Here is a 69,961-nt window from a genome sequence, read left to right as displayed (position 1 = left end):
CTTAATCGGCTTTATCTAGTCATCTCATCTTCCACTCATACACGGCCGAAAAAAAAGTAATAAGTACTCAGGTGTGTCTATATATACTAATGCTTAACAACTGTTTTGAAGAGTCTGAAGAGATCAATTGTATCTGTTCACTTAAAAGAGTAAACTTATAATAGATTATTCCAGCAAGACAGAGTGTGAGATTGCACTCATCAGATGAGGGAGTGCTCTGAGCAGGAGGAAGTTCAGGTGATCACAGGGCCGGCACAATCAACACACATAAAGTCCACATGACTCGGAAATCATAGTGCATTTTTCATTCCGTTCTGTGATGTATTTCTGGGCAAAACGTTGAACTATGTGCTTATGAAGAATTATGAAGGTGAATAATGATGAGGGGGGTGTTGAACATGCTGCTATATTTACTGTAAGTAAGTAGAAATAATTTTGGCAAAATACTACTTGAGTAAAAGTACACGTATTCTTTTTATGGTTCCACTCAAGTAAAAGAACAAAAGTACATGTGTGTACTTAAGTGTTAGAAGTAAGAGCACTTTGAATTTCTTTCAAGGAGGGCTGTGTGACTACAGGCACAACTTGCAGGTCTCCATAATAGAAATTGTGTATCTACTGTTACTCAAACAGAGAAGTATTGTGATTTGTCCTCCTCTGGTGGTGAGAGGGGGGAGTCAAACTTTTTTTTTTTATTTAATTTTATCATTTAAAATGCTGTCCCATGTTTTCATGTCACCTCCGAAACACAAAGATTTATCAATTATTTTAGCCACACCCCTGCATTTTAGAGCAGGACGTGAGGCTGCATCCCTATCCCTCATGGCCACATGGTGAGAAGTTAGACCCCACTGTTTTGAAGTAAATGTGTCCCAAAATCTGAAAATCAGTGTGTAACATTACAAATTGTCAATACCAAAACACATGTTTTTTGCAATTGAGGAAATGTTTTGTGTTTTGAGTTAGGCTTAAAACTAGCTAAAATTGTTGCTATCGAAACATTTAGTTTTGGAGGTGTTATTATTCTTTTGTTAGTGACAAATAAAAATATTCAATTATTTCTTTTAATAAAATCATTTATTTTAATAAAATAAACATAATTAAGGTGTATGGTCATTCAAAGGAAAAGGATTTTAGTCTAAAGACCAAGTCAGTTAAAGGTCTAAACTGTGTTTTCAACTCTGACTTTGATCCATTGTAGTAAAATAATCCATAAATATGATTTATGTCTTGAATCCATCACACTTAATTTATTTTATTCTTTTAAAGACGTACAGTGGGGAACTGGGAGGGTCTGGGATTCTCTGATTAACCTCTTGGACCCCCTGAATGTCTCAAATTAAAGTTTTGGGGGGCCCCAGAAATAAACGTATTGCATTACACTGATCGTTAGAGACAAATAGATGCTCAAATACAAATTCAGGGAAAGGTCTAGCCTGCTCCACCCACATTCAGTGAGCTTCAGTCTTTGATAGTCTTAGAGATGCAGCAGTGGTGTGCCTCAGGGTGGCGCTGTAGCAAATTAGTTCTCTCAGTTGGTCCTTTATAGCCTAGCAACCGTAACTATGGCCATGATAACTGTGAAAAACTTAACAGCATATTTGTAAATCTGAAAACATATCCAATTTCCCAATAACGTTGTAGCTGTTACTCATTTCTCAAACCAAAGACAAAAGAGGAGATAAGATCGTAATTAATGTGTGGAAGGCCGTATCACTGAACTAGAAAAGAGCATTTCCAAAAGACGAACTGTTAAGTCAAACATTTTACTGCCATTGAAGCTAGCATCAGCGCCGCTATGGCGAGTGAGTTAGCAGCCAACAGTGACCCCCCCGAACACCGGGGGTATTTCACACACTGCATACAAGTAATGCAGGAAATGTAGTTCTTATTAAGTCAGTAACAGTAATATGGTACATACAGGAAGAAGTAATCACAGTGCTGTAACATGTTACTTTGTTCTGTGTTAAAGGCAGTAAAGGTGAATGAAAGTCACTACGCTTCAGTGGGGGTCATGAGGGCCTACAAAATACTGATAATCACTCCTAGTTATCTAGGCCTGTATTACGGCATTTACATGTATTCTGACGTGTATTAGTGATCAGTACGAAAAAACATTTGGTCAGTTGTTTTTAGCTCCGCTGTATTATTGCGTCCAGCAATATAAACTCTAACGCTTGTTCTGTTTACCTGCCATTTCAGCTTACACTCACCACCCCCTCACCGCTGCCACCGGTTCAGCCTCTGTCTGCTTCCAAGGGTCTGGCTTCCCTGCCGCTTTTCCACCTACCTCTGGCTCTGTTTACCTGCGGGGGTGGCCAAAATCACCCCCCGTCTGCTCAGCCTGCCAAACCTCTTCCTGACAGGAGGACCAGAACTTCCGCCAGATACAGCAGAGTTCACATTTCAGTTTTCTGCACCGTTTCAGGTAATAAATCAGCTGCGCTTTATAATCTTTTCCTGGGTTGAAATGCACTTACTGTAGCCCTTGTATTCCCTCATTCATATGCCTGAATGCCATCAAATTGATTTCAACGAGGCTTATTATAATTATAATGATAGTATTTTCAGCAACAGATGAGATTCTATCTCGATTATCTTAATTGTGACATAGTACATCTTCATTAAGTCATGACTATGAAGTAGTATCATGGAATTTTGTGATACTAAATTACAGTTATTACAGAGAAAAAAATGTCATTATTATGATATTTTAAGGTAAAATTGGACGTTTCTGCAACTGCAGGCACTTTTGCCTGTCTAAAATTTTAGAAAACTGACCTGTACAAAAATGAATTTCAAGAGTCTGTACACATATAATGAGCTATGCAAAATGCATATCATGAAAATAATCTGAACTGAATTAGTAGTAACAGTGAAATTGATCTGAACTGAATTTGTTTTTACAACACTCTATGACGTTGCCTGTGACATTAGCTTTAACATAACATCTAATATTCTTTAACTTAACATGAATATATAATTTTTTTAAAAGTCTCATCCAGAAAAAACATGCACAATTTTTTTAAATGCAAAACGTTTTCTACTCTCCATCTCCTCCCACACTGAAGGGAGCCATCTTCCGGTGACAGTCAGAAACTCTATGACCCCCTCTTTCATCTGGTATGTGATTGGTTCCTAGGAGCCTCACGGTTGTAAAAATATACTGCTTTGAAATCGGACGAATCTTTTTGAATCACCTTGTATATATATGTATACATACATGTATATATATATATATATATATATATATATATATATTTATTGATTTATGTACAATTTATACAATAATACAGCAACACTCAACATTTTATACACATATATATTTATGCATTTTGTTATTCAGTTACTTGTTTTTACACATCAGAAGACAACTCACATATATTGGACATTAAAAAATGGTATTTTGAAAAACAAAACATGCTTCATAAATTACATCAAGTTGTTACATTTGCCAACCTTTTATATGTAACAATGTGTTCTGAAATTAAAGCATTTTCCATGCTTCATGCCAAAAATGTAACCAAATATCCACTGGGACCTAAAAATGCCCCTTTCCTCCTATTACGCTGCAATAATAGCTCCCCCCCCATGTCAAAAAACAGACATGAACCGGACAAACATGCATAGAAAACGAAGTTATTGATGAAGAACAGTATTTATTTATGGTTATCTGCAGTTTCATATATAGTGCAGTTTCATTTGAAAAGATGCAGTTTTGCAGTTCAGTGAACATAAACCAGAGACCATCCCAAAATCTCCAAGCTTGCTGAAAGTTTCTGCTTTTTGTCTACCGATCCTCCTCCTCTCCTCCGTGACCTGAAAGCTGATTTCATGACCCCGTCTTACCTTCTGTCTGAATACTGGAGAACAGGAGAGAAGCGCTTCCACCTGTCGAAGCGGCTTCAAATGGAGAATACATCAGTGTACGCTACCTAGGAAGACTTTAAAAAATCTTAAATTGACATCACTGCATGCACGCCCAGAGAGGGCGGACAAACATGGAGCAATCCGATTATACTTTAAATCCTGTGTTTTCTTTGAGTTTGTATAATTATCTGTGTTGTGTAGGGACATTTTGTTATTAAGGTAAAATAAAATAAAAACAAACATGGAATACAAAGCCACACACACAAAACATGAACAGGCGGGCTCTGTACAGCAGCTTGAGCGTGTGCTTCCATTATGATTGGCTCATTTCATCAACAGCTGACATTAAATTTTGCTGATAGTGAAAGGAATCACAGCCATATTTCCTCTCCATTTCAGAGAATGTGTAGAGAGGAGAACTGCCACTCAGTAATGTTTTCTGGGTTTGTCAAACGCTAGAGGGCGCTCCTGAGCAAGTCCAAAATGAATGGGTTAATATAGAGCATTTGAGCAAAATCATAGGGCCTCATTCACCAACTGTTCTTAAGAAGAATTTTTCTCTTAAAACCCACTTACGCAGTTTTTACGAAGAATCTGACATTTACTAGTGTTTTCTTATCTGGGACTGGTTTTCAGGTGAAACAGAATCTACAGACACAATCTACAAACGTGCAAATAATTCTGTGGTTTAAGAGCACATCATGAACGTAGACTTTTTCTTAGGACACTTCTCAAGAACAAAATAAAAAAAAAACTTATGAAGATATTGGCCATTTGTTTGTATATTCTTAAACATTTTCATGTAGAAGAATGTGTGTATTTCCTGAACAAAGAGCAGCATAAAATACTTTAACACTGCTGTTACATTTTTGTGCACTTTTGAACCCCAGTTATAGGACTTTATAACGGTGCCTCATGTACGTTCCTGACAGGATGTATTTCAATAAAAACAAACAAAGAAAACTTAACAGTATTTCCTTTTTTCTACAGCAAATAGGTTTTGGGCAGTAGGACGCTAACATCACTGCTACTGGGTGCTGATTGGTTGGCGAATGGAGCAGCTCATTGGCTGTTTGCGCTCACTGAGGTCATGAATGTACATGAGGCGCCGTTTTAAACTCCTGTAACTCGAGTTCAAAAACTCTTAAAAATATAACAGCAGTGTTAAAATGTTTCATGCTGTTCTGTGTTCAGGAAATTAATGTATTCTTTTACATTAAAATGTTTAAGCATTTATAAACTATGATTTTGCTCAAATGCCCCATCTTAACCCATTCATTTGGGGCTCGCTGGGGAGCGCCCTCTAGCGTTTGAGAAAGAGAGACATTACAGAGTGGTAATCCTCCTCTCCAAGTTCTCTGGCTCTGTGTTGCTGTATCAGGTGTGTGTTTTGCAGCAAACGCTATGATAGGCTCTGTTCATCAGCAGTCAGCATCAACTTTAAAGACATTGAAAGGAGTCGGCGGTCCCATTTCTCCGGTTTGTGCTCGTTCTCTCCATTCCTCCTGCTCCTTTCCTCTACTCGATACTCTGCGTTTTTCCTGGGTGGGAGAAAAGCAGTAGGAAGGGATGGGGAGGACAGGGGCAGCAGAAACGTTTCTGGACGCAGCCTTGGGCTGCCTGATTACCGCAGCTGACAACAGCAGCCATGTGGAGGGGAGGAGTCTAGACGCCTCAATGCGCTTCCAGGTCAGAGTAGCGGCCGACAGAGGTATGAGAGTGAATCGCTGAGGTCGAGCCAAAAGTCAGCACCTTGATTTGGGATTTTTTGTTTCCGAGGGTTGTCGCCTGTTTCTTTAATTCCTATATGTTTGTGAGAGGACGGCTTTACAAGTTTCGGCAGACTTACTGCCAAATTCAAAGGTCATTCTCCTCTTGGTAGCTTACATTAGCTAGGTGGCTAGTTGGCTAATACCATTTTACTGACTTCCAGTAAGTGCTATAAGTGTAACTAACAGGGTTTGGTGATGTGGGGCTGAATAATGTGAGGAAGACGTTCTTGGTGGCTCATTTTAATTGTAATGCTGGATTTTTGGTCCTGGTGAGACACATGGTTAGGTTAACGGCTCCTTTCATAGACTGGACTGTCATGTAGTAGCAAACTGATACATACAGCGCTGTCAGGAGGATCATTGTACATCTCGCCCCCTTATCAGACTGTTCTTCACAAATGGATTAGTGTCTAAATCTCCTGTAATTGTAGGTTCAGTTGTCTGTTTTCCTGTGATTAGCCTACTAGCCTCACTAGCCTCACCCGCCAGACTGCGCAGGTGTTTGTAGCAATGGTTGAATTTAAATTGAACAGGCAGCAGATTTGTGTTTTAACCGCCGTGGCATTGTTGTTTTTCATTGTCTCAGCTGCATGTTTCTCCTCCCGGCCAGTCATTATCACAAGGTTTAAGAATTTGTGGTAACAAAGTTCTTGATGTTCTTGATAACTGCTTGTGCTGGTGTCTGAAATAACCACACTGTCATATGTCTTATCCACAGGATGGGCAACTTTACATCCATTGGGGGGCTGTCAAGCACAGAGTCTGCCCAGTTTGTACAGGTAGGAATCACATTTCACATGTCTTTATACTTTACCTATAACTTTACATTTACCTATGTTATTTTGGGGTCAACATCACTGTTTCTACATTTTGCCTTATCGCTTTAGGATGTTGTGGCCCATAACTGTGTTGTGATATTCTCCAAGACAACGTGCCCGTATTGCAAGATGGCCAAGAATGTCTTTAATGAGATAGGAGCCGCTTACAAAGTGATCGAATTGGATGAACACAATCATGGCAGACAGCTTCAAGAGGCCTTGGCACAAATGACTGGCGCCAGAACGGTAAGGAGTGTAATTTGGTATACATCATGGAAAAAAATGATGAAAAATCTTGATTATGTCTTTAAAAACTGCTTTTATACTCTTAAAATAAAAAAAAAATGTACATCATTTATAAATATGCGGTCAGTGTAACATACCGCTGCTGTCGGAACAAAACCTCGTATCTCCATTTTTGTCGTTTTTCAGTTTTTGACATAATTTGAGTGTCTGTTGCCCTTCACATGTGTAAGTTTCATGATGAATGGACCAAAAGAAATGAAGTCTGGTCCCATTGACTTAACTTAAAAGTAAAGTATGTTTCCTCCTGTAAAGTTCTCCTGTAAAGTTACCATTTTCGAGGTTTTGATCCAGCAATATAAGCAACATGCTTACGTTACAGTGATCCAAATGCACATTACCATTCACAGTTTGCAATCACTGCTTTGAATAATATAAAACTCAGATACATGCATAAGTAAATACATATATATATATATATATATATATATATATATATATATATAGTGAAGAAGTGTTAATGTATCCAGAATGATGAACAGAGCTGTAGATGATTCTATAATGTGAATTACATTAAGAATGAAGTTACAATAAAATTAACATTAAGAATACCTCAAATTTGTGTCACATCTCTTATCAAGGGATTAATATAAATAGATATGTAGATACAGCATATTAATCATTTAGTAAGCTCTTGCTAGATGCCCTGCAAAAAATGATATACTAAATAAAATATCTTAACATATCCGCTGGTGTCTAGCTTAAAGTATTTTAGTCTTCACTGTATATATTATTAATAAATAAAATAACAGTTAATATTACAGGTGATTCAAAACTTTTGATCAGCACTGTATATTAGGGATGCAAATTTTCACGAATTCTTTTTACTGATGACTAGTCAGCGATTAATTGTCAACCAGCAAAATCATTAACGTGACCCATCAAAATATTAATATTACACACATGTGCACATCAGCTAAATTCATTATTAATGCACTGAGATATTAAACAGTGTTCCTTGTATGGATGGTGATACATAACCTACCCAGCTTAAACATAAATGTCGTGAACAGGGCTAGCTTTGGCTTAACCACATACTTCTCTAGAATTTTCCTCACATCAACATGCTTTAGACTTTCTCTCAGAGAACATGTTGTGTTATAGCTTGCAGAAGTTTGCGTTCAATATTGTACATCATTGTAGACGTGCTATCATATTTTCCTTAGTAGGTTTATCTAGCAGAACCAGTTGCCTATAGCGCCCTAATGTGTATAATTCTCAACTTGAAAGATAAACTTGCCTATTCAAATAGGAACTGTTGTTTTTTGGAAATGAAATAAAAACATAGGTTTAAATTGTTTTAACCGATAGCATTGGTTTAAAATTTATTTCTTAGTTAATTTGTCAGTTAATTGTTTAATTATTGACATCACTACTGTGTAAAATAAGTTATACCAAAAATCTGGTAAATGGTAATATTACAGATAAGCCAAAGGGTGAAACAGTTTTTGCAGATATGGTTGGTGCAGGGTAACACATTCTGTAAATATGAGCACATTCACTGTGTGTGTTTTGAACTCTTAACTTACTTGATTGATTTCAGGTACCAAGAGTTTTTATCAACGGTCAGTGCATCGGAGGAGGCTCTGATACACGGCAGCTTCACCAACAGGGGAAACTGTTACCTCTGATTGAGAAGTGTAGCCCGTGCTGCCTGAACAGCGGTCCAGAGGGATCAGGGAGTGGACAAAATCCCTCCAGGCTGTCTTAACCAATATGTACATTGACCCATTTTTGCACTATTGCCATCTTTTCAGAGCCACTAGATTTTTAGGAGTATAGATGATGAACAGCTGGGAAGAGCAGTGCCAACAGACACTTTCAGTCACCAAATCCTGTTGTTTTTGGGTTTTTGACAAGTTGATTTGACTTGGAACTGGAGTTGTATTTGCTGTAAATCATTTATTTCCCTGGAAATCTACTCCTGTAGTGTAAATACTGTTCAAAGTCTTTGTAGGTATAGGTGGTTTTTTATTTATTTTGGATTGTATTTTAGTTTTTAAATGATGTAAGTTATCCTACCTCAGTATTAAATTGTATTGTATTTTTAACAAGTGAATGGAACTATTTACTGTCCTTGCCCAAAAAGCAGCATGTTTGTGTTCAAATGGGTGGTGGAAATTTTTACACTATTTTAAAGTGAATTCAAATGATTGGGAAATGATTCCCTCTTCCCTGTATTTTCCATATAATGGTATGAAAAAACATTTGGCACCTCTGGTCAAATAACATTTTTGTTTATGTTTTCTGTGATAATAAGTAAACTTCCTCCTCTGCACATTTTAATGCACAATTACAGTTTATTTACTGAATTTTACATAGTGACAAAACATAAAATGTGACCTGTGCAAAAGTTATAGAATTTTTTCCAATATGGAAACAAACAACACTAAATTTCCAGAGAAATGCCATTTTTAAGTTTGCTCACTGTAGAGGGTGCGTTAACTTATTTTCACTTAGAAAATCAACAAAGCATAGTTTGCCTGGGGGTGTACAAACTTTTGCATATGACTGTATATTCCTCAGAATGTTGCATGCATGTCAATACACTGTGTAGCATGTGCTCAGTGACTATGGGCCGAGACAAAGATCTGAAAATTCAGGCGAGAATGACTCTTGATTAACATGACACATACATCTACATTATGTGTTATGAAATTCAAAAACAATAACTTGCTAATAAAAGGAATGCTTTGTATCACTATATCCAGTACGATGATGTTGGAGAGGACCCCTGCTCCCCCCCCTTCCCAAAATAAAGTCAAGGTCGCAAGTGGTTCTTCAATGGTCCTTTAGTAAACATAATGGATATATATAGAACTGTGACAACTCAAAGAGCATATGATTTCTGTGATGGAAAACTTGTATATAGTTAAAATGCCCAAAAAGAGTCTAACATCATATACAGTTACACAGTTTGTATCTTATGATATTTCTGTCGTCAAAGGAGGAGTGCATGAACACCCCAACACCCCAGATAAAATAATGTGCGTGCTGATTTGTGTATTAATTCTGTTTAGGTGATTCTGGCCCTGGCGCCCATTTATTAGAACAGTGCATTTTTTTTTGTCTGCGTATATTGCCAGTGCACATATGTTTGCCCACAATGTGGCCCCTTTTAAACTTATGTTTTAAGAGAGCTTTTTTCCCCTGAGGAAAATCACAGACACTTGGTGCACAGTGATTTGATGTGCATTGCAGATAAACTTATACCAACTTGGACATTCTTTACAATGGTGGTTATAGGAACCAGCACATGTGGCCAAAAGCTTATTCAAAAATTATTGTGAAAGAACGTCTCAACAATCAGGCAATGTATGTAACTATTTTGCGGAATAACTTTTTGTGAGGTAGCTTTAAAGGGAACTTAGACTACTGTTAGAAAGTCAAATAACATTTCTTTATTGCTGTGGGGGGATTCTGGATGGTTGTATGACAGACACAATGCATGCTGTGTATTGTAGTGAGAGATGAACAAAAACTTTGAAACAAAATTATGATTTGTAGACCAAAAACTGTCACAAAACTACTGTAAAGCGATGTCTCAGACATCAAGCAGCGCATTAATAACCATTTCATGCAATAATTTTCTATGAGGGAGCTTTTAGATGCATTGAGCACTTCAGACGTCTTGGGCTGTATTACAGAAACTTCTTAAGTCTGAAATCTTATCTGCTCAGTCACCATGACAACTTTAGTTAGGATTGAATTTAGGGCAGAAGCTATTACAGAACAGCAATTCTTAAGTTCATAATCTTATCCTAACTTCAGATAATGGAAACATCCTAATTAGGCAAAAATTCTTATTAACTTTAAAACAACCCCAGAGCTGTCTTATCTTCTGTTTAACCGTCTGTTTCTATTGTTTTGTGCTGTCAGGCAGCACAGTTCACTGTAACCAGCATAATGACGCTACATCTACACTGAAAACTTTGACCTGTGTTTTTTTCTAACAGCGTTTTAAAAACCCCAGGCGCTGCACACACAATCTCCACCGTCCTCTTATTACCTTTGTGTGTTAATGTTGGTGATACAATATTGCAGTGATGTTGGTGAATAATGAGGAGACGGAGCTGAATGTGTGTCTGTTTATTAGGAAGAATAACGTTAGCGCGCTCGGCTAAAGCGTTTGGGAAACTGAAACTGAAACTGGGGAGCAGTGACGCTCTGAAAAACACAATATTCTTCATTCTCAGTTTATTTTTAATATATTTAGTTTTATTAGACCTTTTTTTATACCTCAGTAACGGTAGCTAACATTAGCTGTCTGGCTAAGTAACTGGATTATGTGTTTATGTTTCAGCCGTGCGCAGGGTCGGTAAGAGCACGGTATTCTGTACACTTCAGTATTCCGTACACTTGCAACTTTTCCTGTTTGTGTAAAAAAAACCCACTTTCTTGACATTTTTCCATCAAGTCGGTTGGCAAGATCATCTAAGCTGGGTTTGGACATCAAATCTATGCAAAAAACTGACCCCCAGCGCGACCCGAAAATGGCGGGTGGGGAAACCCAGGGATGCGAATGTGAATGGGGTGGGGAAAAATTTCACGGCCGGTTAAAATGCATTTTATCACATTTAAACATCATATTTAACACTTAAACGAATATTAAACAATGGATTATCACCATGAAACACAGTATATTTAGTACTGAGTTGTTAATCTAAGTTTACACCTCAACTAAGTTAGCGATACATTAGCAGACTCCTTTCAGCTGAGCAGCTTCATACCACTGACTCACTTTACTAGACTTTGTTTCCATTGTAGCCTCATTCATTGCACATAATGTTTATATTAATTCAATTTTATAATCAATATAATCAGTTAATGTCTATTTTTATGCAATTACATTCAAATAAAATGCAGGGAAAACTGTACGGAAAACTGCTCCTTCTGTGGAAGCTGGTGTACGGAATACTGACGGTACAAACCGATGACACAGATGATGTTTTTTCCTTATTTCTTTAAAAGTATTGGCCCAAATGTGACCAATCAAAATGCATCTTGGTTGCTAGGCAGATTTTGCAGAGTCCAACCAATCATTAAATCGAGTATGACTTCGGGTATTTCCGCAATAACTACTAAAACGCGAAAAGTGCCGAAGTACTGTACGGAATACAGCACTCTTTAACAGACACACAGTTGATTGTTGACTTTGATCGAGTAAGTTAAGTTTTCCTAACTTAAGATAAAATGCTGTAAGATAAGATAAGATTCCTAAATTAAGATAAGATTTGCTTCTGTAACAGGAATTTGTGAAAAATCTGATCTTGACCTGTCAGATCTTAAGTCAAGACAAAAAGATCTGTAATACGACCCCTGGTTCCTATCACCACCACTGTGAATAATTCTGACTCTAACATTTTCTAGAAGTATTTCACATCAAAACACTTTGAGTGATTTTGTTGACATGGTAACATTTAATAACGCAGAAGTTTTGAAAATTCCGCTTGAACGTAAGGAGCGTTTGGCTTGTGTAATGCGCCCGCAGACGGGTGGGGGGCAGTCTTGAGCCGAACTCCTTCAGAAACACCGCGTCGAAGAGAAAGCTGTGTGCGAATGTTCAAGTGTCGTGTTGTTTCTTTAGCACAGCGCAGCAGCTCAGTCAGCTCACTTACATGCTGAATTACCGTTACGTTCGCTGAGTTAACTCGCAGACATGGCTGGAAGCGCTGGAGAATGGTGCCTCATGGAAAGTGACCCGGGGGTTTTCACAGAACTGATAAAAGGCTTTGGTGAGCGGAGTGTTTGTTGTAGACGCATTAGCAGGCTAACTGAGCTAAAGCTAGCGCTGTGATTGAGTGAATGGGCTCACCGTCATCATCATGATCATCGTCCAGCTGCTCACATTACGAAATGATAGTGAAGTGAAAACATAGCTGCGCTGGATAAACTATGCTAACCTTTATTTTGCACTTGCAACTCCAGTAAATAAGCTTAGGAAACATATGAGACAGCTTTGCTAGCTTGGCACTGGCATGAATGAGGAGCTAGCGTGACACCCTTCTCCCATCTGCAGCAAAGAAATCAAACCCATTAGAAATTAAGTTCAGTACATGGTCGTTGAGAGAAAAACTAAGCCTAGAAATGTTGATTGTAGGTTTGCAGTGTGGCAGAGTGAACTAGTGTCTCTGCAACTCATTTTATTCCTTTTTACCCATCGCCAGGATGCAAAGGAGCACAAGTTGAGGAGATATGGAGCATGGAGCCAGAGAACTTTGAAAATCTCAAGTAAGAAAGGAGTTGAATGATCAGAAGTGTGATTGCAGTGATTTTGCATTCAGCAGGAATGTTATTTACAATTGATTTTACATATTTTTTTTTTTCTTCCAGACCGGTTCATGGCTTAATTTTCCTCTTCAAATGGCAACCTGGTGAGGAACCAGCTGGGTCCATTGTACAGGACTCGAGACTTGACCAGATCTTTTTTGCCAAGCAGGTGTGTAGCCTTTTTGGACTACATAGTTATATATCTGTTTATATACAGTACCTTCCAAAAGGTTTTAAGCACTGAAGCAAATTGTTTAAAACCATTTATCTGTGCACCCACCTGTGTTTTTGCCAGTGTAAAACATTACATAACATCAAAATACATTCAAATAAACATTAATGCTGTAAGACACAACACATTTTGCTTGTGAAAAATAGTTAATATCTTGTGATTTAGAGGAACAGAGGATTTGTTTCAGATTTCTCATTGATGTCTCTACCCATCACAGAGATCTGTCAAATTCACCCAGCAGTACACCTGATTTAATTTTAATGAAACATTGCTTAGCCGAATCAGGTACTGGATGATAACTAAGAATAGTATTTATTTTACTCAAGAAGAGATTTGTAAAGGGTTTAGCCAACACTGACATTAGTATTTTGTGGTAAAATAAATTATTAAGTAGCCTGATTAAAAAGTTTTAAAATGTATTTTTCTCAGGTGTCTCAAACTTTTACACTGTACTGTATGTCTGTATGCATCTTCAAAGACAAGGAAGATTATTCAGTTTTGTATTTTTGAGGTTTCAGGTCATTAACAATGCTTGTGCAACGCAAGCGATTGTCAGCGTGCTGCTGAACTGCTCACATCCTGACATGCACCTGGGTGAAACACTGACAGAGTTCAGAGAATTCTCTCACAGTTTTGATGCTGCAGTAAGTTTTGTTCTGTACTGTATTTCAAATGTTCTCAACTGTCTTTGTATTGGAACAAACTTTGCAAAGTATTGACACTGTTACAGTACTACCCAGTCATTTTAATGCTGCAAAAAATTAATCAGGATCTGTCTTATATTTGAGCCACTCTTCAAGTGCATCAGTGTTTATTATGGATGTTGTATTTGTGTCCTTTTCCTTTTTAAGATGAAGGGTCTTGCTCTCAGTAATTCTGAAGTGATACGACAGGTTCACAACAGCTTTGCCAGGTAGAACCATGTGTTCATTCACATTTAACACCATGTCTAATTCAACATTTAGATCCAGTGTAGTTTTGAATACTGCTTAAGAAACATTTTTTCTGTTTTTCTTTACAGACAGCAGATGTTTGAGTTTGATGCTAAGTCATCATCTAAAGATGAAGATGCTTTTCATTTTGTGAGCTACGTGCCTGTTAATGGTAGACTTTATGAACTGGATGGACTTCGTGAAGGACCTATTGACCTAGGTAACATGAGTTTTTAATTTGATGTGTACTAAATGAATTGGCTTTGACATTGCAGTGGAAATTGATACATTTATAGAAGTCATTAGATTAAGACATTCAACTGTACATTTTGGAAACTCAAGTCTGAAAAGAAGTTCTGTTCATAAAAGAGGTCACTTGTTTAAAAAAGAAAAGAAAAAGTGTACAACATCCTAGCATACTGGTATTTTCCCACTGCTGTGTCCCACTGCTGAGATGCTGTTTTCTAGGCCATGACTTTCTGAAAATAATGTGACGTTTTTTTAGGTGCTTGCAACCAGGATGACTGGATTAGTGCAGTTCGGCCAGTAATTGAGAAAAGAATACAGAAGTAAGTGTCAGAAACAGAATTACCGTCATTTTTTTTCCATAAGATTAATATTTTTCTTAACTGGCCCTATTCTTTCAATTGTCAGATACAGTGAAGGTGAAATCCGTTTCAACTTGATGGCCATTGTGTCAGACCGCAAGATGATTTATGAGCGTAAAATTGCAGAGCTACAGGCCCAGTTATCAGAGGTAGGTGCTCAGTGGAGATGTGGGACATTCATTAGCAGCAAGTTTTCCCCTCATGTAAGAATGTCATTGTGATCACAGGAAGAGCCAATGGACACAGACCAGGGCGGAAATCTCCTCAGCTCCATCCAGTCAGAAATCGCCAAGTTCCAACTCCTGATTGAGGAGGAAAATCAGAAACTTAAAAGATACAAAGTACGTCCACATGTTTTCTTTTACGATGTCTTGATTTATTGGCTTAAAATTGAGATGAAGATTCTCGCAACTCTTCAACACCAGTAAAAACACCATATAATTATTAGAATAAATGCAAACAAACAATTGCATTATTAATTGATATCTTTTAGGCTACTTAGAGGATTTGAAGCTGCACTATGTAAGATTTTTTTTGTTAAAATTAAAAGAAGCAACAATACTAAGTTGCACTATTACAAGTTGCCCTGTAAAGCCTGAAATAATCATTTAAAAGTAAGATGTGTCTGATTAGATTTTGCAGTTTGAGTTTTTCAGACCACGGCATACATCTATACATATTATTGTTGTGCACAGGGGCTAGGTCTGGTTCGATGGTTAGGTCTCACATGCAAAATCAATATCATACTGATAAAAAATGCTGACAATAGTAGATAATTCATTTACATCCTCAAAAGACTCTCCCTTCACCAAATTGAGACCAGATTCTCTTTGCATGCTCTTTTACTTGCAATCATCAGATTCATCCGCTCGAGGAAGGAACCCAAAGTGCAACCAACTGACCTTAGAAAATGTTTTTCTGCATTTTGCATGCAGTTGCACATTTTCACCAGAGAGGTCTCCAAATCCTACATAATGTGGATTCAATGAGGCATTTATTAACCAAATTAGGCATCGGGTGATAACTAAAAATAGTACTGGGCTGCCACGAAGAGAGGATTGGAAAAGGTTAAATGAACGTATTAGCACACATATAAGCAGTTGTTGTTGTTAAATAAATGTAATTATATTTATTCTAATAATAGTGTTTTTATGAGCATATAAATACTTACTGCTCATATAAATAGCTTTTTGTTCTGGTGTCCAAAATGGCACAGGTTTCACAGTTATCACATGATTTTCATGTTCAGGAACACTGAATTATTCAGTACCTGTATGGTACACAATGTTCCTGTAACCATGGCACTGCAGTTTCATGGTTACAAGAAGTGAAAGCTGGCAATACTGTGTATTAGAGAGCAGCCTTTTTTGTTTACAATGATTATTGCAACTGAACATACAACTAAGCAACAAAGCAGAGAATATTTTCTAAATGGAGCTCAATGGAGACAAGCTGAACTCTGAGCTTTCAGAAAATGCTTTATAATAGTAAAAATTGTGGTAGTCTGGTAATGCATGTTTTATAATAATAATAGTAGTAATAATAATATAAATATAATAATAATGGTATGTTTTAATTATGCCTCTAGATTGAAAACATTAGAAGGAAGCACAACTACCTACCCTTTATCATGGAATTACTGAAGACCCTTGCTGAGTATCAACAGCTGATCCCACTGGTTGAAAAGGTAAGTTTGTGATCTGTTGAAAAGCTGCACTAGTCTATAAGTCCTATCAAACAACTAAAATATTTAAATAAAAAAGTTTAAAAATAAGTCAGAAAAGGCAAGTGATAGATGCGTAACATTGCTGTTTAACTGTAACATTTGAAGTACAGCTCTTTGAATACCACTAGAAGGCAGTGTTGATGTAATTTAATTCAGGACATTCTACTCTGTCTCTCTCATGATGCCTCGATATGTAACCAAATCTTTCAGAAATCACATTTGTCTTGAAGTTGCTTTGTTCATCAGTGGCTTTTGAAAATGTACAGTTTTGCAGCACCGCGACCCTGAATGTAGTTTAAAATGTCCCAGAGCTTTATTTTTTCATATTGTTGTTCTACACTACAGGTTTGTATGCTGCTAAATGCATGTAGAGTGTAGCTGCAAGAAAATGAGTTTGAAACAATTTTTAATTTCTTTCTCTTTCTTATTTTTCTCTCTTCCATCAGGCTAAAGAAAAGCAAAGTGCCAAAAAAATTCAAGAAGCAAAGTAGTAACACCACATTTTCAGTCATTTGTGTAATTTGCCACGGAATCCCCTGATGTACTTTCGTCATCTGTACTAATGAGAGCACCTATAAACTGAACCCCGAGTGTGGTGCTTTTTGTCATATTGTCTAAAAGCTTCCACGCTTGCATGCTGAGAAATGTTTAAATAAACCTGTCTTATTTTCATATAAATTCCATTGTTGGTCAGAACAGTTGTGGTTTGATTTGTTTTTTTTGAACCATTACACTTTTAGATGAGTTGATTTTGTTTTAATTGTCAGTATTGCCATCTAACCTAAATATATTTCCTAAATTTACTAGGGATGCACAATGAAATCAGAACTATTTTGGAATTGACAGATAATTGCTTTAAAAAATGATCTGTATCGTACAGATGTTAAGATTTTACTAATATTTGAAACTAACACTTTATGTATTTATTGTACATCACAATAGCAGAGTGTTTAGGCAGCACTGGTCTACTGTGCAAAAACATCTGTGTTCAGTTCACTTTACTGCATTTGTAACCATCCAGAAATAACCTGTAATGCTAATCCGTGTAGATGTAGTCCCAGCTTCTCCATTTTATATATATTTATGTATCTGTATCAGCATTGGAAGATATGTACATGAAAGATATCAGGTATCAGCAGTTGCCCACGATTTCCACTTCAGTGCATCCGTAGTATTTACAGTATCAGTTAAGTGATATTAAGTCATGCCCATGAGGAAAAGAACTTTAATGCTTCAAAATGCTATTTATTTACATAGAGTTGAAGAGGCTGTACAGAAGTGTGAAACTGAAAAATACATGTTTTAATTTGATAATATGCTGGATATATGGTTAACAAAGCTTGTTAATAGAAAATATAATCGTGTTTAAGAACACACTACACACTACAGCTTGTTCTTTCTGAGTATTTTCTGAGCTTATAATCAGATTGTCATTAAATAAAGGTTTTTTTTTTTTTACCTTTTCTTTAAGTGGACTTTACAGTATGAGTGACTGTGTAAAGCCTGAAATAATAATTTATTTTTAAGTGATGTTAGGTTGGAGTTGTTCAGGCCCCATCATATGTCTTTATGTATTAATGTCACATGCACAGGTTTTGAAAAGAAGGTTCAGATAGATGATCGATTAGGTCTCAATGTAAAATCAAGGGGCCGACCGGTTATCTGCCCGGCTGATCATCGGAGCCGATATACGACATTTTTTCCGATTATCGGAATCGCCATTTGAACTTGCTTCCTTGCCCGATAAAAGCAACATTTGTTATAATTTATCTGTTTTTTGTTATGTTTTATCTATAATTTTTATCTGACGCAACCACACAAAAAAACACTTCTGTAGTCTGGCCCAATGTCCTGCCTACAGTGTTACTGGATTGTTTGTAATGTGGATGACTCATCAAGTACAACCAACCAGCACTTCTGTAGTCTGTCTCTTTGTCCCACCCCATGTTGAGTAAGTCCAGGCAAACGTGCTTGTCGGTTTTGTGAGGGAGACGCAGGAAGGAAATGAAGCAGCGCTGCCTGCACCTCCACAGTGAGAGGAAAAGGTACATGTCAAAGTTTGGCAAAACTCTCAAATGGGACCATCTTGTTTGGTTAAAGTGTGGTTTCTGTTCATGGGAGCAAACATGCTGTGCAGACTCAAACTGCTTCTGTAGTAGTTTGAGCATGTTCAGAATATGTGTGTGCCTATGCCAAATTTATTATTTTGCATTATTATTTTTAATAAATAAGTTACCCAATTTTTGTCATTTTCATTTCTATTATTGCTTGATAAAAGTACAGACAGCTGCAGCTCCCTACCTCCAAAGATTCCACTGCTCTGCTTAAACTAAACGAGCCATTTCCTTTTAATCATTGTATCATCGCAGGAAATACATTTTTGGCAGGTAGTGACAGGTTTTACTGCATGATAGCTCAGATGCTTTATACATTTTTTTAGTCTCTATCTAGGCTTTCTTGCTTGCACCCATATTCTGAAAGGGCAAGCTCTGTCCTTTTTGAGCTCGATTTTTTTCTTACAAACGTCATTGAGATCTGATTATTTTTGTCTGCTTAAAGATAACTTTAAAACTTTTCTTTGCAGCATATACTGTCTAAAGCTCAGTAGACTTTATTTTGTTCTAATATTCATATAATGTAAATTGTGAGTAGTTTCATTCTTGTAAACTTTCACACTACAAACATCAAATTTATGGTAGATTAATATCAGCTCTACTTTAGGAGGTGTGTTTAGTCTGTGCGCTGGTACATGTGGATCAGACACAGCTGTGCTGCTGGACTTCTTAAATTGTGTCCACTCACTGTCCACTCTATTAGATGCTCCTACCTTGTTGGCCCATCTTGTAGATGTAAAGTCAGAGACAATACCTCATCTGCTGCTGCGCTGTTTTTGTTGGTGATCATCAGTGTTCACTGGATGCAGTTGGCTGGATATTTTTGGTTGCTGGACTATTCTCAGTCCAGCAGTGACACTGAGGTGTTTAAAAACTGATCCACTCACACCAGCACCACGTCAGTGTACCTGGGGGTTTGAGAATGATCCACCAGATATAAAGGATGCCAAAGGAGTTCTTTGGAGTGATGCTGTAGAAGAACCACTTTTGGTTTACTAAAGAACCTTTCAATGGGTGGTTCTTTAAGGTTCTTTAACCTTTTTGCAAATGATATGTGAGTGTGAAGAACCTTTTTTATAGATTAAAAAAAAAACCTTCCCTACAAACGTATGTGTTAGGGCACTATTTTTGTGTTTTTGCATGAGGAGCTAATCATGCCTAATGATTGTTGATATGACGTCTTTTTCTTGTTGGATTCTCGACGTAACGTTAAATAACCAAAACACAACCAGTTTTCAACAATAGAATATTGTTGGTGATTTTGGTTGAGAGTTTGACGTAGATATAACATTGAAATCAACGTGAATTTCTTGCTGGCAATTTAAATAGTGCTTAAAATTTAATTTCTGTTTTGAGTCTGCTATTCTTTCTGTATTGAGCGTGTCAATTTTCTGCTTTTCACATGTTAAAATTTCTCAAATCCCTCAGGAGCTTGAAGGCAGATGGTATGATCTGTAAAACATGAGCACCAAATACTTACTTGGGAAAATTAGCTGTAGATCCTGTGAATCTAATTAAAACTTTTTATAGATTTAAAAAACCTTCCCTACAAACGTTCCTCTACCTTTTACAGATTTTTCCAAAGTCCAGCATGTTCAAGTCAAGAACCATTTCTTAGTACACTCTTTATTTATAAGAGTGTGCACTCTTAAAAAAAGATGGTTCTTCAAGGGTTCTTTAGTAGAGAAAATAGTTCTATATAGAACTATGAACACTCAGAAAACCCTTTGCATAATTAGGGTTCTTTGCATCATGAAAGGGTTCTTCAGATTAATGGAGAATGTGCTGAAGATGGAATAGAACCTTTTTTTTTTTTAAATGCTTTTATATAGCACTAAAAGGGTTATGATGTCAAGCTTGTCACAATAGCAGAACCCTTTTTGGTGCTATATAGAACCCTTTTCGAAAAGGCTCTATATAGAACCATCTTCAGCACATTCTCCATCAGTCTGAAGAACCATTTTATGATGCAAAGACCCATTTAATCATGCAAGCAGTTCTGTAAGTGTTCATGGTTCTATATAGAATCATTTTCTTTACTAAAGAACCCTTGAAGAACCTTTTTTAAGAGTGTAGGTGAAAAATACATTGCTAAATACATTGTACACTGAGAACTATCCACACACTAAGCAAAGTCTTTTGTTTCTATTCTTGCCATTGTGTTTATTTACATTGTTTCATGCTCCACTGAAGCTGTCCTTGTCTTACAGCTCATGTAGTTTCACATTTGTCCCCAAGTATGGAAAGTACACACAGTCTTACTCTGCTGTGCCTTAAATAGAACAGAACAGAACACACACTTTTACCCAAAGTAGAGTTCTTTGCACCCTCGATTTGTGCCTGGAAATGGTGCTTCTGGGGGGTTTTAGTGTTTATCAGTCTGAGTGGGTTGGAAGCAGCTTTATGATATTGAGCTCTCACTGCGCTATATTGTTTGGAGGCCCAGGGTTCCTGGAAAACAGTCTGCGATCTTCTAAGGTATATTGACTGATCAAATATGAGTGTTTGTTAAAACCAGGGATTAGGATGTCATACAGTACATCACGTACACGTGAGCACATATGTAATTGTTTGCAAAGCCAGTGGCGCTCCTTTAGCATACAGCGTGGTTCTCTAGCAGTTCCTGTTGGTTTTGATGTTCTTTATTAAAGTCAACCTGAAATCCAAATAGACTTTTTTTTTTTTTTCTGATTCACCTTACCGTTCAATTTAAATGACATATTCTTGTTTTGGCCTAATCTTTGATCAATATATGTTAGGGCACTATTTTTGTGTTTTTGCATGAGGAGCTAATCATGCCTAAGGATTGTTGATATGACGTCTTTTTCTTTTTGGATTCTCGACGTAACGTTAAAGAACCAAAACACAACCAGTTTTCAACAACAGAATATTGTTGGTGATTTTGGTTGAGAGTTTGACGTAGATATAACATTGAAATCAACGTGAATTTCTTGCTGGCAATTTAAATAGTGCTTAAAATTTAATTTCTGTTTTGAGTCTGCTATTTTTTCTGTATTCAGCGTGTCAGTTTTCTGCCTTTCACATGTTAAAATTTCTCAAATCCCTCAGGAGCTTGAAGGCAGATGGTATGATCTGTAAAACATGAGCGTCAAATACTTACTTGGGAAAATTAGCTGTAGATCCTGTGAATCTACACTGGTTGACCAGTAACAAGAGTCAAAGCTTCTCAAATGAAACGTGCGTGAGTTCTGAGGTAAACCATGCCTGGACATCTCTAGATCTTTTCAATTTTAATATAGCTGTTTTCACAGTGCACTTGTTTTACATAAATGCAATGCAAAATCATTTTACTCTTACTTGGTATATATTTATATACATATATACAAACATCATAGTGTTTTAAATTATGAACGTTAGTAGGTTTTCACTGGAAGTGTAGCTTTAAATGGAAGCAACCCCACCTATAGGCCACCTTAAAAGAGAAAAATCACTAATCTAAGCTAACTTTAATTACAAGAAAGCTTTACGTTTTACTTACCCAAATGTAAGTTTTTCAGTAGAGATATACACTGATGGGGCATTTCATCAAAACAACCTCTTTGTTTCTACACTCATTGCCTATTTTATCAGCTCCACTTGCACTTTGTAGTTCTACAATTACAGACTGCAGTCCATCTGTTTCTCTGCATACTTTGTTAGCCCCCTTTTACCCTGTTCTTCAGTGGTCAGGACCCCCACAGGACCACCACAGAGCAGATATTGTTGTTAATTAAAGTTTGGGGGAAAATATTAACTAATAATGTTTCATCGTCTCACCAACCACCCCAACCTATCACTGAGAGAAATGCTCAGCTAGTTTAGAGAAACTCTCTAAAACTTATTTCCACTCAGAAATGTAGCAGAATGCATTCTGACTTCCAGTTCACGTTGACCACAATAGTGTTTATCAGAGAAAACGCTGTTGCACTTGAGTGTGTTGTTTTTGAACAATGGATGCGAGTGAGGTTTAACACTATTTAAATGTAATTACACCGTTAAATAAGGAGTTGCCTTTACATTTGACTCCATCTGAAATTTTGTTCTCTCTGCAAAACAAAACTGAACACACAACTTTTTCACTTTTAACAAATAAACTGCTCTACTCACAAGTACAAATGTGGGATCAACTGAAAGTTTAAAATCTTCACTTTCTGAAGAGCATTAAAGATGAATTTCATCATTTTAACTTTTAGGCACTTGGTAAGTCTTATTAGGTTGTCTGGAGATACTGTACAGCTTCCAGAGCAGGGGTCAGCAACATGTGGATTTGTAGGTAAAAATAAAATGATCCTCCTTTGCAGTAAAATAAAGCTCTGCTGCTCGTTCAACACAGTTTTAACAATAATGGTCTTAAACATTGGAGTTAATGTATAACTGCTAATTCTCCCTTTAACCCTGAAGGTTGGCGCGCAGACTGCTGGTCACCATACCAACACAGACAACTGCTAGTAGCCTAGCTAGTAGCTAACGACAAGGCATAGAGAAAGATTTAGAAAGAACAAGGATAATTTGGAGATAAAGGCACCATTTAAGGTGGAATGGGAAAATTCAAACAAGAAGCTGGCAAATGAGAAGCTGACTTCAGCTTTGTAAAAAATCTAACGTTGAGAGACATTTTCCAAGAAAGTATTCCACTTTCAAGGAAGAGTTTCCTGCCGGAGATGTGAGAAAAGCGGCTGCTAAAATCTGTGCTGATGCTTAAAGCAGAGCTTTTTCTGCGTTGTCATTTACATTATTTTTTTAGCCTACAATATATTATGTGTATATTTGTATGTAATATGTATATCTGTATATTTACAGCCAAGATGGTTAAATGGATATAAAATGTTGTGGCTCTCAAGGTAGTTTGATTTTTGTTGAAAGGACAAAATGGCTATTCTTAACATTTGGGTTGGGAATATTTACTTACCAGCCAGGCTTCTGCTCTCTTCTCATATAAATGTGTTGAGTACAAAAGCTGCTTGTGCTTTCCACACGCAACTTGCCTGCTTTCCCTTTTGAGTCTTGGAACAATTAAAATAACATACATTTAATATTCCTGTTTCTTAATGAATAATATGGCAGTCTTGAATGTTGTATGATTGCCTTGCAGATAGTAAGCTGATGTGTTGGAGCTGAACTGCAGCAGAAGGTGTGAAATCTGTGGAGGATCACTGCACAGTCTGAGTTTGGCTTTAGATAGAACAGTCAAAACAGAACGAGCATCTGTTTAGTATCAGACTCGGCGATGACATCATCTGCAGGAACGAGGCGAAAGTAGGGGTCTGTCGTTGTGGTTATTGCGTCTTTACAAACAGTAATAGCACAACGAATGTTATGTGAAATGCTGTTCCTCTGCATTAAGAGCAGAGCAGTCGTCAGTAATAAGCATATTCATAACAATGTGTTCCATACCCTAGAAGGCTGCTTAAAGATGGGTCTCTGTTTTATAGACCAAATAGGCCCTTTTCACAGTTCCAGTTTGTTTTAGCTGGCTTTTACATATTTACAGTTCTTGGGAAAGAGCTCATAGCATGTTTGTAAACATAATGGTTAAATATACCTCCAGGCAGGTAGCATGGAAGAAGTTCAATTTACAGTACAATTTACAGTGAATACAAACATAGACAAAACATTGGACAATGATAAAATCTTGTTTTTGAAGCTGTAACATCAAATGTACTCTGTAATGGGTTTTATTTACACTCTTAAAAAAGATGGTTCTTCAAGGGTTCTTTAATAAAGACAATGGAGTTCTATCTAGAACCATTTCATGCTTAAATGGTTCTTTGCATAGTGAAATGGTTCTTTAGATTGATGGAGAATGTGTTGTATATGGTTCTATATAGAATCTTTCTGAAAACAGTTCGTTATGGCACCAAAAAAAGGTAACAGTGTCATGCTTGTACCAATAGAAGAACCCTCTTTTGGTGGCATTTTCAAAAAGGTTCTATATAGAACCATATACAACACATTCTCTATCAATCTGAAGAACCATTTAAGCATGCAAATGGTTCTTTGAGTGTGCATGGTTCTGTATAGAATCATTGTCTTTACTAAAGAACCCTTAATAAGCCATCTTTTTGAGTGTAGATAAGGAGCTAACACTATTAGCATTTATGCTAGCCACCAGAGAGTGAGTGTTTTTGCTCATACTTTCACACTTAACAGAGAAAAGTCGAATCTTTGATTGATTCTACACATGATTCTGTGTAAATGTAGACATTTGTGTGAATATGCGCGCAGAACAGTGCAGTATTAGTTCATATTCGCTAATAAGCTAAGCTAACTAGCATGCAAGGAAGCTAATTGGCCAAGTTGGACACTTTAGAATGACATAAAATGACCAAAAAGACAATTAAATTCTTAATTGTGGTTATTGTTGCAGTTGTCTCTCAAGCAGAACTAGAACTGTAAGTTTAGTTGGTTCATGTTTGGGTCTGCTCTTGTTTTTGGATGTGCCTGGGGGCCTTATAAAGTGAATGATAAGGCCTGCAATGAAATGTTAATGATTATATGACAATTCATGAAGTTATTGACCCAAGAAGATGAGTTTTACCAGTGCAGTGCTGCGTATGTTATCCACCCTAGAGCAAGTTCTCTGCTTTCGTGCTTATTTGTCCTATTTCAGAACGTAGTATCACTTCATTCATCATTATTTTATATTGGCATTCTTTAAAGTTCTGTATTCTTGTTTGTGTTACTGCAGCCGTTTTGCCGTTTTTAGAAAGGAATGCAAATAATTTAACTACAGGCTACAGGCGTTTTTCCTCTGGCTGTAGCTAATTAGACAATGCATAATTTCACTTTCCTTACTGTATTTACTGTATTCATTTGTTTCTCACATGAATTCATCAGTAATAGGATGCGTTTTCTTTTTCTCCTAATTTGTATGCTATTTATCGTGATTGAGATATTTTGCTGAAATGTATCACAGTAATCCTGTTGCAGCTCTAGGTGTGTGCAACTTAACTAATCATTAATGGAATCATTTTCTTAGACACTGATTAAACCAACTAATGTCAGAACAGCAGCAAAAACATTGTCACAGAAACACAGACACTGATATTTAAATCCACTTATTGCTACTAAATATATGTGTGATCAAAACAGACTGCATTTGTCCGAGGCTATAAGCTGTATATTGTGGGAGCTTGTATTTTTGCAAATATAAACACCAGTACTCTAGACGCTCTTCTGACAGCAAAAACAACAGCTATAGAACAATGAAATGCTTTATAAATAAAAGCTTTTATTTGATGGAAAAATAGAATTTTCCTCATAGAAAAAATGCCATATACTTTTTGAACCAGTCATAAGTAAATGGCCAAATATACATTAATGGATCCAAAAAAGGGCACAAAAATAATAAGTATTTTACAAATATTTACAAACATGTACATAGGATAGTGCAAGACATTTACCCCTCTTAAACATAAGAACAAAAATTAAAAAGTAACCAACAGCGTTCTTTGGAGTGAAGCTATAGAAGAACCACTTGTAGTTCCTTACAGAACTTTTTAAGGGATGCTTATTTAAAGAACTATTATTGTAAATGACAAATCAGAGTGTGAAGGACCTTTTAAAGCTTAAACAAACACTATGTAATGTAAAGGTTCTACAGCTAAACCAAACAACCATCTAGGAACTTTTATATACACTCTTAAAAGTAATGGCCCTGGAAAGGTTTCTGTGCTTAATGCCATAGAAGAACCTCTTTTAGTTTCCTAAGTGTGAAGAACCTTTATAAAGTTTAAAGAACTTCTGCATAATGTAAAGGATCAAGAAGGAACCCTTAAATAGACATAGAAGGTTTAACCTTTAAAAGGCTCTTTACTCTCACAGCTGGCTTTAGGGAAACAAAACAGGTTCTTTGGCATCACTCAGAGAACCCTGTGTTTGTAGTTGTTGTGACTTTTCTGCATCGATGTTTAATCTGTGTTGAAATGGATTAAACGTTCTGTAATATGTTACTCCCAGGACGCACACTCTCTTCATTTCCCCTGAGCGAGCTGACACAGCTGAGTGTAGAGTTGCGACTGGAGAAAGCGGGGATAGGAGTTGTTTTCCATCAGGCTGTAGACTTTATTCTGGGCCGCGATGAAGCTTGACTGTGTAGAACAGTGAAGACTTTTGAAGATGACGTCTTTTGTGTTAAAGTCCACATTGATCTAAATAAAGAAGAGGTTGATAAGACTTTAGCATGTGGGGTAAAGAGAGTAACTGAAGGTCGCTCATTAAGGCTGATGTTTTAGCTTTCAGTCGGTACGGTCATATGCAAAATTTGTATACAAAAAAACATAAAAAGTTCCCTTTAAACTGCAAACAAATGATATCTGAGAAAGAGAAAACATCTTAAATGCAGTGAATCTATCTAATATTTGCAAGTATGGGGGTGTTGTAAGAACATTATAAGACTAATCAAGATTATTTCTATTCATGTTTCATTTTTTTCTGAAAGTGTCTCATTCCACTGGCTGATCATTATACTAGTTTCAAGAAATATTGCTTTTATCTGCCAGTGGAAGACACTTTCATGAAAATAAAATGACCTTCAATTAAGAAAATGTCTAAAAATAATTGAAAGAATATCATAATATGCTATGTGTTGACTATATTTGTGATATTTCCATTGCTAAGGTATCATTTTTTGCAGTTTAGAGGACACGCTGACCTATTTTCACCTAGAAAATCAACAAAATATGTCATTTCAGCAGAGGTGCCCAAACCTTTGCACACTACTGTAAAGCCAGTGATCTGAAGCTTACCTCTTTTGGAGCCTCGCTCTTGATGAACTCTTTATAAATGCGCTTGGCTCTGGCTGTGCGCTTTGTTGGCGACTTGATGTGCCGAAATTCTTCGCAGGCCAACCAAAACTCAATGTTCTCCTCACAGAACTCAGACTTCATGAACAGCCGGAAGGCGATTGTTCCGTCTGGAATTGGGGAAACATAAATAACAGGAGAGAAAGAGTAACTCAACCTGTGAGTTTGGCTTTTTGGCCTCCTTAAGAATGCCGATATCAGTGTGGTCTTTGTTTTTGCGAAGTTGTGTTTGAGCTGATACTCACATTTACAGCTCAGCAGTTTATCCAAAGACTGCGCCCACTGGTTCACCTCATCAGGGGTTGGTCTGCATAAAGAACAGGACATTTTACTCACAAGTTCTGTCTGGAGGTGGTGAGTTAGCTGCACCAGTTTTTGTGATGTTAGCGTCAAGTATAATTAATTGACTGTAATAATATTTAATAAAGAATGTACTTATTTCTTTGCCAAAATAAAAGTCTCAGGCTAAACTGAATACATTGTGTTGACTGTGCTCCACTACTGTGTCAACACATCATCTAGTCATTTATTTGTTTATTCAGTGTATTTTTAGAAATAATTTTGCCCAAATAACTGAATAATATTAAGTCAAAGTGAAATCTAAGGCTTTATGATACTTTAAACGCTTTCCATGTTACATCAGCACACTAACAAAGCCTCACCTGTATTGTTTTCTCTGTGTCTTGGCTGGTGAAGAGTGTGGAGAGGTTTTCAGGAAAATTCCTAATCTCGATCTCCAGTTTTTCTTGCTTCTACATACAATACAGTGAAAGACAGAACACAAAACCATGAGCAACAATATTGACAAGTATTAAAATCTAAAATATCTTTATGGCTCTTTTCATAAAACACAAAGACATCTATAAATCTGACTTACATGCTTCCTTTTTGCTCAACGGCCCCTTCAGAATTCCTCAAACAAGCTGAGCACGCCATCTCCTTCTCACATGAAGTGTCTCTCATCTTCCCCTCGTGTAAGCAGTGCTGCTGATAGGATAAATCTCAACCGTGTTTTGGTGAGGGCCTTTTATACTCGGTCAGAGCACTCCTCTCTTGGAGCCGTTCCAGATCAGCAGAAGTCAGGGTTGGGCCGGATTGGCTAAGGGAGCGAGGGCTAAAATTAGACTCTCAAGGAAGGTGTGTTAAAGGCTGTTCCATATTTAACCCAGCATTATTAATGAATTTTAGAGCTTAAAGGAACTGTGGTTGGTTTATTTATATTTATCAAGTTTATTCAAGAAGCTCATGTCTAGATTTATTACATGGAAAACACTGGTCAGCATTTATTATCACTTTCCTATCGGCTCATAACCATTTTTTTCTTTTTTTTTATTTTATGTATCTTTATTTTCATTCAGCATTTGAAACTGTCAGACTCTCTTGATATTGTGTGAACAATAGGCCAATAGGAATGGTGCAAAATGACTGAATAAAATCTTGTTACACTAGCATTACACTAACATTACACTAGCAACAACACTAGCATTCAAAACTTTTCACTCGCTTGTCATATTAATAATTGCTGACGTTTTATTCAGTGATAACTTATACAGTGTAGATAGAAAAACTAATGATAGCAATTAAAATTTTTTGGGAAGTCTAAACAGTTCGAAAGTGATAAATAATATACTATAAATATTTACTTATAGTCATTTCTTGATACGTTATCTGCCTGAAATTTGATAACCACGTTTCAGATATAATGCACTCTGGATGCAAATTTTATCACAGCTTCATTCTCAGGGTTTTACAGCTTTCTCAGTCATGAGAGAATTATCAACTGTTCTGTTTATCATCTAAAATTTCTCCTTTTTCCACAGCTTCCTACTAATGAGCTGAAATCTGTGAAGTTGTTGAAGATGAAGAGATGTAGCATCACAATACAATCATTGCATTACATTCATCAGCACCAGTTTTTTTACTTTTCATTATATGATTTTGTTGGAAACGTTGATCCCAAACTTTTGATTTGCATTTCCATGCTTTCAAATGCTTGGGGAACTTTCTGACGTTCAATAGCATTCAATAACATTTCCAAAATCTCCCAAATTTCTACCAACACCATTTATATGGCCCCTTTTGATTTTATTGAAAACAGTGATCCCAAACTTTTGATTGATGCGACTCCATACGTTGAAATGCTTGGGGAACTTTCTGACATTCAGTAAGCATTCCATAATATTCCCAAATATTCCCAAAGTTCTACCAGCACCATTTATGAAGCCGCTTTTAATTTAATTGAAAAGTGATCCTCAAACTTAGCTGCTCAGATCCTCAAACTTAGAACGCCAGCTGCCATTATAAAAGTTCTACCAGCACCATTTATGAAGGTGCTTGACAAGGAGACAAGAAAGCAGTAGATAAGAGGCGCTTACTCATCTGTATGGCACCATGAGGCGGCTGTAATGCAATATCCGCCTCAGAAAACATGATCAAACATATCTGAATGTTCTCAACCCACAAACCAGTTTTTGGTCCTGGCGAATGGAATGTCTTATTTATAGAACTCATGTTTATGTATAGTGTGTCCTGTTTCTTTCACATGCATCACATGCATTAACTGAGCCATGGAAGATGAACCAGTATTTGCTATGTTGGTCCCTACTTATTCTGGAATTTTTGCCATCTGTCATTCATATTCAAATGCACTCAGTCCAGTAAGAAGTGAGTGTATTATATCAGCACATAGTGTGATAACTTTGGAGCTCTACTTTACATTCAGCACAACCTTTAATGCTTAAATTATAGGCACATTATGTATAAAGTCATATGCATGTATTTTCCATGGGCTGGATCATGCCCCCACCAGATATTAAGAAATACTGAAATGCTGTCGCTAAAAATATATGTATCAGGAATCTCAGTTGTGTTGTTGGCTGATGTCACATTTTCCACCTCCACTGGTTTGTTAAAGCAGCACTGTGTAAGATGTTTTTGGTTCAAACTGAAAGTAGCAGCATTACCCTGTAAAACCTTATTAGCCTTATTACATTATTATGAAATAATTTTAATTTAAATTTCTGAGGCATTGAGCCAGAATTGGCAGGATGATGTCATACATCTTTACGTGTTAATGTCGCACACACAGGCTCAAGCTTGATGTTTTGATCTCAAAAGAAAAATCAACACTAAACTGATAAAGATATGATGAAAACAGTGTGTAATTCACACTTTCATCTTCGAAAGAAAAGTTTTGACTGAGTTCTTTTAAATGCTCTTCCAATGCACTTACAATCAGATTCGTCCACTCAGGGAAGGGGCCCAAAGCACAGCCAACTTGCTTTTGTGTGCAATAACACATTTCCACCCAACTCTTAGGTGTAGCTTTAACACAAATAGTGATTTGCTTGGTTTAGGCTAGTTAGCTCTAATTTCTACTAATATATTAAAAACCTTCTATTACACTCGTGATCTGTTGATTGGTTGAGAAGCATTCTACCGTTCTACCATTTCTTTTCCAAAGAGCACCAGTTGATAAGTTACGACTTGCTTTACGCTGCAGCTAACCTGCTTTAGCATGTACGAAAACAGAAAACCGACATATTTGATAACGTCAATAAGATAATATTTGACCTGCTGCCTGTTTGATCATGCCAAACCTGTTGTTGCGGCTATAGAGTCCTTTTTCAGTCAGGACTTGTGACCACAGCTGTAATAAAACAAACTGGAGTGATCCAGAAAAGAATGCAGTACAATTAGGCAAGCAAGATTCCTGTGAACTGCTTTACAGACTGACTGGAACAAAACGACATTCAGGTTAATCTGCCCAGTATTGAAAAAATTATCTGATTGTGATGATGTTTTGTCACTGGCAAAGGGCTGCTACATTTTGGCTAAGGCAGTTGCCAATATTAAAGCACAGTTGATACAATGTTTGTGGCTTCTTTGCTTTATTTTGTTCTTTATTTTGCAGAACAGTTGTACAAAAGCAATAGAACACACTCAAATAAAGCACTTCTGTCTGTGTTACATTTTTTGGAAAATTTTAAAAATGCTACTCATTAAGATAATAAGGCAAATTGTAAGGTGAACAGCAGCACAAGGAAAGAATGGGCAAAAGGGTGAAAAGTGATGGAAATGCAGTGCTCTAAGGCCCAAATTCTCCATATTTCTTGCATTTTATTTGCCCCCTGAGCTCAATTTATAACATTTGTGTGGTTTTATGGACCAAAAACAGTCACAATTGATTTTTACATCATGATTTTCCAAAATATCTATCACTCAGAATTTACCAGGCCTTTAAGGCTGATATATATGTATTCATTCTCTGTTCCCATTCAAACAGCACTTCAGGCTGAAACACTCCATATAACTTCAGGGTGAATGGGCAGGGCTAAACTGTTGTAGACTGAATAGGATGATATACGTAAATGATTTGGTTTTTCATGACATCACAGAAACACTGAAATTGAAACAAGCCTAGGACTGGACAGGAAATTAAACATTTTGAGACAATGTTACCATACTGTATCAAACTCATTTACTCCAACAAAGTGTCCGTTATATATTTTCAATTTTAAATAAGTTCCACATTGTAATTCAGTTGTGTGTATTATAGGCTGCATTTGTATATTTCATATATTTTATACTTCTGCATATTTCTAAAAAATGCTAATGCTGTAACCCTGCCATTGCAATGCCAAGACATTGCTACTGCATATCACATACTTTGAGTTTACTTTGATAATACAGGACATTTTTATGAGTTTTTAAACTACATTCAGTTTTGCAGCCAACCTGTAAGACTGGAGCTGAAATCTTACAGCAATAGTCTGAAGATAGACTTTACAGAAGTAACCAGGAATATTTAAATAAAAAGTGTAATTAAAAGGGTTATTATTTAAAAGCATGTGCTGGTGTCAGCAGCAAAAATTCCCACAGGCAATGACTTTTTACAACATGGAAACTTAGGCCGAATGTGAGGTGGGGTAGGAGCAGGTAGGGAAAACACATGTCATAAAACGTAATAAATACTTAAATGGTAATAATAAAAGTAACTATAACTACATTCATCTGTATTCTGTGGAAATCCCTTGACTAATATTTCATTGTTGTTACTACAGCATGAATTCACCTTTATTTCCATCCCTGCTTTCTGTCATAATGGCCTACTCTCCAGTCTGCTAGCTCTGTGATGATGGGCAGGTGCCATGACAGAATCGCAGCCAGTGTGTTATTGCAGTTTTGTCAAAGAGTTTTTTCATAATAATCTGAGAATTCAACATGCTTCAGGATCTTTGTAACAAAAAAAGTGACAAGGCAGACCGGAAGTCATTTATTTAAAAAAAAAAACAAAAGCCAACAACACCCGGCGAGCAACAGCGTGACTACAAGCTACGCGAAGTGAGTGATTTAAACAATGCAAAGAACTTGAGCCAGAGCTGGCTTGAGGGGACCCAGGTTGCTTCTTATTTCTCCCATTATATCAAAAACAAAATGCGTAGGGATGAATGGAGCTAAACGGCTAAAAAAGAAAAGTTAAAACAGTTTCTAACCACTTGTCAAGGATCTTTGTTTAATTTTAGAAAATAGAAGGATGTATTTCACCAAAACAGGTTTTTGGCAGTAGGAAGCTAACATTACTGCTACTGAGTGCTGAATGTTTAGCATTACCGCTACTGAGTGCTAATTGGTTAGCATTACAGCTATTGGGTGCTAATTGGTTAGTATCACTGCTACTAAGTGCTGATTGGTTAGCATTATTGCTACTGAGTGCTAATTGGTTAGTATCACTGCTACTAAGTGCTGTTTGGTTAGCATTACTGCTACTGAGTGCTAATTGGTTAGCACTACTGCTACTGAGTGCTAATTGGTTAGCATTGCTGCTACTGAGTGCTGAATTTCTATCACTGGAGTTTAAAAATGCTCAAAACCAGTGTTAAAATGCTTTATGCTGCTGTGTGTTCAGGAAATGGATCCATTCTTCTATATAAAAATGTTAAAGCATTTGCAAACTGTGATTTTGCTGACATGCTCCATATTAACCCATTCATTTTGGACATGTTTGGGAGCGCCCGTTAGCGTTTGACAAACCCGGAAGACAGTGCTGTGTGAATGTACCCTGCTGTGAGGAGTCTGTGTTTATATACAGAGATCTCAGGAAAATATGAGCCGTGGCAGATGAAAGTGTCTTCGGATGTTGTTATAATGCCAAGCTAAAAAGCTATCTCTTCACTAAAGTGTCGTGATAGCTTAGCATAGCCTCATTGTGAACAGAGCCTCTGTTTTAGGCCAAGTTTACTATTTTGTTTAGCGGACATTGAAAGACATGTATAATCTGCTTTTCTGAGACAGATGCTGGTCACTCATGACCAGGTGTGAACACTGTGACCCAAACAGTTTGGCCTACTAAGCATTTGTGCTCAGCTGGAGTATAAATTGGGAAAAAAGTCTCAAAAAGTGGCAGTCTCATCAGCAAATTCTACTTACAAAGTGAACGAAAAGTTCTTTATAAATGTTTTTTCTCAGGCAAATATTTAGAATCCAAAAGTCAAATGCATAAAAGTTATTTAATTTCCAGTTAAAACAGCCATGCAGGTACAAAATGTTCATTTTTTTAAATGTGTTTGGGATTATTTGGATCGTGAGAAGCAGAAAATGCAACCAACTTCTAAGACTGTACTTTAGAACCTCAGGTAAGGAAAAAAAACCCTGCAGATTTCTTTGGAAAACTGAAAGTAAGTCTCCTGAAAATAATGTTTTCTGCTTTATTTCCTGACACTAAAAAAACAAATGTACTTGTACTTAATGGCCTTTTTGACTGGAAATAAATGAAAGAAGAGTGGTCTCTGACATTTACACAGTACTGTATGTTATTTAGGTACTGAAAATCTTGATATAGTCTCCAAAAGGGAGGTTTGGTGAGCCTTTCAATGCAAATAAATAAAAAGAAAGAAGGAATTAGGGACAAAAAACAATGACTCCACTGGCTGGTGCAGCCCTAAAAATGGCTCGCATGTTGTATCGACTCCTGAGTGGAGCTTTAAGGTGAAATTAAGATGCTGTAGTCATATGAGTAAAGACTTTCCAGCACTAGAGCACCTCACTCTGCTCAAGACAGCGATCTGCTGATCTTAATCTCCTGACTTAATCACTCCAGCTCTTTCAGTTTGTACACGAAATACAGGTTTATACACACGAGCATTGTTTGCAGCACAGGTGAGACATTGTCAGCGCTGGCAGGGAAGATATGCATGTTTCCACTCATCAGGCCGGTGACCTCATTGTGCTGCAGATTTGAATGCGGTAGCTGTCACAGCGGTGAGATCATTTAAGGGAGATGGTGCTATGGAAAATGCATGCATTTGCATAGATACAGAAGCATTACAAAATGTGCAAATTTTATTTTAATGAGAGGGATCAGCCAAGGCTGCCTCTGGGTTACTGTATTTAGAAAATCATGTGGTTATGGCTGCTGGTCAAATCAAACAAAGGAAAAAACATATATTGAAATCACATTTGAGAATGATGAAGTTGAAAAGCGGGCCAAATTGCAACAAGTATGGAAATAAATTTGAAGGTTTTGTTTTTGGAAGGATAATTCAGGGGTTACTGGTGGGTTATTGTATTTGGAAACCCAAGCGAGTATAGATGTGGGTCAAATGACAAAGATGGTACAACAAACAGGAATAGGCCAAGACTCAAAGTCTGTAAATGTGTTGCAGGATTTTAGCATAACACCGAGAGTTCTTGTGAGTTACTGCATTCAGAAAGTCAAGTGATTGTGGTTGCTGGTCAAAGGAAAACAGAACAGAATAATACCAAATTCTTAAATAACCTAAAAGCATTTACATACGTGCTCATCGTCCAGTCTGACCACTGGAAAAGTTGCTAACATGCTGTGAGTTGTGACCACTTCCTTTTTGTTGTGTCATCGTTGTCATCATTTTCCTGTTTGATGCACGTCGGCAAGAAAAGCACACAGTTTCAGCAGATGTTCCTTCCGATGATCATTTCGGACTTTTTTACAATCATATGCAAAAGTTTGAACACCTCTAGTGAAATTACATTTGGCCGATTTTCGCAACGAATATGAGTACACATCCTCTACACGCAATTACTGTTTATTTGCTCAATTTAACATGTTGGGGAAAAAATAAAACGTAAAATGTGGCCTGTGTAGAATACACAATGAATAGACCAATAAAAATGCTTCAAAAAATCCTTGGAATAAAATGTCTTTATATAAACTTGTGTTAAAAGTTAAGAGTGTTTTTGCCCTCTCTAAAGTTAGTAAAGTTACCATTTTTGGAGATGCTTGTTTTTCTTTGGACAGTGACAATGTTTTATGCTATAAATATAAAAATAAATATTTTTTGCAGTGTTTTGAACTCAAAATAGAACTTTGTGCAACTTATTTTTACCTCAACAAAATCAACATATCATCTGAGGCATCTTATCTTGGAAAGTGAAATCATCTTAAACTTACAAAACAAAAATAAAAAATCTCCCAAATGGAGAAGCATTTTTAACTTTTAATGAAAGTGTAAATGTAAAGAGATTTTATTTTGAGCTGTGTTGGAGCATTTCTATTGGTCCATTCACGATGAAATTTTCACACACTGTTAAGAGCAGCTGCTGAGCTCAAATGATGTTATGAGATTGTTGTAAAATAAATAATATGAATATTTACCTTATTTCTAGACATGTTTTACATCATGTTTTAAGTCATTATACCTAGAGATGTTGTATTCTTATGGCAGATAATGCTTGTTTCAAGCATCATTTCTCAAAATTTGTCTATATCCCTGGAAAAACTTAGGGCTGATATCATGGAAAACCAAAATTTTCTAACTTTTCTGAAATAAAACAGTTTGACGTAATACGTAAACACTATTTAAGTTTCAAAACATACTATTCACTCCTCAGTCAATACGAAAACCTAACTGCAGAAACACCTATCCACCTATTCAGCCTACAGCAGTTTAGCCCCGCCCATTCAAGCTAAAGTTATAAGGAGTGTTTGAACGTAGACTGCTTCTTGAAGGAGGCACAATACAGAGCCAGTCAGAACAGAGCTCATTTACATAAATCAGTCTTAAAGGCACTGCAACAAGAACAACTAATTCTAAGGGATAAAAGTGGGAATATGGTCAAGTAAACATGAGCTTTATTTTTGACACATATACAAATGTCATACAGTCATATGCAAAAGTTTGGTCAAATGACATGTTTGTTTGATTTTCTAAGTGTAAATAAGTTAAAACATCCTCAACACACTTTACATTTTAATGCACAATTCGTGTTTATTTTGCTGAATATTGGGGAAAAAAACAGAAAGTGTGGCCTGTGCAAAAAGTTATGGCACCTTTTATATTTTATGTTTTACTCAGCAAGTAAATAGAACTTGTGCTGAAGAAGGTCACATTTAAGTGAGTTTCCTGTAGAGGGGGTGTTAACTTATAGTCAACAAATGTGTAAATTGACCAGTGGTGTTCAAACTTTTGCACATGACTGTAAGTGGGGGGGGGTACAGTACAAGAAAAGTGGAGGATGTGGGCTCTTTAAAACAAGTAAATATCCAGACAAATTAAATAATCTCAGAATAATATTCCTACAATAAACTCATGATGAGAAATATTAAAAAATATTGACTAGATTTAAGATGTTTTCACTTGCCAAGATATCATTTCTTGCATGTGTTAACGGAAATGGATGGTTTTCTTTAAAGATTGTGGTTTGTGAGTTGTGTAAGTGCACTTTCGTCAGCAGCAGCCACAGAGAGTCGGAATATTGAAACAGGCCGACTAAATTCTGCTCCATAAATATTATGACCAGAACGTCCAGCCGTTCATATATTACGCCGCGTGGCCATGAGAGCTACAGTATCTGTTATGATGTGCGGACTGTAAATAACCGTCCTGCTCTTAAGTGGCTCGCCCTGCGACCACTGCCAAGTTTCCACGAAAACAGAGAATGCTCTGAAGGGCCTTACGCACACTGTAAGTTCCCAGCAAGCGGAGACACACTGTGCTCAGGGGTGTAAAGTCAGTTACTGTATGTGTAGCTACAAGAGGAGGTTACTTTTATATAGCAAGTCCTTTCACTCAAGGACATCCAGAACAAAAGATCTAGTGTCACGTGTCTGTGTCACTCTTCTAATGGCTTCTCGGAGTCCGTGACAGAGCTCTCATACTACATTTGTCAAATGTGACATGAGAGGTAATGTTTTGTTACTGAAACTTTCACTCCTAAGTTTAGATCACATTGTCAACAGAGCCACATTATTTGCTTGATCTTATATCTCTGTCAGAATCAGCTTCATATGTCAGCGTCCCAGTATTGCTCATTCATTTTTAACGTGTTGCTGACGTTGACTAAAGTGCAAGAGTGTTGCAACTCTTTTAACCTCTTACTCAAGCTTTTTTTTTCACAGTACACACTTCCACTTGAAGGGAAATTACACCACTTTTTCAAAATTTCTGCATAATTAGGCAGAAAAGACATAAACAAGGTCATTCAGAGTGGTCCGGTGTGAAATGTTCCATTCTAGAGAAACTTACAAAGTTAGAGGTGTTCACAGTGGTGGTGATAGGAACCAGACGTCTTCCTGCTCTGAAGGTTGAAAATGAAGTGGTTATGAATACACTGCCTGATGTCTGAGACATGGTTTTATGATGGTTTTGAGATAAGATTTTGGCTTGAAATGTATTCAACAAAAAAAAATGAATGGCTAAGAGGTACACGCTGTTGTAAGGCAAAAAAGTAACCAAGGAAAAACTTTCACTAATTACTAATACAAATCTATTAATCTATTAACACTTATTATTTCTATTTCTTGTATAATCCATATTTACTTAGATAAGTTAAGATCAGTTCATTTGAATAGTTCCTACAGACTCTTTTCCCTGAAAAGCTTTGTAGCAGTTTTGTTGGTTTCTGTTAATTAACTCCTCTTTTTCTAATTTCTAAATGTAATTCTCTTTGCAAAATGTTATTTTAATACTCTCATATTAAGTGTGAAGTCTGGATGCATTTGACGAGTTTTGTTATTCTCACTATGAGGGTGTGTTGAGTTCAGGTTTAGTTCGGCCTGTAGCTATGAATGCTAACAGAATGGCAAACATGTATTAAGCTGTTGGAGTCCTCAGAAATGGGTGATTCTAGTCTTATCTAAGCTATTAATTCGTTACTATACAAAACAATAATGAAGTTGTCTTAATTGATGCCAGTTCATCACACAAGGATGAATATTTGATTCAAGTTAACCTAACTAGAGTCAAAAGTGAGCTGAAGGTGAAAAAGTAGAGCCCTGCTAGCTCAGTGGAAACCATTCATAACTACTGAGGCTGTTTGTGTTAACCTTACTTGCTGCAGAAGTGTGGATCACTGAAAATTAGAAAGTAACTGTAACTCATATATAGTGTCAGTTAAGCTGAACCCTTTTTTGAGGCAATAACTTTTACATTATATTTTAAGTAAAGTCTACTAATTTAAGTTTGCAGTGCAGATTCGCCACCATTTTATCACTATTAACATCTTCTAAAAGCTCAGAGGACATGTATAGGTTGACTGGTCATCTTGGATTGTAAATAATATGGCAAAATTTGCGCTGTAGACACCCTGGTTCCTATCATCACCACTGTTAGAAAATCTTACCAAGTTAGAAATGTTGGTAGTGGTGATGATAGGAACCACATGTCTTCCTGCTCAGAAAGTTGAAAATGAAGTGGTTATGAATTCACTGCCTGATGTCTGAGGCTTTATGATAGTTTAGAGATTTTTTCAAAGTAATGTTGGGCCATTTCGGCCATTAGACCATTCATCATGAAATTTACATACAATGTAAAGGGTAACAGGCATTTTCAAATGATGTCAAAACTGTCAAAAATGGAGATACGAGGTTTTCTTCCGACAACAGCAATAACAACTATGAAACTGTGAGGTCACAATGACCATTACTGCCGTTCTAAAAGTACCTAATTTAAGCAAGATCATCTTCTCCATCTCCTCTGGGCGGAGGTGGAAGCGGCATTGTCACCTGATTCTGTTAAAGGTTATGGTGTAAATAAGGATGTGCATCTATGTTCCCTTTTTTAGTGTCCATGAGGTGTATACAGAAAGTAACAAGGGTGTAGATCCTAATCATTTGATGTACTGTTCCTGTCAGTTCTGAGCTAAAATCCCTACTTTTAAGAGGACAGAACAGTTAAGACAAACAAATATTAGTAGTTTGCAATGGTGGGGGTGCAACCACGAAATAATTAGAATATCAAGAGCGCATGACCAACAGCAGCTTTTGCCAAACACGACATTCTACATCTCGTGAAGTCTTTTCTTTCTTAATTCCCTGTTTTGGCGGAACTGAAACCGAGCTGTTCCCTTTTCTTGGGTAATTGTCTTACAGAAAATGTGAGTTTCGAGACGTGTCTGCCAGAGTGCAGAAGCTGTCTGAAAGTCAGCAGATGACTCTCCTGACGTAAAAGGAGAAAGATCTCTTCTAAAAGACATGCGGCTTTCGACGTTTGCGAGACTGCCATTCACCAAAGCAGCCGACCACTGAAGATTCAAGCTTTATTTCCTCATCTTCGATAGGTACATTGGACACAGCAACATTCAACCAGTGTTTGTGGATAATAAATAGTCTGTAGCTAATTACATCTGCATTTAAATTAAACAGTTGAACATTCTAAGTGATTGAATGAAACTACACAGATCAAACTTTCAGCCACTCTGTTACTCTGTGACACATTTTCTAATGTCCTCACTATTTTTGATTTAGTTTCACGCTTAGTCACAAACATGCATTCCTTTAATTCGACACAGTTGTGCGGCGTTACGGCGTTGATGCCAAAATATGGCCAATTGTTCTCGTGAGATCATTTCTCCTCCTAATAGTCATGTGGTTAGTCCATAAAGACTCTGCAAAGTCTCTGTCTTTCTCTCTCAAAGACATACCGTAAGTGCTGTGATCACATGATAGTGTTTCTGCCCACTCTGCTGCTTTTCTAACCACCGGATGGGCTTCAGTGCCCCTCATCCTTATCTGCACAGGAAGTGTTTCCGAGTGACAGGGTGCCATGGGCACTTTTCCAGGGCTTTTGAGGGTTGACTGGCTTCTTTGCTAGCTTTCCTAGACTTGCTTTGGCTTGATTTGTTTCATGTCATTTGTCACCACCCAACAGTGTTTCAGGGTGCAGCACCACACTTTCACATTCAGTTTCTTCTGATCCCGGAGTCGAAGTTGGGTTTTAGTCGGACAGCTTGGCTGGAGGGGGGTCCTGGGCCCTCTCTAGTAGTGGGTTCTCCAGGAAGAAACCTTGTCATTCCAGTTTTAGTGTTGCTAGGAGGTTCCCTCCGTCCCCTCATCCGCGGGAAGCGTCTGCGGCAAGGGAATCCAGAAGAGTTCTGTACGTCTCAGACCTCAGAAACCTGGGGTAAGAGTCCCGCTCCATGAGTCCGTACACGATCCTCTGTGCCTCGTCGAAACACTGGACCGTTGGGCTTTTCACGTTCCTCTTGATCTGCTCCCTTGTGTGGTAATCAATGTTTATCTGCAATGCAAATGAGAAACTGAAGGATGTTGTGGACACATCGGTCAGGCAGTGATGAGCTTGAAGAGGGCATATGGGGTTTCCCTTTTGGATGCTGGCTTACCTCTTTAGGAGACTCTGCTTTGACGAACTGCTCGTAGATCTTCTTCGCCTTCGATGTCATCCTGAAAGACGACCTGATTTTCTTGTAGTCCTCGCATGTCAACCAGAACTCTATGTTCTCATCACTGAATTCGGACTTGAGGAAGGTGCGGAATGTCGCTAAACCATCTGGAGAGACCAACAGAGATTTGCCGTTAATGTACAAGAGACTAATTTATGGTTGAAGAGTTTGATTACTTGACCGTTAATACTAAGGACATTGAGAACCGTGTAAGAACAAGCAGGATGCTTACATTTTGACTCGAGGAGCCGTTCCAAAGACTGGGACCATTGTTGTGTGTCCTCTAAACTTAACCTGCTGGAAAAGGAAAGGTTTGATTACTTGACTAGGTTAGGAGATATGACTTTTTTGTGAAGACGTCAAGAACATATGGGAAAGTAATATAGCATTCCAGAGAAGTAGCTCCATCCATGATTCACATGTGCCCTCCCTATTTTCTAGGCTCACCTCAAGCATCCCTATTCCTTACTGTTTACATTCATGATTCATCTCAATATTGGAAACAGACAGCCCGATGCTTACCTCTCCGGAGCAGATGAGCGGGAGAACATACACTGTAGTCGGCACATGAAGCTTTTTCCTCTATGGAGAGAAAGTCAGCTGTGGTCGGTAATTCAGTCTTCACACATGTGTACCTATGCTACAGCATGCAGTGATACCATGCAAAAACCCTCAACGTATTCCATTGTATGGACACATAATCCCAAGATATAGCCGAAGATTCTGTACGACTGTAGTCGAGTCTGCACTTACAGGTTCTTGCTTCTCTTGCGGTCATCTTTGTCCATGTTGAAATGCTTTACAAGAGGCTCAGAGATTAGGCCGGTCATGTTAAAGGAAGGAGCTTAGAGAAAGGAACTCCACAGCTTTGCAGTCCTGTTTGTGGTCATGCTGCACTTGGTGCTCAACAGGTCTCCCCCGGCATCCGCCTTTTCTTTATATGCTCTGCCAGAGTTGTTAAGGGCTGGTGTCACTCGTGAGAAGTCAGCGAACCACAGCAAAGAGGAAGCCCTCTAACCACCCCCCCCTCCTCCTTCACGCCAGCCCGTCATATTCCAGCCTGTTAGAGTGCAACATTGCTCACGCTGTCAAAGCATGCGCTGTTTTGCCTTATTTTTAGTCATGTAAATGCATGTGCGCACAGTAAAACAGCAGATAAGCAAATACTGAACTTTGCATGCTTTGTTTTAGATGACTTTTTTCCATTCAGGAAAGTGAAAGCTTATTTAAGAGTGCGTCAGGGTCAAATTTGAGTAAGTTGTTTTGTACCAGTGCAATTGTGCAGTTCCTCGCCATGCCGTGGCTGTATTACTTTGTTTTTTGTTTAAAGGTTGAGTTCTGCTGAATTCTAGAAATGAAGCTTGACTGTGATGCAGTTCAACCAAATGCTGTGGAACAAACAACAGCCCTCAGGCTGGTGAACCCTGCTAGGTCATTTCACTGGGTGAGGTTTAAGCCCGAGTTGGCCAAAAATGGCTATGGCCAGTCATGCGTTGACACCAAACATTGTGTCTCCTCCATGTGTCGGAAACATCTCATGTACAGTGCTCCATGAGTCAATATGTGCAAAATAAAGTCAGCTGACCAGCAGACTCAAACCGACCATTCTGCGTGTGCCACCATTAGATCCGCCACTGGAAGCAATTGAGCAATTCTGTGCCTCAGACAAAGTCAAAGTGCACAGGGTATTACTCATTTCCCTTTTGTTGTCATGGCAACAGTATTTTGGCAGAAGAAGACAGTGGCAGATTGTCAGTGATCGGTTTGTGTGTCGCCCCTGGCTTAGGCCTGATTAACGGCGGTCGGCAAGACCTTCACTGCTAAGTAGAAAGTCCACAAAGCCCACCAAATACGTTCGAGAGGACGTTGGTCAAAATTAGTTCACGTCACAGCATGCAACATCTCTTGTGCAAGTTCATTTCCCTATAGCTGTGTCCTACCTCATCGGGTCATGAAGCAACTGGGAAAAAAAAGCTGTACTTACCTTATGAAGTAATTGCCGTTAGAAAGTGTCGTTAATACATAAGAAGAGTGGGATTGTTGAAGAATTAGAAACCATTAAGGATGTCTGTCAACACAGACCTGACCTGTGTAACACTTTGTGACGTTAGAAATAACATAGAAATGTTTTCAGGATTCAGAAAAATGTTGTTTGCCTTTTGGCTCAGTAAATGCCAAGAAAGCCCAAGACCTCCAGAGAACTGCTGAATATTAGTGCTGACGTTTCAGTCAAAGTGGGTGATATGGCAAAGAAACATAACATTGTGATACACACAAAGCACACAATACATATGACGGTATTTAGTTTTGATGAGTTGAAACAGACATAAAAGAAAGTGCAGTACCACATTTAAAAAATACTATCAAAAACAATGGTTACAATGATTTCATGCAACTTTTCACATACTGCACTGTTCTAAACCCAATTAAACTGGACTAGTTATGGTTTCTTTGTAATGAAACACATAGTTAGTGTTCTTTTTCTATTGTGATGAAATGTGCTTGATGTAGTTTGTCATGATACAGTCATATGGATCACCCATACATTTCAGCAGGAACCCTCAGGGCCTAAGGCTCTATTATTTTTGTAAAATTCATTATTCCATATAATCAGCATGCTTGTTATATATATATATATACACCGATCAGGCATAACATTATGGAGTTTTTAAACACCTCAGTGTCACTGCTGGACTGAGAATAGTCCACCAACCAAAAATATCCAGCCAACTGCATCCTGTGACCACTGATGAAGGACTAGAGGATGACCAACACAAACTGTGCAGCAGATGAGCTATCGTCTCTGACTTTACATCTACAAGGTGGACTGACAAGGTAGGAGTGTCTAATAGAGTGGACAGTGAGTGGACACAGTGTTTAAAAACTCCAGCAGCACTGCTGTGTCTGATCCACTCGTACCAGCACAACACACACTAACACCACCACCACGTCAGTGTTACTGCAGTGCTGAGAATGATCCACCACCCAAAGAGTACCTGCTCTGTGAGGGTCCATGGGGGTCCTGACCATTGAAGAACAGGGTAAAAGGGGGCTAACAAAGTATACAGAGAAACAGATGGACTACAGTCTGTAACTGTAGAACTAGAAAGTGTACCTTTAAAGTAAGTGGAGCTGATAAAATGAACAATGAGCATAGAAACAAGGAGGTGGTCATAATGTTATGCCTGATCATTGTAAATATGGCGTTTCTCTGCACAAATTTTAGTGTATTGTTTACATTTATTTGCTGAGTTGAACATATTGGGAAAGGGTGCCATAACATTTCCACATTTTCTCTTTTTTTGTTAAATTCAGCAAATGAACAATAATTGTCTTTAAAAACTTCAGCAGCACTGCTGTGTCTGATCCACTCGTACCAGCACAACACACACTAACACACCATGTATATAACACTGGAAAACTAGAACATTTTCCTTACTGATATGGGTTTGCATTGCCGTGACAGTGAGTCAGCTGATCCACAAGCTCACATAAGCTACTTCTTGGTACACTCTCACAAATAAAGGTACTAAACTGTCACTGGTGCAGTACTCTCTTGTCACTGGGGTGGTACTCATAGGGATGCTAGCAAAAATTAGCATTGTGCTTTAGAAGTGTTTGAGTTCCCTCATTTTTGTTTTGAGTTTTCATTTTTATGGCCCAAACTGAAGGCCTAACTATAATAGTCATGGTTCGCCACTACGCTGCAGAGTGCATGGGGACAAGATGTACTGGGGGTGAATGTAAAATACTTACACTTTTAATTCAATAAGTGCTCAGTAATTTTTCAATTAGGCAGAAGAGCAAGCTTATTCATTAGCCAGAGAATTCCAGTAAAACAGTAGTGCCTTGATCAGATTACTTTTTCCCAAGAAGGAGATGTATTAAGGGTGATTTGCCACGGATTAGGCTACTGATGACATCTCACTTTGTGGGTGGAATTTGAGGTCAGTCAAACAAGTTATTCTTAGCGCCTGAGAATTGCCTTTTTAAGCTTGGGATGGCAAGAACTAAGCCATTTTCAGAAAAAGGTCAAGCAGTAGCGTGGCTCGTTTTCATCTTTCATGACACTGTCGCCCGACTCCTGTCTCAGCACCAATTAACCCGGATCAGGCATGTGACCAAAACAGAACTTGCACGCCAATGGTGGAAAACTTCTCCTCAAAGTCTGTTATCTGCTCATAATTAGTCAATGTCATAAGACCTCTAAATATAGTCTGACTGCTGTTTATGTTTGCACGGTTGACGCAGTTTATAATCAGTGTCACCAAACCGTTGGTCTCGGGCATGAAACAGTCATGCTAGTTGCTATAATTACTGGTGGTAAACCAATAGTCTACATGATTAACAATGTAATTACTGTATACTAAGAAAAGGATTCTTGTGACATGTAATAAATGTGACTCGTCTTTTTTTTCCACCATCTTTTATTGCAGATCCTTTCATGACAGCTTGTAAAACATGTCCACTCATTCGCCTTACTATTGTACTAACTGTTGAAACATTTCATATAGGAGCTCTACACATTGTATACTTTCTGTTCTCCTCAGTAATTCCCCTTAAGCCACGTGCATAAATCCTCTTCCTAGACACTTCCTGGAGTCATGGTCTGATATGACGTTCTGTTGCTTTTCGTTTTCACTCAAGAAGTAATCTTTTGGTGGAAGGTCCCTACACCCATGGCTTTCCTTTTGACGTTCTGGTAGGCCACAGACTTCAGGAACCTGGGACAGGAGTCTCTCTCCATCAGCTTGAACACAAGTCTCTCAGCCTCATCAAAACAGCATGGATCAGGATTCACTATGGATCTCTTGATCTTCTCACGTGTGTGATAGTCAATGTTGACCTGTAAAAACAGCACACGGCCCCAATCAGCAAAGAAGACTGAGTAAAAGTTCTGCAGAACTAGATACACTGTGGATCATACTATTGATTACACTCTTAAAAACAAGGTTAAAAAAAGGTTCTTTGAAATGGTTCTAGGTTGGATGTGCGGGTTCTACACTGTAAAAAATGATTGTGTTTTCATTTAAAAAAGTAAGTGACCTGGTTGCCTTTTAGTTCAATGAATTTCAAATACTACACACTTAAGTAAGATGGTTCTTCAACGGTTCTTTAGAAAAGATAGAACCATGAACACTCAAAGAAGCCTTTGCATGATTACAGGGTGAATGTGCTGTAAAAGAGTTCTATATAGGGTTCTATATTGTTCTTCTGTTACAAGCTTGACATTGTTACAATAAAAGAACCCTATATAAACCATTTTTAAAAAGCAGAAGATCTCAACCTTTCCCACCTCAAAGCCCACCTGTTTGTCACTAGAAAGCTTGAAGGTTTATCACTAGAAAGCTTGAAGGACCAGCTACAGCTGGGCCTTGAGATGGAAAAGGTTGAGAAGCTCTGTTGTAGATGGTTTTATATAGAACCTTTTTAAAAAGGGTTCTATATAGCACCCAAAAGGGTTCTTCTATTGTTACAAGCTTGATATTGTTACAGTAAAAGAACCCTATATAGAACCATTCTTCAAAGGTTCTATATAGAACCATCTACAGCAGAGGTTCTCAAGCTTTTCCACCTCAAGGCCTACCTGTTTATCACTAGAAGGCCCACAAAAAAAATACTCAACAGTTTTGCTTAAAAATGTCATTAATGGGAAATGTTCAACACAGTGATGTATAATGGCCTACTCTTGCAATATGTGATGAAGGTCAGGTTTTTCTTGAGGCAAAGGGCAAAATAAATGAAGAAGCTGCCTTTGTGCTCTGTTTTTGTGGGGCTTGTATTAATGTTGTTAACTGTCTGAAAATGTTTTATATTTCTTTTTCGTTGTTTAAGTCAATTATTTTTTCACCGACTTTTATGACAAAACGCCATTCCACACCCACTATGGACCACTGGCTCCCCGAGGTATAGGTCCACTAACCACCAAGGGGTGCTTTGCGGCCCACTTGTGGTCCTCGGCCCAGCGGTTGAAACCCTTATCTACAGCACATTCTCCAATCTGAAGAACCCTTTAATCATCAAAAGAGTTTTTTGAGTGTTCATGGTTCTATATAGAACCGTTTTCTTAACTAAAGAACCCTTGAATAACCATCTTTTTATAAGAGTGTACCAGAATGTACCACAAAGATTATTATTGTTTGTCTTGAGCAAACCAGGTTATATTCTTTTTCAGGTTAAAATATTGAATCATAATGTAACCAAAGTCATTCAGAGTGCTTTGATGTGAAATGGGGCACTGCAGAGAAATTTACAGTCAGATTTTTTTTTAATTGGTGGTGGTGATAGGAACCAGCTCCAGCACCCCACCGCGACCCAGAGGGATAAGCGGTTTAGATGATGGATGGATGGATGGATGGATGATAGGAACCAGGGGTCGCCATGTCTCCAGCACAAATGTTGCCATTTTATTTGCTATCCAGAATAGCAAATCTGAAAAAATAAGCTTTCTTTGGGGCCTACTTTGCCTCACAAGTGCCTCTCCACCAGGAATGTATTTTTAAAAATGCATTTAAGAACAAAATACTTTTTTAAAAGCTGTTGTAATACAGTGTCTCAGCCATCAACATATATGTAACCATCTCATGTAATAGCTTCCTGTGAGAGAGCTTTCAGAGACATTAAATTCTTTCTCTCACCACTGGTTTCACATCAGACCACAGAATGACAATGAATTAATTATGCAGACGTTTTAAAGGAACACTGGAAGAAGGTTATTCACACATGTATATCTTTTTTTAAGGATTCTTTAAAGAACCATTTAGTGAGCCATTTAGTTCTTTAGGAACCTTCTTCTGTGGTCTCGCTCACCCCCTTTGTCACATTTTTCTTTAAGAGTGTAAATTTATAACCGCAAACCATCATGCGTTTCCTTTTTATGGCATCTATACTCACTATCTGCTTTATTACAAACACTACTTTGTACTTCCTCTCACTGACCACTTTATGAGGTCTGCCTACCTTATGTATACCTTATATAGTCATATGCAAAAGTTTGGGCGCTCCTGATCTAAATAAAGATAAGTTGACGCATTCTCACACACTTGTGCACACTTTTATGCAAATTTACTTACTTGCTGTTTTTTTGTTTTACATATTATCGGGGGAAAAGCACGAAATGCGGCCTGAACAAGTTACCTCACATTTTATATTAACAATAGTGACCTGACCTGAACCTGAACACTACTGAAATGCTGTACCCCAGCTGTTTCTAATAAAGTGGCCAGTAAACATGTAACTCTTAGAGAGTGATAGGAATGAATGGGTCATATTTGACTGTGGCTTCTGCTCGGATGGGGCGTAAGACATAACTCAGATTCATCTACTGACCTCTTTCTGAGCCATGGGATCGAGAAACACGTGGTAGATCTCTGCTGCTTTTTTGGAGCGCATGCTGGACGACGTGGACTCCTTGTATTCCTTACATGCTAACCAAAATTCAATGTTCTCCTCGCTGAACTCAGACTGGAGAAAAGCACGAAAGGCAGCGAGGTAGCCTGTTGGAAGAGAGATGCTGCTGTCACAGACTTCATGTGGAGTCTTCCAAACTTTAAAGCTATAAATAGTGTTTTAAAACAGGGTTTTATGGTCTTACGTTTGTCCTCCAACAGCTTCTCCAGCTTTGGCTTGAGTATGTCATCCTCTTGAAGGCTAGGATAGAAAAGGAGAAATCACAGATCTCCAGAGTCACTAATTCAGTTTATCTAAAGGATCTCTTTTGCATTCATTTTGTATTGTAGTGCTGCCTAAATATGTCATAGCCAAAAACATCAGCTGTAAACTTACTGAGAATCAGCATCAGATGTGAGAGTAATTTTCTGGACTAAAACACATCTGATATCGTTTTTCTGCTTCCTTCTGCTCAGGAGAACGTCCAGTCTAGGGAAAACAAGACACAAAGGTCACGTGTGACGTGAGTCCTCGTATAATAATATTTCTGGCTTTGATGTTCTTCATTCTGGCACATGATGAGAAAGTACTGGCTTCCACAGCCGGCTAATCTCACAACGATTCCCGTCTATGATTCTGCCCTCTCCCATCATCTTAATGCCTCAAGAAAAATGAAAATCTTTTACGTTTTGACTTGCTTCTTGTTTCGAATGAGCTCCTTAAACTCGTAGATCCTTATCTTCGAGAAGAGTAGTTTTGGCATAGCAGGTCGTCTCTCATTCAGCAGGTTCTTCGTTCCGAAGCCAGCTGTTCTGAAATGCTCCTGTGTTTTCCAAGCGTGGTTTATAGCTGCTGTGGTGTGCTGAAACTTGGGCATGTTTCCACAGGCAGCTGGATGCCAAAAGCACTACAAGACCAAAACTGATTCTTCTAATCACAGTGATTCATGTACATTGCACAGCTTACTGACGCAATAGAGACATTTTATTGTTTAAGCAGTCAATATTTTAGCTTTTACTCACAGTCTGGTCACATGTAAATAAAATATACAGTACATTAAAAAAATAAGGATTCAAAAACAGTTGACTTGGATTTATAGTTCTAGAAAAAAACTTTAATTGGTGTAGAAGAGGGGTGCTCAAACTTTTTGCCTTGGGGGACCAAAGTGTAATGTTTGTGGCAGGTCATGGGTTGAAAGAACAGAACAGAACAGGTACTAAAGGTACTAAACTGTCACTGGGGCGGTGCCCCTCTTGTCACTGGGGTGGTTCCCTCAAGGGTACATTTCAGTATCTTTAGTCAGGGAACATAATTGTAGCATAATTAATTGAAATTATATTTTCTAAGTTGTATTGACTCCACACACCCCGTCTCGTCTCCAGGCCTTTTATTTTATTGTTCTGGTTTAAAATATTAGGTTATGAAAAGGTACAAATATGCACATTTGCACTGGGACAAACCTATTTATGGTGCACAAATGGACCTTAAAACCACTGTTGTACCTTTGAGGGAAAATTTACATTGTTTGTACCTTGATGACTAAAAAATTTACATTGCACAGAACCTTTATTTCTAACAGTGTGGATCATGTGTGAAATTTGAAGTAGGTCACTTTAAATTTGCATGAAGAAAGCAGTCATTGTAAAGTCTTCAGGATAAACAGACAAACACTGATCGTCTGTCACCTCAGCACCGTGACTAAATTTTGATCCCGGAGTATCTGTAGAAGTTCATGAATGGATATCCGGTTAACCACAGGAAAAGAAAAACAATGGCAAAAAACAGACTCTGGACAGAATTAGTTTTTTTTAGGTGACCGCGCTGTAGTTGCACAAAAATATGGCAGCACACAAAGGAAAATGTCTTATTATTCAAAAACAGCTGAGCGACATCGCTAGTATTTTGTGTTGGCTGAGTAATGGAGGCTGCCTCTTCAGATGAGCTAATGAGCTAACAGAGCTAATAAGTGGATGTTGGATGATTTGTCAACATGTTATTTGTCAGAGAAATATCTTTTCACTGTTTTTGGACGTAGCTAACATCAGCAGGGCAGTTAGCCTAGTTAGAAATAAAGCCGCACAATCTCCGCCTTCTCAGTCACGGCCTTAACAGCATGTTCTTGGCAATGTGCTCATGTTAAAGCTGATGTGTTTCATAGCAGCAAAGTATTAGCAACAGATGAGCAAAACCATCATGTTTCACTGAATTGTTAGCCATTTTATGTCTTCCTGTGATGGAACTGAACAAATACCCAAAAAGTGGTTTCAGTATTCAAATACCACGAACGGTTAACCGAGTACCCGTGTAGAAGCACACATCCCTAGACTAGCCTAGTCTTCCTTCACCTTGAAAACAGAGTGAATTCATTAAAGTTGTTGAAAGTTTTATTACATTAAATTTATATGAGTAGAGTGTACAAATGAGCTTGAACTTAACGTTTATCTGCACTCTCCATGCAACTTATTCTATAGCTGTGTTTTGTAGTAGCACAGTGTTCGGTGTGCAGGACGCCTTGAGTGTAACTGTTACAGCAAGAGAAACTTGATAACTATGTGACAATGATGTTATGTAAGATTATGAAACAACAGGCCTCTTGTTTTGCGGTTGTCCGATGACCTGTCTTGTTCCATTAAAGTTTTTTTTTTTCTTTTTTTTAAAACTGTACTTTCATTATTATTCTCATTTGTGCTCAGACAGTTTGTAATGGCTTGTGAATGTTGAACATCTGAATGTTGAGCTTCACTGGGCTGAACTGGCCTTGTCTGTATGACGAGCACGAGTGGCTCCTTATCAGTGTAAGGTTTGCAATGTGTCATATCAAGGTTGGGCTTCCTGAACTGTAGTCTTAGTCATGTGGGAGTGGCAAAAACCAGATTAAAGCACCTCACACGACCTATACAGCTGAGTAAGGGCATCGAAGACCTCAACAATGGGACCATTGAATAAGGAGCAAGCAATGTTTTTATAAGCTTTTTTTGCTCTTATACCTTATTCCAGTTGTGGTTTTCTCTCTCTCTCTCTCTCTCGCTCCCTCCCTCTCTCTCCCTCCCTCTCTCTCCATACACAATCATATGCAAAAGTTTGGGTGCCCCTAAGCAAATTATGTTTTGTTGATTTGTCTAAGAGAAAATAAGTACATGTCCTCTATAGCAGGCCTTTCTCTACCACTGGGCATTCTGGTAGTCCTCAGGCCAAAATTGAGGGTGGGCCAGTCCACCAACCAAAAATATACAGCCAGCAGTATCCAGATGAAGGACTATAGGATGATAAAGTGTGCAGCAGTAGATCAATCATCACTAACTTTACATCTATAAAATGGACCAACGAGATAGGTGTGTCTTATAGAGTGGACCGTAAGTGGACACTTTCTGATCCCCTCATACCAGCGCAACACACACTAACATGCCACAGTTTTGTGACTGCAGTGCTGAGAATGATCCACTGGCCAAATAATACCTGCTCTGTGGTGGTCCTGTGGGGGTACTGACCTTTGAAGAACAGGATGAAAGGGTACAAATAAAGTATGCAGAGCAACAGATAGACTACATTATGTGACTGTAGAACTACACAGTGCATCTATATGGTGAGTGTACCTAATAACTTGGCCAGTGAGTGTACATTGCACACTCTTAGGAAAAATGGTTCTATATTGTAACAATAAAGGAATCTTTTTGGTGCTGTATAGAACCATTCAAAAAGGCTTCTGTAAAGAACCATAGACAACAGGTTTTCCATGGTGGAGTTGAACCATTTTACCATGCAAAGCATATCCATGCATTCAGATGGTTCTTTGAGTGTTCAGGGTTCTAAATAGAACCATTGCCTTTACTAACACTTGAACCCCTTTTTTAAAGGTGCGTCTATCATTCTGCCAGGTTGCATGTTGCATGACAATAACAACAACTTGACTGTAAAGGGACTTTTTATTTGCTGTTACAGAGAGAAAGAGGGAATAAATATCAGCATTATAAATACATTTTCTATATTCTCTCTTTAAAAATAAGCATAAATCATTGTTAATTCAATTATGCTATAATAGATATGAAATAATTGAAAAAAATTCATTAAAAGAGATTCCTTAAGTAAACATAAAGGCATATTAGTACATTAGTACACACTGGAAAGGACAGCTGCTTTGATTAAATTATATGGAAAAATAAAAACTGGAAAAAATGAATATATGAAAGAGTTAATACAACAGAAAACAATGCATGCTTTCAACAGAGAAATGGAAGCAAATAAGCAAAACATGTTGAGAACACACTTCTGCATTTTAACCCTTGTGTGGTGTTCATGTTTTTGTTACTCAGTGGGTCTGGGTGACCCACCGCATTTTTATTTCTTAAAATCAATACAGACATGACAATTTCTGTAATGTAGGAGTAGAACAGAGTGGAGGGACACAGCACCTCCACACTTTTATTCCCTGCGGGTTCACCCCAACACCACGTGTAATTTAAATATTTAGGGGTGTAACAGTGTGAAGTCACTGAAAATGTGTTATTTTATATGTTCTTCACAGAAAGTGAGGAAAGGCCAAAGAATCTGGGGTTGAAATAATAATAAATCGCATAATTTTTTCTTTTGGTAAACATTGAAAATGAGTCCCACTGACCCGAACACCACACAAGTGGCAAAGTATAAATGAAAATGTGCAGAAGTGTGTTCATAACTTTTTCCACCTGAAGGTCAAGTATTTGTGACTAGGAAAACTTGAAGGCTCACAGGAATTTATGAATATATGAAAGAGTTAATACAACAGAAAACAATAAATGCTTTAAAATGGACTATACTATGGAAAATGACTAGGAAACCTTACTATGACTAGGAAACCTTGAAAGCCCACAGGAATATATGAATACAACAGAAAACAATAAATGCTTTAATCAGAGAAATGGACTATATTCTTGGATATCACTCAAAATGAAACATATTCTTTTTCTAGCGTTTGCCTTTGAAACTTGGCAGTCTTTTAACTATTATTGTGTGATTTCTGGTAACAGCTCTCCCTAATTCCCACACCACCTTGTTAAGACGATACAATACATAAGCGCTGGCAACAATCAGGATAACACCAGTGGCTATGAGCACAATATGCAGGGCCAGCAAGAGTCCACCATATAGTCCAGTAGCAGGTACTGTCCAGAGGTACACCCAGCCCTTGTAACGATTACTGTGAACAATATTAGGGCAACTGTCAAAGACCACGGTGTCATAGAATGCATTGACTACTACATAGAATGGTTCCTCGGTTAAAGGAGTGGACGGTGAGGTCTCAGGAGAGCTATGGGGTGAAAAGCTCGAGGCTGAAGATGGAGTTGAAGCAGACATAGTGCTTATGGTTGTATGTTTAGCTTGTGAGCTTGTGGTGGTGGATGTATTGGGAGATTGTCGGGGACGTGGGGGGGCTGTTGTTTTCGAACGGATCACTGAAGCAGTCGTCACAAATTCATGTCTGGTCGAGGCCATCGTGATGCCACACTGGAGACTGTCGTAGGTTAAAGAGACGAGCTTGTGGTTTTGTAAGCGATAAGGTCCATCACATAGAACGTCATCTAGATCTGTAACTACCCTTTGGTTCTTCTTGATCCATTCTACAAAGTCCATAATACTGCATACACAGTCCCAGTGATTGTGCCCAAGAGTGACAGACTGTAGTGAGTTTGCACCCTCAAAAACATCTCCAGGAAGATAGCTTAAGTTGTTATGACTCAGCTCGAGTTTGGCTAGATATGGGAGGTTACGAAAGATCCTTGCCGAAAGGGACTGAAGCGCATTATCATTGAGCAGAAGGATTTTAAGACTGACAAGTTGTGAAAACTGGTCTGGGTGTAGATGCTGAAGACTGTTGTATTTTAAAGATAGCTTTTGAAGATTGGGTTGGCAGCAGAAAAGGTTCCTTGGCAAGGAGCTGAGCTTTTCGTTATAGTGAAAATTGAGAGCCCTGAGGCCTGTCATGTTAGCAAAGAGGTTCCAAGGCACAGTGCTAAGATTGGTATTATACAGGTAGAGCTCCTGTAGTCTAGGCATGTGGCCCATTAGCTGCTCTGGCAGAGAGATTAGGGGGTTGTTGTAGAGGGTGAGTTTAGTAATGCTTGGTAGAAAGTAAAAGCTTTCAACTGGAAGGTACTGGAGTTGGTTGTTAGACAAAGTCAGGGTCAGTAGAGAGGGTATGCGCCAAAAGAGCTGTGGAGGGATTTCTCGGATTTGGTTCTTATTCAGCATTAGCACCAATAGTTTGGGCAGATGATCAAAGGAACCTTTCTCCAGAGTCTCCAGCTGGTTGGAATACAGAATCAGTGACTTGAGTTGCACCAGATTGTGGAACAATGTCTGCGGTAACTTGCGCAGTTGGTTCCCGCTCAGGTTCAATTCACTCAAGCTTATCATGCCCTGGAAGACATTGGCATCCAGCTTGGCAATTTGGTTTTTACTGAGGTTCAGTTCAGTGAGATTGACCAGCCCTTGAAATATGTCTGCACTGAGAGACGCCAGCTGATTCCCTTCCAGACGCAGCTGCTCCAAGTTGCCTAACCTGCTGAACACCTCGGGTGGAAGGACTGAGAGGGCATTATGAGACAGCATGATTGACCGGAGCTGAGAAGCGCCGTAGAAGGCTTTTGGATGGATGGTGTCAAGAGAACTGTGGGTGATGCTAAATCTCAGTAAGAGAGTGAGATGCTGAAGGCTTTGAGCTTTCAGGACTTTAATGGAAGTGTCATTAAGTCTCAGGAGGAAGGTGTGACTGGCATCCACAGGCGGTATGTCGGTGATGGCCCCTGTGCATTTGGCGCCCCCCTCTAAAACACACACGCAGCCACTGGGGCAGAAGAGGCCGAGAGGGAGCAGTGATGCCAGTTGGAGGAGGAGAAGAATGAACAACATGCTCTCAGACTGTGGAACAGTACATAAATAAGTTAGCCAACAGGTTTACACAGTTATCTCACAAAACGACATGTACACTCTTAAAAATAAAGGTTCATAAATGCTTCTTGGCTTGTATGTATAATTCTACAAAGAACATATAATAGATTTAGAACATTTGCATTATGTTGACATGCTTTAAACTTCATAAGGTTCTTCATATGCCCATTTCATTCATAGGCTGGTTCTTTAACACTCATCCATTGAAAGGTTGTTTAGGCAACCATTTGTGGCTTTATGGCGTCACTGCAAAGAACCCTTTTTGGGTTTATTTGGCACTTTTACTTTTAAGGTTGACGTGTAGGTACTAATAACAGTATCTCTCTGTTTGAAAAACATAAACATTCCCAAATGGTTCTTGGCACAGATCGGTGGTTCTATGAAAAAGTGACAATTTATGTAGAACTTTTACATACTTTTAAAAGATGCTTCACTCTCCCACATCTCATTTCTGAAAGAACCATCCATTAAAAAGTTCTTTAGGGAACCAAAAGTGTCTCTATGGCACCACTCCAAATAAACCTTTTTGGTTCCTTTTGGCACCTTTAGTTTTAAGAGTGCACACTAGAAAGAGGAAAGAAAAATGTGGTTTTCAAGGAATGAATAGAAGAACCACTTTTGGTTCCCTAAAGAACCATGTTTGCGTATGAAGACTCAGAGAGCCTTCACATAAACATAATACTTACAAAAAAGGTTTTTAGGGAACCAAAAGTGCTTATTCTATGGCAACATGCAAAAACACTTTTTAGCATCTTTCCTGTCTCACTGTTCAATGTAAATTGTACACGCTTAAAAATAAAGGTTCTTAAGTAGTTACAAGCTTGGATGTAAGGGAAAGAACATGTAATTGGTATAGTACATTTACATTAGTTAAATTATTATTATTATAATTATTAAATTCTTAAAATGGTTATCTAAAGAACCATCCATTCAAAGGTTCTTTAGTGAGCCAAAAGTGGTTCTTCTGTGGCATCACTGTAAAGAACCATTTTTGATGCCATCATTTTTAAGAGTGTTTGTTATACAAATTCCCCCTGGACAGACAAGTCCTGGAGAGCCGATGCCCGGCACCATTTGGTGATTTTCCTGCACAAACACACCAACTCATCCCTTAACTGCCAGGATTAGCTGGTGTGTTTGAGCAGGGAAATCACCAAACTGTGCCAGACACTGACGCTCCAGGACCAGAACTGAATACCCTTACAAATAGCAACAGAAATATTATACAATAAAATAGAAATATTTGTTCTATTCTTTCCTAATATATCACTGTAAAGATGAGGACTGGTACATAAAACATAAATATATTATGACATTCATAAAAAAATAAAAACCAGAAGTTTGAAACATTTGATGAAGAAAGTATTTATATCTTTACAGAAATCTCCTCTTCAGTGATATAAACAGTGATAAGGTAATACTACTTAAGTACTTCAATGAACCAAATAAATCATCAAAGTCTGCCTACCTCTCGTACACCACAGAATGTCTTGTTGGAATGATGCAGCTGCCCCTTTGTAAAAGATCATTAGGAAGGGAGTATTTCCTTAAAATTTATCTACAGAGCAACAGGAGACCACGTGCATGCCTGAATCCGCTCTGATGGGTGGTCTGTAGAATTTTTACTGAAAGTCAAGGCAATGAGTAATTTTGGACCATTTCTGTTGGACTATGTGCACAAAATGTAAACATATAAAAAACAAAATGGAAATGCTTTGTTTCAGCAACGTATATATATATATATATATATATATATATATATATATATATATATATATATATATATATATATATATATATATACACGTTGCTGAAACAAAGCATTTTCATGCACAATAGTCCAACAGAAATGGTATATATGTACACGCACACACTCTCTGAATCAGATGAATCAGATGTTGAAACTTGAAACAGATGTTGTTATTGTTTTTTGAAAAATATATGCCCATTTTGATGCCAACAACATGTTCCAAAAAAAGTTGGGACGGGGCAACAAAAACTGGTAAAGTTGTGTAATGCTAAAAAAAAAAAACACCTGGTGGTTGATTGGTCAGTAACATGATTGGGTATAAAAAAGCATCTCAGAGAGGTTGAGTTTTTCAGAAGTATAGATGAGGAGGAGTTCACCACTCTGTGAAAGATTGCATGATCAAATAGGGCAACAATTCAAGAATAACGTTTCTCTACATAAAATAGTAATTGCTGAATGATAGGTACATGTTTTAGCAACATATGCTGCCATCCATACAACGTCTTTTTCAGGGAAGACCTTGTTTATTTCAGCAAGACAATGTAAAACCACATTCTGCAAATAGTACAACTGCATGGCTCCATATTAAAAGACTCCAGGTGCTAAACTGACCTGCAGTCCAAATCTGTTACCCACTGATAACATTTGGTGCATTATGAAATGAAAAATATGACAAAGGAGACCCTGAACTGTTGAGCAGCTGAAATCCTATATCAAACAAGAACAGGAAAACATTTGACTTTCAAAACTACAGCAGTGTCTCCTCAGTTTCCAAACACTTACAGAGTGTTGTTAAAAGTAGAGATGATACAGCACAGTGGTAAACATACCCCCTTCCCAACTTTTTTGGAATGTGTTGTTGGCATCAAATTCAAAATGAGCATATATATTTTAAAAAACCAGTTTCAACATTTGATGTGCTGTCTTTGTAGTATTTCCCTCTTAAAAATATGGTTTACATGATTTGCATATCATTGCATTCTATTTTTATTTACATTCTGAACAGCGTCCCAACTTTTTTGGAAATGGGGTTGTATATAATTACAGAGTTTAGGTGTCTCAGTCACATCCATTGCTAACAGGTATGTAAAATTAAACACAGAGCCTTGCAGTCTCCATATTCAAGCACTGGCAGTGGAATGTGTCATACTGAAGAGCTCAAAGTCTTAAAACGTGGCACTGTCATAGGATTTGTCACAAGTCAGATCATGAAATTTCTGCCCCGCTAGATCTGCTCTGGTCAACTGTAAGTGCTATTATTTAAGCTTTGAGCTCAGCCCCTTAGCTCAAGTGAAGGGTGATGTTAATGCTACAGCATACAAAGACATTGTAGACAATGTTATGCTTCCAAATTTGTGGCAACAGTTTGGGGAAGATCCTTTCCTGTTCCAGCACGACTGTACCCCTGTGCATGGTCCATTAATACATGGTGTGTCGACTTTGGTGTGGATGAGCTCCAGTGGACTGTACAGGACCCTGACTTCAACCCCACTGAACACCTTTGTGATGACCTGGAAAGTTAATTGCGAGCCAGGCCATCTAGTCCAACCTCACAAATACTGTTTTGACCGAATGGGCACAAATTCCCACTAACACATGTTATAGCTGTAACTCAATATTAATGGCCATGGTTTTGCTCATATTGCTCATATAGGTGTAAAGGTCAGGTAACCACATACTTTTGGCCATACAGTATGTATATAAAATAAAGATTATATGCAAACTGGCAGCCTTGGCTAAATTACATGTTTTGTGGATGTTGTAAGTGAGCACTGCTGTGTCTGATCCACTCAAACCAGCGCAACACACACTAACATACCACCACCACATCAGCGTTACTGCAGTGCTGAGAATGATCCACCACCCAAATAGTACCTGCTCTGTGAGGGTTCACAGTAAAGAATATGTTACCTTATTTTCACTTAAGTCAACAAAACATAATTTTTTTGGGGGTATTCAAACTTTTACTGTATAAAAACACTAATGAGAGGAATCTTCCCTGGTTGACATTTATACCAAAATCTGTGATTTACCCATGAACTGTATGTTGCTTACTGTGGAAGATATTCTTCATTTGGTTGTTTAAAATGTTTTTTTTTTTTTTATTTTATTTTGTTTTGGAACTCCTCCTGTTTCATTTATGTCATCACATGCATTAAAAGTTGACATATGATATAGTATGTGATATATATCGTCCCTGTCATAACAAAACTGTAAGGTCTATTAGCGGAGTGTCTGGTGTACCTGCTGTTCTAAATGTCTTTGCATTTATTTGTATTATTTGTTTACCATTTGCAGTCTGCATTGTCCATTTTCTATTTGTAGTGTGTATTGTCCAGTTGCGTATCATCACTGTAGGGAACAAAACCTTGTATTTCCAAAGTGGTAACAGGATAAGGAAACAAAACAACATTCTTTCAATTTTTATTCTAAGTTAATGTAACATAATTGTACCCAGAGAAACAAGCTCAAATATTGTTCAAATGTTGTTCTGCTGGACCAGTTTGACCACCATGGAGCTTCCTGCTGTACAACGCTGTGCAAACCTCACCTGCATGAACTGACCCTCCTGATTATACTGTGGCTTCACAGACTTAAACTATTTAAGGTTCATTCACACAATGTAAAATGGAAAAAAGGATAAGAGCAAAATGGAGAAACAATTTTTTGCATTCATCAGTTTCACCAATTATTTGTACTTGCAAGAGGACTTCACAAATTAAGTGGTTATGATTGTCAAATTGTCAAAATATACAGATTAAATAATCGTTGGTAGAACACTGGTTTGTTGCGCAAATACCCAAACACACTTCATGTACACAAGGTCAACTAATTACGGAGCATCCTGCACCCTCTCTATCCATCTCTGGTCCTTGTATGAGTCATCAGTGCATCGTCTGGCCCATATAGGATCATCATTTGTTGTACTGGGAACAACTGACAACTTGGCACAGCGTTTTATATCAGAGACATAATCTAGTTCCTCTGTCTCCTTCTTTCTTTCTCTTTTACTTCCTCCCATTTTTCATCTGCCTCTCATGACATGGTGTCTGCCTGTGGATGATAGAGCTCTATCTGCACAACGGTGCAGTGTCCGGCCACAGCCAGTGACTCAGCTACCACTAGCTGCTATAAACAGTAATTGCGTGCCGAAGCTTCTTTCAGTCTTTGTTGGAGGTGGGAAATGTGAGAGGCCCCATTTGAGGCCATGGTATAACGTGGTCAGTTCATTTCTATATGTTTCTAATAATTGTACACTTACTGGCAACTTTATTAGGAACACTTACCTTGTAGGTCCTCCTTGCTGGTGTGGTGTTGGAGGCTGCAGCCCATCTGTTTTCCTTGATCCTTGATTAACCCTTAATCAGTGGTCAATTTGTGATCAGAAAAGCACTCTTGGCTGGATATTTTTAGGTTGCTGACCACTCTTAACTTAGCAGTGACAGTGATGTGCATAAAAAAACCTTTTAGGTTTAAATCTAAATGGTTTCTAATTGTCCTTTTTCAGCAGCGCAGTGGAACATTTGTATAATGCTAATAAGAAATGAGAATTTCAACCAGAATTCCAGAAATTCAACAAAACACAGTCAAAACGGAGTAAAGAACACCGACCTTAATGTGGTAAATGAATAAAATCTTCTGTTTAAAGCTCACTAAGGCTCCAGCTGGGTTAGCTGTTATGATAGCTATGCTAGTTACTTTACAAACTACTAAGACCCATTAAGTGTTTCCTTTGGTTCCTGATGTTTTTTTTATGGGTTCTGGGTTTAATGGGTTGATATCACAATATAACAGACTTTTATTCACTGATCGTTTATTTACTTTCATGGACTCTTCTTCACTCCCAGTCCTGGTGGGCCTCAGTTATTAGCACAACTACTGCTAATTTAGCATTAGCCAATTGTCAAACCCTGCAAGACTTTTATTGTTTATATTAAAGGAAGGAGAACTCTAAGCTGAATGGTGCCCTCTAGGGCTTGGAGAGAAGACTCCTGTTTTATGTGACTTTATTAAGAATATTTCAGTATCGTTTTCAGGTTTTTATACGACAGTAGGCCGTCTTCAAGATGCTTCTATTAACAAAGCCTGAACATGTCTGAAATGTGGGTTATTAAAAGGTAAGTTTCTTGCTAAATAATCCAGTCTTTAAGATGTAGTCATCCACAGTGGACTACAGATTACAATCGTGGTGATAGGGGCCAAGGTTGAGATGTCTACAGCACCAAGAGTGTTGTTGATAATGATAAAGCAGTGGTAAATCTGCAAAGATATCCTGCTAGAAAAAACAGCATAGGCCAGCATAGCTGGTCGCCAACAAAACCAGCATGTCTTGTGTTTTGGATGCTGGTATGATGGTCATCAACAATGGAAAACACTTTCTATGAATGGGGCTCATTTATGCCTCAAAGCTCTTCAAAAATGTACTTTTTTCTTTTGTGTTTGTCAGGCTGTCAAATCTGATACTATATAGGCTGTTTTACCCTGGTACCAATTTTTAGGGAGATGTATAAATGCCATTTAAAAACCTGTTGTTAAGTTTCATTTAACGTTTATTTTAAAATGATTGAAGGTTAAAAGATCATATAAATTCCTGTATTTAATAATAAATGGAATGTTCCTTTTTTATGAGGGGGGCAGGTTTGGGTAACAGAGTTGTGCATAAAATATGGGACACATGGGGTTAAAATTACGTTTTTTGTTAAATTAAATAAATTTTTAGGGAAAAATACTTATTTCAGGCATAAATTGCTTTTAATTTAACCAAATAACACTGTAATTTTGGTGTACTGGAAGATTTGAACTAATACATTTCATAGAGTAGGTCAGTGAGGCAGCCCAGAATTACCATGTTAAACATGGATACAAACATTTTATGTGCTCATGTGATCATTTAAGTGCAATTTTAATTGGTTTATTTTAAATAAGAGTGCAGGTGCCTTCATGTTGATGATAAAAACAGTCACTTTATTGCTTCTAAAAAGGTAACGGGACCTAAACTGAACTCTATTCATGGAAAGTGCTGGCCGTTAATGTGCTGATCACCAGGAAAACCAGCATTTGTTGTGTTTTGCATTCATGTATTTGTGTTAGGTATGCTGATCAACCATCAAGACCATGCTGAGTGTCCAGCTAAACCAGCACCAGACCAGTATAAAGCAGCTTAATCCAGCATGAAATTGATGCTGGCCTGTGCTGGTCTTTACAGCAGGGTAAGCCTTTTTTAGGTCCTATTGTCCATTACAATGCCCTGTTTGGATCTCTCTGCCATGAATGGATTTAAAAAATATTTTTAGACCAAAACATTACAGCAAAAACATCACAAAACAATGTCTTAGGCATCAGGCAGCATATTTGTGTTATAACTTTCAGGGAGTTTTTGGAGACGTCTGGTTCCATTGACTACCATTGTGAATAATTTTGACTTGTTAGGTTTCTCTACACCTTAACATTTAACACCAAACCACTTAAGAAGAACCCACCATATAAAGACTGCTACTTTTGAAAGATGCTTTTCAGAACACAAGCAGACGTTTCAGGTTCAACAGCTGAGACATAATAGGTTTAGAATCAGTGAGAGACTTTATTCTTCGCCACTAGAGGGAGACAAAACCTTATGAAAGAGTCAGTTTATAAAGAGTGAGAGAGGTTATACTGGCCAATCAAAAAACGTGGTGCATTATGCATGTTCAGAAGTTGACATAGCTGGTGCAAGAGAGTTATGCCATTTGTGAATAGGGATTGATCACATGTTTAGTTAATCCATTTATTATGTCAGTCAGTGATACTCATACAAGATACAGGAAGCTCATACAACTATCAAAGAAAAAAAACATAATGGTTTGCTACTTTTTATGAAACATCATGTTTTTCTATCTTCTTAAGGATTTCCCTGTTGTTATTGTAGTGATATTAAGGCAGTGGACAATTTTCTTCCTCCAGAAGTGGACATCACACACAGTACTTCCAAAAACAGGCTGCAAAGACAAAAACAAAGGATTTCAAAAGCAGACAGCACATAGACAGATGCCTAAACCTGTTAATAAAATAACAAGGACACATAGTGTCATTGATAAAACACACCACTCTTATGAAGCATCAAAAGCTGTTTGACTGATATGTTCTATAAGCTACACACATGCATGCTTATGAAAAGACTACTTAGAGGGAACTTAAGCTGGACTCATTTCCATGGTTGATACTAATATAAAAATCTACACATTTGCCGATGAAGTGTGTGTTGCTTACGTTGGAAGATATTCTTTGTTTATTTCTATGTGTATTGGAACTCCTCATCAACTCTTAATTCATTATGTGCGTTCCACTTTGAATAACTCCACAAGCAAAGTCTGCTACAGCCCGCGTCCAAACAGAGTTTGCAAAAACTCTGTATAGGTCCCCTCACAGCCAAGGTGAACAGCCGAATTAGACAAGCCTAGGGTCCTGTGGACTTTCTTAGTGACAAGCATGTTAAGTTTGCACGTCTGCAAGTCTGAAGAAGCCTGGAGATTTAGATTGGGCATATGTGAGTGAGCGAGTGAGTAAGCAAGTTACCAACCAGTTCCATGAGGTGCTTCACATTCACTTATGTCCATTTCTACAGTGCATGTATGCATTTGTATAAATGTATATGTATCACTGATGTCGGAATAAAACCTCATATCTCCAAAATGGTCACTTCAAAAGAGAAGGAAAAAACATACTTTAATTTTAATGCAAGTCGCATTCATACACTCAACATACAAGGACAACAGGCATTTTCAAAGTATGGCAAAAACTACAAAATGATACAAATGGAGATATGAGTTTTTTTTTCCAACAGCAGGGATATATATATATATAAATAAAACAAACAATAGCAGCAACGATATATATATATATATATATATATATATATATATATATATATATATATATATATATATATGTATATCTTTGCTGCTATTGTTTGTTTTTTTTGAGAAAAACAGAACTCACCATCCCCCCTTTTGCTGGGCTGAGAATTTGTTCTGTCCATTGCTCTGGAACCCAGCTGCCTCTTGAGGTTCAGTTCTTCTCTGAGGGCTTCCAGCTGAAACAAGATTCATACAATAAGCTTTATAGTACAGAATGTATCTTTTCTCAAATTTGTCAGCTACTTTTAGCTGGTCCTGATGTTCTCAGATTCAGTTTACAGCCCAGCGAAAGATTCACCCTGATGAAAAAATTTATAAAATCCATTAAAAATGTCTGTTCGTTCCTGTTGTTGTCCAAAAGTCATTAATGTTAATTTTTGTTTTCTTGATGTGTTGACACTACAGAATGTTCTGATTGTTTAACAGGTGTTCTGGGACTGATTCCAGATGCATGTGATGGTTTTCTAAAATGATCTAAAGCTGTCCTACAGGAAAACTACTTTCTTTACTAAAGGCAATGTATGTATCTGGAACCATGAGCTCTACATAGAATCAATTCACACTTAAATGGTTCTTCAGCTTGATGGAAAATGAGTTGCATATGGTTCTATATAGCACCAAAAAGAGGTCTGCTGTTGTTTTGATGTCAAGCTTGTAACAATAAAAAGATAGAAGAACACTTTTTGGTGCTTTATAGAATCAATCTGAAGAACCACCTCTGCTAATGAGCTGTGGTCCATAACAAAGAAGAGAACCTAATAATGACCCTAAGAATGCAGAATAAGCTTAGACATCGCGGTGCGTTTAGAACAAACACCACTGCCAGCCCTAAGATGCTGAGATGCGTACTCAGTTACTCTGATGCTCACAGTTCAAATGTAAATTCTTTTCTATGCACTTCATTCACTTTTACTCCAGTCAAATCTTCTAAAATAAGTGATTATACTTTACCTCTTGTAGCTCTGCAATCCTACTGCCCAACTCAAGTCCTGAAACACAAAATAATATGCTGTGTTTACAATATATACACAGTTTGATGAACTAAGTGTTATTATGTATGCCTACTGTTTATGAGAAATATACAAAACACATTTTGTGAATATAATACAGAACTATACTTATGCCTTGCCATTACCAATTATATCTTCTTGGTCTGGAATAATGTTTTTATGCAGTAACAAAGCAAGAATTCTGTTCTGAATATCAGCATCGTCCTTTGACTGGAAAACCTGGTTCCCTGCAAAAGCATGAGCCACAGAAGAGACACAAGTAAATTAAGTGTGTTTTACTTTAGATCAAAACAACTATTTTGTAATATGCTCTCTATGATTGATGGCAATTTTCCTGTGTCCTGCAGAAAAAAAGAAAAAACCTGTTAACTAAAATCACACTTATAATAGGAGCCAATGGGAAGGTGTTTCAGCATCTGCCCATTGACTACTATTATAAGCATGTCAACAGGTTTTCTGATCTTTTACTACGTGTGCAGAAATGCTTTCAAATAATTGTCTGTAATTAACTGTATGTTTCAGATATAACATATCTAACAGACAGAGATCAGGTTGAAAAACACTTGAGTTTTTCTTTAAAATGACTCTAATAGACATGCTGCGAGATGAAAGTTTTACTCACCAGAGCCCACGAGGCTCCTCGTCTGTACGTTGAGAACGCCCTGCAGGAGTAAAAAGGTGAGGAGCGTGGGGAGAAGGTTCGCTGAGGGAATTCTGTCCATGGTCCTGAAGTGATGCTCTCAGTGATGGTTACCTCTCTGTGACCAAAGGCTCTTCTGCTCGTGGTCCCTTCAAGAGGGATACTTTTAATCAGGTGCTCCGAAGTAATATGTCATCGCTGCAAATCAATACGTTGACGACGTGGTACTTTTTCGTCAACGGACTGTCTTCAGACGCGGGACGGTGACAGACGAGAGTGATGATCTGACGTCAGCCTCAGGGCCAATGTCCCTTATCAATCAGACTAATAAAAACAACAACACCGGAACACCTATAAATCACTGAGGCCTTATTTATGTGGATGCAGTGTATCAGTGAGGATATGCAAGTGTACCTGGCACTGTTCTTTTCATTTGCCTAAAAGGCTTCAAGAACACAAGGGATGATGGAGAAGAAGGAGAGAATTAGATTTACTGTTTGAGGCAATAAGCTACTTCTCTTGTTCATCTTAAGGCTTGATACTTTATAGCTTTACAAAGCATAATTGACACACTAAAATCTTCAATATTCCAGGATGTTACACTTTGTATGTCATTGCTAGCACATGAAAACATCTTCTTTATTTTATCAATTTATTGTTATTATTATTATTTCTTCATGATAAAGCGACCAATAGAAAGTTTTACTAAATTACTCGGGGAAAAAAATCTTGCTTAAAATAAAAGTTAAGAACATTTTTCCTTCTCCTTAAAGTTACCATTCTGGAGAGGTTTTGTTCCCATTGAAACAATATATTTAAAGGGCCCGTATCATGGAAAAAGAGAATTTCCTTTGTTTTATTTAAATAAAAAAGTTGAACGTTGTATGTGAAACTTAAACATTAGCGTGTCCAAATTTCAAAACCTACTGTTCGCTCTCCAGTCCATACAGTCTATATACAGAACAGAAACTGCTATAACAGCCTGTGCTGAATTCACTGGTTTTGTGATGTCATTAAACCTTCCTATTTACATATATCCACCTATTTAGCTTATAGCTGTTTAGTCCCACCCACTTATGCTGAAGTCATGAGGAATGTTTCAGCCAAGACTGCTTGTTGAATGAGGCACAATACACACACACACACACACCTTCTAAGCCGCTTATCTTTCCGGGTCGCAAGGGAGCTGGAGCCTATCCCAGGAGTCATTGGGTGGAAGGCAGGATACACCCTGGACAGGTCACCAGTCCATCACAGGGCAGACAGACGGACAGACATATGCATTCACAGCCACACTCACACCTAGGGACAATTTAGAGTGTCCAATTGGCCTGACTGCATGTCTTTGGACTGTGGGAGGAAACCGGAGAACCCGAAGGAAACCCACGCAGACACGGGGGGAACAGGCACACTCCACACAGAAATGATCCTGGTCGCCCGGCCAGGGAGTCGAACCCAGCACTACCCACTGCACCACCGTTCCACCCATGAGGCACAATAAAAGACAGCCAATCAGAACAGAGCTCATTTACATATATCAGTCTTAAAGGCACGGTAACAAAAACAGCCTGTTTCATTCTAAGGGATAAAGAGAGGTTGGAAAATGGCCAGGTAATAGAAATTAATTATCTTTTCAGGCTCTGTTTTGGAGACAAAAAATACTTTAAAATGTTAATTCTGGAAAGAAGTTCATAAATAGACATGACCTGCCCTTTAGATTTTGTTTACATAACATCTTTTCAAGCATTTCCACATGAGCCTGTAGATCACGATGATTTAAGCTTGTGAAAACATATGTGTAATTGAGTGTGTCTAAACTTTTGACAGTAATTTTATTTATGCTACTTCTTACTTTATGATGTCCAAGCAAGATGTACTATGTTGACTCCCAGAACCTGAATCGTGCACTTCGTGGGCTGCCTGTAGTGCTTTATTCCAGGCTTCACAGCTCAGGAACAGGTTAAATGCAGAGTTGGGCAGAATACTTTAAAAAGCTAGTGATGTCTGGATACTGACTGTACTGTACTAAACGTATTCAGTAACAAATTCCATTACAACTCATAAAAAGGGACATATTCAGAATACATTCAGAGTGTATTTAGAATGTATCTTGATATGGCAGATGGGAGAAACTCTGCTGTCCACTGTTCCTCATGGTACTGGGGTTCGATCCCCAGGCAAGAACTCTATACACTCTAAGAAAAAAAGGTAAAAAGCTGTCTCTAGGGCAGTCCCCCTCTTGTCACTGGGGTGGTACCTTCAAGGTTATACCTCAGTACCTTTAGTCAGAGAATTAATTGTATCATAATCCATAGAAACTATATTGTCTAAGCTGTATTGACTCCACACACCCCGTCTCGTCTCCAGCCTTTTTATTTTATTGTTCTGTTTTAAAACATTAGGTTATGAAAAGGTACAAATACGTACTTTTGATCTGGGAAGAACTTATTTAAGGTTCACAATTGGCCCTTAAAACCACTGTTGTACCTTTGAGGGAACATTTACAGTGTTTGTACCTTGACGAATGAAAAATGTACCTGCACAGAACCTTTATTTCTAACAGTGTGCTATACCAACAAGTGTCTTTGGGCAAGACTCCTTATACTACATTCGCCTACCTTAAAACATTTTTAGTACTGCATTTTAGGTTATATCAACAAAACAGTTCTAAGTTGAACTTACTCAAAAAGAAATCTGTATGAGTAGAAACTGCTTAAGATTTTTTTTGGTGTTTTTACGTCTTCACTTCCTCCCCCAGTTTAGTCATTACTAATTCCCACCCACAGGCTTACACTCCCTCATCACCCAGTACTCTCAGCCTATGAAATAAATGAAGTAAACTAGAGCAAAGTGTAAAAGTGTTCATTGTTTCTTTTTGTATGTTCATCACGTAACAGTGGCACAACAGTCTATCTGCCCAGTTGTCAGAAGATGTGAGATCATGAATGTAAATCTTGCGCTGACTTAGCCCTCCATGATCAGAAGCCTGAGAAGAGTGACTAAAAATGGTAGGAGAATTTTTGAACAAACTTCAGAATCAGAATCGTTTTATTTCCACAAACATGTTACACATACCAGGAATTTGTCTTGGTGAATCACACATACAAATACAGTAAATACAATATAGAATAAAGAGTAATAATAAAAAACAGCCAACGTGAAAGAAGCTCAGGAGATGTGCATATATGATGTGTATATATGCAGATATAAATGTCTGTGCATATATATATATATGTCAAGTAGACATGTGCTATGAAATATACTATAAAAACTATTATATATAGAATATTACAGAGTAATATTAATATTTGTCAAAATACTTCTACAGTAGTGCAAATAATCATAATGCTACAGGAGGAGTTACACTGTAATACTGTAGAGAAGGTTTGTTGGTACAGTTTAAAGTGCACTGTGTCCACTGTGGTTGATGAGCACTATAGCTCTGGGGGAAAAGCTGTTAGCATGTCTGGTTGTGCTGGTTTTGATGGCCCTGAATCTTCTAGATTCCAGAGGGAAGCGGCTGAAAGAGTTGATTCCAGGATGAGAGGGGTCAGCTGTTATTTTGCCAGCACGCTTCATCACGGTTGGTGAATGCGGCCCATTGTCCTGCCACTGTCGTCCTCGGTGATGCTTGTTAGAGGACTGAACCTACATTTCTGGAAAGCTGCTGTGAGACATATAAAGCTAAAATGTAAGTGAATTAAGTTACTCATTAGAAAATAATATTATGAGACACTTATAATTAGAAATGCAAAACTGGACCCTTTAGACACGTTTGAGTATTTACTGGATATAAATGTATGAAGCTGTATACATAATTGATCTATCATTGGTTGGCTTGCAGATCTGTGTAATGTCTCATAGCAGCCTCTCAAGCTAGAACGGCCTCAAACAGGCAGTCCTCCTGGACAGACATGGCGATGGCATAGCCTCTCATTAAAATAAAATGTCTTAAAGAGATGATAATATTAAGAGTCAATCTTTTGTCACTTCATCAGCAGCACCATTTCTTCTCAGCAGTGCAGAAGACAGATTCAAGCTTTGTTACTGCTGAAATAATGAGTGTCCAGCTCTGAGCCTAAAGACTCTGTGGAATAATATGCATTTCTTCTTATTCTTTCAGTTTTTCCAATGCTTTCATTTGCTGGCCGTTTTAGGGATGTTATTGAATTTCAAACATAAACGAGAAGCTCTCATTCAGCCACAATACTTAGGCTACTGTTCGGTTTCTACTTGGACCGAAGACAGAC

The 69,961-nt window shown here is 37.9% G+C and overlaps 7 protein-coding genes across 13 annotated transcripts; 2 read left to right on the top strand and 5 right to left on the bottom strand.

The window, feature by feature from the left end:
- The first annotated feature begins 5,473 nt into the window (after positions 1–5,473).
- Positions 5,474–9,461, top strand: glrx2 (glutaredoxin 2). Of its 5 annotated transcripts, none has more exons than XM_036586773.1 (4): positions 5,474–5,581; positions 6,361–6,421; positions 6,530–6,706; positions 8,307–9,461. In XM_036586773.1, exons 2-4 carry the CDS (start codon positions 6,362–6,364, stop codon positions 8,472–8,474), a joined length of 405 nt encoding a protein of 134 aa, XP_036442666.1. In that variant the 5' UTR covers positions 5,474–5,581; position 6,361; the 3' UTR covers positions 8,475–9,461. The 5 variants fall into 5 exon arrangements, with proteins under 5 accessions (XP_036442666.1, XP_036442667.1, XP_036442665.1 ...); XM_036586774.1 differs by lacking the exon at positions 5,474–5,581 and adding an exon at positions 5,592–5,614; XM_036586772.1 differs by lacking the exon at positions 5,474–5,581 and adding an exon at positions 5,598–5,733.
- A 2,832-nt stretch (positions 9,462–12,293) lies between these two features.
- uchl5 (ubiquitin carboxyl-terminal hydrolase L5) lies at positions 12,294–18,296 on the top strand. The gene is made up of 11 exons (XM_036586770.1): positions 12,294–12,498; positions 12,931–12,994; positions 13,097–13,202; positions 13,784–13,909; positions 14,117–14,178; positions 14,287–14,417; positions 14,703–14,766; positions 14,852–14,954; positions 15,033–15,146; positions 16,394–16,492; positions 16,978–18,296. The coding sequence occupies exons 1-11, from the start codon at positions 12,423–12,425 to the stop codon at positions 17,020–17,022; spliced, it is 990 nt and encodes a 329-aa protein (XP_036442663.1). The 5' UTR covers positions 12,294–12,422; the 3' UTR covers positions 17,023–18,296.
- Positions 18,297–25,856: 7,560 nt separating this feature from the next.
- On the bottom strand, positions 25,857–28,448 carry rgs2 (regulator of G protein signaling 2). Its single transcript, XM_036586543.1, has 5 exons — positions 28,327–28,448; positions 28,112–28,201; positions 27,695–27,756; positions 27,393–27,559; positions 25,857–26,795 (listed from the first exon to the last, which is right to left on the bottom strand). The coding sequence occupies exons 1-5, from the start codon at positions 28,410–28,412 to the stop codon at positions 26,619–26,621; spliced, it is 582 nt and encodes a 193-aa protein (XP_036442436.1). The 5' UTR covers positions 28,413–28,448; the 3' UTR covers positions 25,857–26,618.
- Positions 28,449–39,948: 11,500 nt separating this feature from the next.
- si:ch211-117l17.5 (regulator of G-protein signaling 21) lies at positions 39,949–42,072 on the bottom strand. 2 transcript variants are annotated; one of them, XM_036587221.1, is made up of 5 exons: positions 41,859–42,072; positions 41,628–41,687; positions 41,338–41,399; positions 41,046–41,212; positions 39,949–40,942 (listed from the first exon to the last, which is right to left on the bottom strand). In XM_036587221.1, the coding sequence occupies exons 1-5, from the start codon at positions 41,933–41,935 to the stop codon at positions 40,754–40,756; spliced, it is 555 nt and encodes a 184-aa protein (XP_036443114.1). In that variant the 5' UTR covers positions 41,936–42,072; the 3' UTR covers positions 39,949–40,753. The 2 variants fall into 2 exon arrangements, with proteins under 2 accessions (XP_036443114.1, XP_036443113.1); XM_036587220.1 differs by having other exon boundaries at positions 41,338–41,402; positions 41,859–42,069.
- Positions 42,073–45,514: 3,442 nt separating this feature from the next.
- On the bottom strand, positions 45,515–49,382 carry si:ch211-117l17.6 (regulator of G-protein signaling 5). The gene is made up of 5 exons (XM_036586104.1): positions 49,181–49,382; positions 48,891–48,983; positions 48,700–48,755; positions 48,435–48,601; positions 45,515–45,951 (listed from the first exon to the last, which is right to left on the bottom strand). Exons 1-5 carry the CDS (start codon positions 49,369–49,371, stop codon positions 45,748–45,750), a joined length of 711 nt encoding a protein of 236 aa, XP_036441997.1. The 5' UTR covers positions 49,372–49,382; the 3' UTR covers positions 45,515–45,747.
- A 3,640-nt stretch (positions 49,383–53,022) lies between these two features.
- LOC118818730 (platelet glycoprotein V) lies at positions 53,023–56,926 on the bottom strand. 2 transcript variants are annotated; one of them, XM_036586094.1, is made up of 2 exons: positions 56,887–56,926; positions 53,023–55,388 (listed from the first exon to the last, which is right to left on the bottom strand). In XM_036586094.1, the coding sequence occupies exon 2, from the start codon at positions 55,377–55,379 to the stop codon at positions 53,436–53,438; it is 1,944 nt and encodes a 647-aa protein (XP_036441987.1). In that variant the 5' UTR covers positions 55,380–55,388; positions 56,887–56,926; the 3' UTR covers positions 53,023–53,435. The 2 variants fall into 2 exon arrangements, with proteins under 2 accessions (XP_036441987.1, XP_036441986.1); XM_036586093.1 differs by lacking the exon at positions 56,887–56,926 and adding an exon at positions 55,835–55,940.
- A 5,512-nt stretch (positions 56,927–62,438) lies between these two features.
- Positions 62,439–65,959, bottom strand: uts2d (urotensin 2 domain containing). The gene is made up of 5 exons (XM_036586107.1): positions 65,694–65,959; positions 65,197–65,298; positions 65,013–65,050; positions 64,144–64,237; positions 62,439–63,143 (listed from the first exon to the last, which is right to left on the bottom strand). Exons 1-5 carry the CDS (start codon positions 65,791–65,793, stop codon positions 63,118–63,120), a joined length of 360 nt encoding a protein of 119 aa, XP_036442000.1. The 5' UTR covers positions 65,794–65,959; the 3' UTR covers positions 62,439–63,117.
- Between the last annotated feature and the right edge of the window lie 4,002 nt (positions 65,960–69,961).

The sequence above is a fragment of the Colossoma macropomum genome, unplaced genomic scaffold (genome assembly GCF_904425465.1).
Source record: "Colossoma macropomum unplaced genomic scaffold, Colossoma_macropomum, whole genome shotgun sequence".
In the NCBI taxonomy this organism is placed as follows: Eukaryota; Metazoa; Chordata; class Actinopteri; order Characiformes; family Serrasalmidae; genus Colossoma; species Colossoma macropomum.
Note: the sequence above shows the minus strand (reverse complement) of the source record. Positions and strands in the feature narration are given on the sequence as shown.

Bases quoted from the DNA above. Each gene is read 5' to 3' on its own strand.
- glrx2 (XM_036586771.1), top strand. From the start codon at position 6,153: ATGGTTGAATTTAAATTGAACAGGCAGCAGATTTGTGTTTTAACCGCC. The intron at 6,266-6,360 runs GTTTAAGAATTT...TCTTATCCACAG, and splicing joins CGGCCAGTCATTATCACAAG to GATGGGCAACTTTACATCCA. The intron at 6,707-8,306 runs GTAAGGAGTGTA...GATTGATTTCAG, and splicing joins AAATGACTGGCGCCAGAACG to GTACCAAGAGTTTTTATCAA.
- uchl5 (XM_036586770.1), top strand. From the start codon at position 12,423: ATGGCTGGAAGCGCTGGAGAATGGTGCCTCATGGAAAGTGACCCGGGG. The intron at 13,203-13,783 runs GTGTGTAGCCTT...TTGAGGTTTCAG, and splicing joins AGATCTTTTTTGCCAAGCAG to GTCATTAACAATGCTTGTGC. The intron at 15,147-16,393 runs GTACGTCCACAT...TTATGCCTCTAG, and splicing joins AGAAACTTAAAAGATACAAA to ATTGAAAACATTAGAAGGAA.
- rgs2 (XM_036586543.1), bottom strand. From the start codon at position 28,412: ATGAGAGACACTTCATGTGAGAAGGAGATGGCGTGCTCAGCTTGTTTG. The intron at 27,560-27,694 runs GTGAGTATCAGC...CCCCAATTCCAG, and splicing joins TAAACTGCTGAGCTGTAAAT to ACGGAACAATCGCCTTCCGG. The intron at 26,796-27,392 runs GTAAGCTTCAGA...TTCTTTATTTAG, and splicing joins AGAGCGAGGCTCCAAAAGAG to ATCAATGTGGACTTTAACAC.
- si:ch211-117l17.5 (XM_036587220.1), bottom strand. From the start codon at position 41,935: ATGACCGGCCTAATCTCTGAGCCTCTTGTAAAGCATTTCAACATGGAC. The intron at 41,213-41,337 runs GTAAGCATCCTG...TGGTCTCTCCAG, and splicing joins ACGGCTCCTCGAGTCAAAAT to ATGGTTTAGCGACATTCCGC. The intron at 40,943-41,045 runs GTAAGCCAGCAT...TTTGCATTGCAG, and splicing joins AAGCAGAGTCTCCTAAAGAG to ATAAACATTGATTACCACAC.
- si:ch211-117l17.6 (XM_036586104.1), bottom strand. From the start codon at position 49,371: ATGCCCAAGTTTCAGCACACCACAGCAGCTATAAACCACGCTTGGAAA. The intron at 48,602-48,699 runs GTAAGACCATAA...CTCTTCCAACAG, and splicing joins GAAGCTGTTGGAGGACAAAC to GCTACCTCGCTGCCTTTCGT. The intron at 45,952-48,434 runs GTCAGTAGATGA...CTGTTTTTACAG, and splicing joins ATCCCATGGCTCAGAAAGAG to GTCAACATTGACTATCACAC.
- LOC118818730 (XM_036586093.1), bottom strand. From the start codon at position 55,882: ATGGTTCTTTCAGAAATGAGATGTGGGAGAGTGAAGCATCTTTTAAAA. The intron at 55,389-55,834 runs GTATGTAAAAGT...ACTGTTCCACAG, and splicing joins GAGTGAAGCATCTTTTAAAA to TCTGAGAGCATGTTGTTCAT.
- uts2d (XM_036586107.1), bottom strand. From the start codon at position 65,793: ATGGACAGAATTCCCTCAGCGAACCTTCTCCCCACGCTCCTCACCTTT. The intron at 65,299-65,693 runs GTGAGTAAAACT...ATGCTTTTGCAG, and splicing joins GAGGAGCCTCGTGGGCTCTG to GGAACCAGGTTTTCCAGTCA. The intron at 64,238-65,012 runs GTAAAGTATAAT...ATCTTGTTTCAG, and splicing joins GGATTGCAGAGCTACAAGAG to CTGGAAGCCCTCAGAGAAGA.